Consider the following 72,089-nt stretch of genomic DNA (forward strand, 5'->3'; position numbering starts at 1 on the left):
GATATATGAATAAGTGATGGTACAGAGCAGCATAGGCAAGATACAGTAGATGGTATCGAGTACAGTATATACATATGAGATGAGTATGTAAACAAAGTGGCATAGTTAAAGTGGCTAGTGATACATGTATTACATAAGGATGCAGTCGATGATATAGAGTACAGTATATAGGTATGCATATGAGATGAATAATGTAGGGTAAGTAACATTATATAAGGTAGCATTGTTTAAAGTGGCTAGTGATACATGTATTACATAAGGATGCAGTCGATGATATAGAGTACAGTATATACGTATGCATATGAGATGAATAATATAGGGTAAGTATGGTGAGTCATCACACTGCTCTCAGCCAGCATCACCTCTCATTCTTCCACCTCATCAGAAGGACCAGGTCTGGGTGTATTGTCTGCACTCTGTTTTGCTCTATGGTTGAATGAGTGGACGGGACAATAAAGACATTCCTGCTGAAGTGGTTGTGTCTTTCCGTCCAACAGGAAGCTCGGCCAATGAGGCGTGAGATAATGGAAGAGCATTCATTATGACATTTCAGCGAGCAGGCCTTTCTAATCGACCTGGCCAGGTATCCTGGAAGGATATTGATCTCATCCCGTCAGTAGAGGATGCCTGGTTATTGTTTTTAAATGCCTTCCTAACCATCTTAAATAAGCTGCCCCATTCAAGAAATTTAGAACCAGGAACAGATATAGCCCTTGGTTCTCCCCAGACCTGACTGCCCTGAACCAACACAAAAACATCCTATGGCGTTCTGCATTAGCATCGAACAGCCCCCGTGATATGCAGCTGTTCAGGGAAGCTAGAAACCATTATACACAGGCAGTTAGAAAAGCCAAGGCTAGCTTTTTCAAGCAGAAATTTGCTTCCTGCAACACTAACTCAAAGTTCTGGGACACTGTAAAGTCCATGGAGAATAAGAGCACCTCCTCCCAGCTGCCCACTGCACTGAGGATAGGAAACTCTGTCACCACTGATAAATCCACCATAATTGAGAATTTCAATAAGCATTTTTTTACAGCTAGCCATGCTTTCCTCCTGGCTTCTCCTACCCCGGTCAACAGCACTGCACCACCCAGAGCAACTCGCCCAAGCCTTCCCCATTTCTCCTTCTCCCAAATCCGTTCAGCTGATGTTCTGAAAGAGCTGCAAAATCTGGACCCCTACAAATCAGCCGGGCTAGACAATCTGGACCCTTTCTTTCTAAAATTATCTGCCGAAATTGTTGCCACTCCCTATTACTAGCCTGTTCAACCTCTCTTTCGTGTCGTCTGAGATTCCCAAAGATTGGAAAGCAGCTGCGGTCATCCCCCTCTTCAAAGGGGGGGACACTCTTGACCCAAACTGCTACAGACCTATATCCTACCATGCCTTTCTAGGGTCTTCGAAATACCTTCTCTGCTATGCAATCTGGTTTCAGAGCTGGTCGTGGGTGCACTTCAGCCACGCTCAAGGTCCAAAACGATATCTTAACCGCCATCGATAAGAAACATTACTGTGCAGCCGTATTCATTGATCTGGCCAAGGCTTTCGACTCTGTCAATCACCACATCCTCATCGGCAGACTCGACAGCCTTGGTTTCTCAAATGATTGCCTCGCCTGGTTCACTAACTACTTCTCTGATAGAGTTCAGTGTGTCAAATCGGAGGGTCTGCTGTCCGGACCTCTGGCAGTCTATGGGGGTGCCACAGGGTTCAATTCTTGGACCGACTCTCTTCTCTGTATACATCAATGAGGTCGCTCTTGCTGCTGGTGAGTCTCTGATCCACCTCTACGCAGACGACACCATTCTGTATACTTCTGGCCCTTCTTTGGACACTGTGTTAACAACCCTCCAGGCAAGCTTCAATGCCATACAACTCTCCTTCCGTGGCCTCCAATTGCTCTTAAATACAAGTAAAACTAAATGCATGCTCTTCAACCGATCGCTACCTGCACCTGCCCGCCTGTCCAACATCACTACTCTGGACGGCTCTGACTTAGAATATGTGGACTACTACAAATACCTATGTGTCTGGTTAGACTGTAAACTCTCCTTGCAGACCCATATCAAACATCTCCAATCCAAAGTTAAATCTAGAATTGGCTTCCTATTTCGCAACAAAGCGTCCTTCACACATGCTGCCAAACATACCCTCGTAAAACTGACCATCCTACCGATCATAGACTTTGGCGATGTCATTTATAAAATAGCCTCCAACACTCTACTCGGCAAATTGGATGCAGTCTATCACAGAGCAATCCGTTTTGTCACCAGTGCAATCCGTTTTACTACCCACCATTGCGACCTGTACGCTCTCGTTGGCTGGCCCTCGCTTCATACTCGTCGCCAAACCCACTGGCGCCATGTCATCTACAAGACCCTGCTAGGTAAAGTCCCCCCTTATCTCAGCTCGCTGGTCACCATAGCATCTCCCACCTGTAGCACACGCTCCAGCAGGTATATCTCTCTAGTCACCCCCAAAACCAATTCTTTCTTTGGCCGCCTCTCCTTCCAGTTCTCTGCTGCCAATGACTGGAACAAACTACAAAAAGCACTGAAACTGGAAACACTTATCTCCCTCACTAGCTTTAAGCACCAACTGTCAGAGCAGCTCACAGATTACTGCACCTGTACATAGCCCACCTATAATTTAGCCCAAACAACTACCTCTTTCCGTACTGTATTTAATTAATTTATTTTGCTCCTTTGCACCCCATTATTTTTATTTCTACTTTGCACATTCTTCATTTGAGTCATGAGTCATTTAACAGACTCTCTGATCCAGAGCCACTACAGCAGTGAGTCATTTAGCAGACTCTCTGATCCAGAGCCACTACAGTATTGAGTCATTTAGCAGACTCTGATCCAGAGGCACTACAGTAGTGAGTCATTTAGCAGACTCTCTGATCCAGAGCCACTACAGTAGTGAGTCATTTAGCAGACTCTCTGATCCAGAGCCACTACAGTAGTGAGTCATTTAGCAGACTCTCTGATCCAGAGCCACTACAGTAGTGAGTCATTTAGCAGACTCTCTGATCCAGAGCCACTACAGTAGTGAGTCGTTTAGCAGACTCTCTGATCCAGAGCCACTACAGTAGAGAGTCATTTAGCAGACTCTCTGATCCAGAGCCACTACAGTAGTGAGTCATTTAGCAGACTCTCTGATCCAGAGACACTACAGTAGTGAGTCATTTAACAGACTCTCTGATCCAGAGTCACTACAGTAGTGAGTCATTTAACAGACTCTCTGATCCAGAGCCACTACAGTAGTGAGTCATTTAGCAGACTCTCTGATTCAGAGTCACTACAGTAGTGAGTCATTTAGCAGACTCTCTGATTCAGAGTCACTACAGTAGTGAGTCATTTAGCAGACTCTCTGATCCAGAGCCACTACAGTAGTGAGTCATTTAACAGACTCTCTGATTCAGAGTCACTACAGTAGTGAGTCATTTAGCAGACTCTCTGATCCAGAGTCATTTAACAGACTCTCTGATCCAGAGTCACTACAGTAGTGAGTCATTTAGCAGACTCTCTGATTCAGAGTCACTACAGTAGTGAGTCATTTAGCAGACTCTCTGATTCAGAGTCACTACAGTAGTGAGTCATTTAGCAGACTCTGATCCAGAGCCACTACAGTAGTGAGTCATTTAACAGACTCTCTGATTCAGAGTCACTACAGTAGTGAGTCATTTAGCAGACTCTCTGATCCACAGCCACTACAGTAGTGAGTCATTTAGCAGACTCTCTGATCCAGAGCCACTTACTGTCAGGAACATGTTGTAATTCAGTCATTGACTAATGGTTCCTAATCTCAGTGGACGGTGTTGTCAGAGACATATCATAGATCATTACAATAAAAATAAAAACCAGACTTGGAAAAACTTCAGTTTATTGTTGAGTAAGGAAACATTTACATCTCGTCCAGAACTTCTTGAGAATCAAGATTATTTAATATCTGTCTAACATCACCCGGATAATTACAGAGCTGGTATATAATCCCTTTTGGTAAATTTTTCATTTCTTAATTAAAAAGTTATAGAAAATGTTGCATTTTGTCCCGCTGTTGTCAAACCAAAGCACCAGGTTGATATCAGCCATTAACAAAAACAGTTCAATGTTTCGCCAAAATGTCCGATCTGATAAAATATCAATTCATCAGACCCACTTTGAATGTTTCACAATAAATGTTTTGAGTAAAAATCCACTGAATAAATACTGTGATCAGTTCAGATACCTAATGCAAAAAGACTCCTCACCTAGAAAACACAACCTGGGACCTGAACGGTTTGTGCAATCATTCCCCTCCTTGCCGTATGCCAAACATGGTTTGAATAGCACAAACAGATCTGGGACCAGGCTATGAAAATATATCCCTTTTCATGGAGTCCATTGAAGTTCGTCAGATATCTGAAACCATTAGAGATGAGAAGCTTGAAGTCAGTTTTCCATGAAGCTGCACTGTACAGAAATCACTCTATTTCCTTATTGCTAAAATTCTAAATCGGTGGCCTAATTTCAGTTCGTGACAAAACTATCATATATAGTGTAGAGAATCATTGTTCAATCTAAACCAGTGGAATATCTTTTCCATAACCAAAAATATTGTGTTTCAAGCTGGTGTAAAAAAAATATTAAAAAAAAACAAAGCAAAAGATGTCAAAAACAAAATGGTGAGCATAGAAATAGTGAGCATAGAACGCTTCTGACTCGCTTTCAATGAGAATGACAGATCTATAACTCACATTTCTATGTCAAACCGCACCCCCCCCAAAAAAAGTTCCATATCGCAGCGTTAAGTTGTTAGTCTGTTCCGTTAGTTATTTTGTCAGTGAATGACACTGTATTCCAGAGAGAGAGAGAGAGAGAGAGAGAGTCTCAGGATGGGCTGGATGCATACTGCTGCAGTAGCTGAGAGTAGCAGGCGTCACAGACGTGTTCAGGGTTGATGGAAGAGGGAAGAGGAAGCTCATTGGTCAGACAGCGGTCACAGAACACCCCTCGACAGTTAGCACACCGTCTCTACAGAGAGAAGAGAAACAGTCACTACGCCGTCTCTACAGAGAAACAGTCACTACGCCATCTCTACAGGGAAACGGTCACTACGCCGTCTCTACAGGGAAACGGTCACTACGCCGTCTCTACAGAGAGACAGTCACTACGCCGTCTCTACAGAGAAACAGTCACTACGCCGTCTCTACAGAGAAACAGTCACTACGCCGTCTCTACAGAGAAACAGTCACTACGCCATCTCTACAGAGAGAAGAGAAACAGTCACTACGCCGTCTCTACAGAGAGACGGTCACTACGCCGTCTCTACAGAGAGACAGTCACTACGCCGTCTCTACAGAGAGACAGTCACTACGCCGTCTCTACAGAGAGACAGTCACTACGCCGTCTCTACAGAGAGACAGTCACTACGCCGTCTCTACAGAGAGACAGTCACTACGCCGTCTCTACAGAGAAACAGTCACTACGCCGTCTCTACAGAGAAACAGTCACTACGCCGTCTCTACAGAGAAACAGTCACTACGCCGTCTCTACAGAGAAACAGTCACTACGCCGTCTCTACAGAGAAACAGTCACTACGCCGTCTCTACAGAGAGAAGAGAAACGGTTAATGTTTTAATGCAGAACTTGATGTTCAGTTCCCAGTTGCGCCAGAGACTGTAGAGAATTGCAGAGATGCACCACTTCCACATTGACTCCTTGTAGTGGAACTCAGGGTGGAGGATCATGAAGATGTACAAACTGGATTGAGACAAGGTCAGTATCCCTTCAGTTTGAGGAAGCCATTATGTCTGAAGACGAAGTGGTTAGGTGTAGGTGGTGTACCTTGGTCTTAGTCATGGACTCGTCCTGTTCACATAGAGAGCAGATGAATGCCTGGTGGATCTCAAGACCAGACTGGTCCTGGAAAGGAGAACGTCTGCATTAAAGGTATACTGTACATATTTAACATTACAGGGCATTCAGAAAGTATTCAGACCCCTTCTCTCTTCCACATTCTGTTACATTACAGCCTTATTCTAAAATGGATTCAATACAAACAACTCTACAATCTACACGCTACCTACCCCACGCCGACACGCTACCTACCCCACGCTACCTACCCCACGCCGACACGCTACCTACCCCACGCCGACACGCTACCTACCCCATACTGATCGAACATCTCTGGAGAGACCTGAAAATATCTGTGCAGCGAAGCTCCCCATCCAACCTGACAGAGCTGGAGAGGATCTGCAGAGAAGAAACTCCCCAAATACTGCAGGTGTGCCAAGCTTGTAGCGTCACACCCAAGAAGACTAGAGGCTGGATCGCTGCCAAAGGTGTTTCAATGAAGTTCTGAGTAGAGGGTATGAATACTTATGTAAATGTGATAGTTTATTTTTTATAAACTTGCAAAAATATATATTTTTGCTTCGTCATTACAGGATATTTTGTGACCAAAAAAGAAGATTTAATCCATTTTAGAATAAGGCTGTAACAAAATGTGTAATAAGTGAAGAGGGGTCTGAATGCCCTGTATGTAACACTTTCAATGGTAGAACAGTTGAACAAGGGAGGTCCTATGAAGGAGACATCTAGAAACACCGTGAAGAGGGGATATTACCTGGTCATCCTGATTTAGTGACCTAGAGAGACAGAGACAGAGAGACAGAGAGAGAGATGAAGAGACAGAGAGACAGAGAGATGTCAAGCTATTGGTTCGCAAGGCAGCAAGACGACACTGGACATGTGTTCAGGACTGAACCAATGAGACTTGTGTGTTCAGGACTGAACCAATGAGACGCGCGTGTTCAGGACTGAACCAAAGAGACGCGCGTGTTCAGGACTGAACCAAAGAGACGCGCGTGTTCAGGACTGAACCAAAGAGACGCGCGTGTTCAGGACTGAACCAATGAGACGCGTGTTCAGGACTGAACCAATGAGACGCGTGTTCAGGACTGAACCAATGAGACGCGTGTTCAGGACTGAACCAATGAGACGCGTGTTCAGGACTGAACCAATGAGACGTGTGTGTTCAGGACTGAACCAATGAGACGTGTGTGTTCAGGACTGAACCAATGAGACGTGTGTGTTCAGGACTGAACCAATGAGATGTGTGTGTTCAGGACTGAACCATGCTTACATGTCTGAATCCAGACTGCTCTTGTCCTCCAACATGTTGCATAGTTGCTCATTCTCCTTTTTGACAGCCTCAAGTTCCTATGACGCACACAGAACAACATGTCAGTCCGTGACTAGACAGAGACTTCAGGGTGGTTTTTAGGAAGATGTTGGGTCTACCTTCCTGATGGTGTCCACCTGTCTGGGGTCCCCCTGCAGTGTTGGGGCCCTCTTCTCCCCAGGGTGTATGTACAGGCCACCACTTCCCTGCTCTCTCTCCCTCCTCAGCTCCTGCTCCAGACTCCATCTGACACACACGTTTTCATATCAAGTACAAAACCTTGAAATGTGAATGTAATGTTTTTATTAATTGACTGAATAAATCAGCAGTACGAGCTGCAGTGTCGTTGTTTCATCAAATAAATAAATAAAAATTGCTTGTTCCAAACGCACAACATTTGTATTTATTTGCCAAGATAATTCATCCACCTGACAGGTGTGGCATATAAAGAACCTAATTAAACAGCATAATAATTACACAGGTGCACCAGGTGTTGGGGGACAATAAAAGGACACTTTAAAATTCACAGTTTTGTCACACAACACAATGTCACAGATGTCTCAAGTTGAGGGAGCATTCATATTGGCATGCTGACTGCAGGAATGCCCACCAGATATGTAACCAGATAATTAAATGTTCATTTCTCTACTATAAGCCGCCTCCAACGTCGTTTTAGAGAACTCGGCAGTACGCTCAACTGGCCTTAAGACCGCCTCAGCGAGCAGGCCTTTCTAATCGACCTGGCCCGGGTATCCTGGAAGGATATTGACCTCATTCTGTCAGTAGAGGATGCCTGGTTATTCTTTAAAAAGTGCCTTCCTCACCATCTTAAATAAGCATGCCCCTTTCAAAAAATGTGGACCAAGAACAGATATAGCCCTTGGTTCTCTCCAGATTTTATTTACTCTGTTGTCTGTTCACACTGCTATGCTTTATCTTAAATAAAGGTGAAATAAAAAATAAATAGAGGCCAGGAAATGAGAACACAATGTATATAGACTTTTTTTTCCTACTGTGTTACTGACTTGTTAATTGTTTACTCCATGTGTAACTCTGTGTTGTCTGTTCACACTGCTATGCTTTATCTTGGCCAGGTCGCAGTTGTAAATGAGAACTTGTTCTCAACTAGCCTACCTGGTTAAATAAAGATGCAACAACCGCAGACCACGTGTAACCACACCCATTGTGCCATTCATCCGCCTCCATCACCTCCTGTTTCAGCAGGATGATCCACAGTCATGAGGCAAATGGTGGTCACACCAGATACTGACTGGTTTTCTGATCCACGACCCTACTTCTTTTTAAAGGTATCAGTGACCAACAGAGTCATATCTGTATTCCCAGTCATGTGAAATCCATAGATTAGGACCTAATGAATTATTAGGATTGATTTCCTTATAGGAAGGGTAACTCAGTAAAATCTTTGCCGTGTAGCGTTTTTTTGTCATGTCCAGTAGATATAAATCCAAGGAGATGCATTGATCCTGATAATTACCTGTGTTTCCGTAGGCGTTCCACCTCCAGCTGTAGAGAGTCTATCTTGTCTCCAAACTCCTGTTTAAACAGTTTATGATCCTCCCCAGCCTGGTCCCGCTCCCTCTCTGCCTGACGTGATCTGCACCGGGGGGGGGGGTGAACGGGGGGTGTAAAATGAACTTATGGTAAAATGAAAATTAAACAAGAAATCATGAACTAAACTTCAAATGAAAACAACAGAACTGAGGAATGAAATGAAAAAAGTAGAACTTGTGAACTTTAAATTAAATGAAAAGAAGAAAACATAAGAGTCTCCATTTCAACAGAAAAAGGGAGAGAAACAGGAAGAGGCCTAAAGAGAAAGCTAGGATACGTCAAAAATAAAGCGAAGGGAACAGAGACTCCTCCTCCCATCATCCAGAAGCAGACCAGAAGTTTGTATTGAATATGTTTTTATTATGCTAGTATTGGACTACAGTTGACATCTAAGGTAATAGAACCACATACAAGGCATTTCCTTTCAACTTGCTTTTCTCTGGGAATACTTTAGCGTTCTCATTCTGACCTGGACTGACCTTTCACACAACCAGTACAACCTTACATGGTGACTTGGGTTGCTGTTCAACAGTAGATGTGTTGTTCAGTGGGGTGAGATTCCCGAAAACAATATATCTTTAGCAGTAAGACCATGTTAAAATCCACCGGTAGGAAATAGAAGAACGATGATCTGAAGTGCGAAAGATTATATTTTGTTTTGACGAAATTCAGATTAGAGGAGGAAGCAGAACTACAAATAGTGTGTACTGTAATGGTTGAGACGGCATCATACTAGAATTAATTCTGCTTCAGGAGCCCAGATCTTTTTTGAACCTTTAGACTCGAGTTGGCCTTGGTGGCTGGTCTAAGGACCGATGTCTGTCGCGCTGCTCTCAGAACACAGGAATTGTTCCGGAACAATATACATTCCTGTGGTACTGTGGGGACAAAGTATTGACACCTTTGATAAACATGTGCAAAAAGTGACTGTACATAATAAATATTGAGATATATTGTATGCAACAAAAATAGATATATTATTTTAAACTTTTTTTTTTTTTTTTAAATCGCTCAGAAAAATAGATTTTTTAAACAAGTAAATCCATTTTTTTTTCTCAAAAAAGTTAGGTGTCAAAATGATTTACCACCCTGTTTTAAATAGGGATGGGGGTATACAGTCAGACGGCCCTTTCTGAATTAAAATCAGATGTTTTCAACGGGTTTCACAGCCAGAGACTAGAGTTCCACGATGCCACTGACCTTAACAGGACCAGGACCAGTGGAAGAATAACCTCCATGTTATTTCTCTGACCAGCGGTTACAATCCAAGTGCAAATTCCGCTCATCAAACTCCCGACGTTTACATTTGTTGGATGACAGGGACACAGAGCACCTTGGCCACACACCAGTGGTGGGTTTAGTGTCTAAATGAGAATGTACGAGGAGAAAATAAACCCGTAACGACTGTACAATATGATGGTGGATCTTTGATGCTTTGGGGACATTTTGCTTCCTCTGGTCAATAGCATCACGAAATGAGACCAGAACCAGGACATTTAGCCAATAAACCTGGTTGCATCTGACAGAAGACTGAAACTTGACCACAAGTGAGACTTCCAGCAGGACAATAACCCCAAGCACACATCAGAATCCACAAAGAAAAATGTTAAATAAGCCACAAAATAAAATAGATTATTTGTTAAACAAAATGTTTTTCTCTGAGCAATTGTATTTGTATAAAATAATAACCCCATTTTTTTGGAGCATACAATATAGCCAAGTATGCTTCCTTTTATACGGTAATTAGTGCTCATCTTATTCAAGCGTGTCAATCATTTCAGCCCCCACTGTATCTATATAGTAAACGGCTCTAAGGTATAGCCTACGGTCATTACAGTCTGATCTAAGGACCTATGCTACTGTTGGCAGAGATGGGCTACATTTGAAATATCTATTTCAATTGCTTAAGTATTTTGTAAATTTGTATTTCCCCAGCCTGAACGACACTCCAATGTATTCTGTAACAAGATACTTTCGAAAGATGTCATTCGTATTTTCAGAAATAGAAAATACTTTTCTAATAACATTTATTTATTTATTTTTTTAAATAGCGATTCATGGTTTTGTGGCTTTTCACCCTGCATTGGTATCAGTAGTCTGACGGCACTACGATGTGATAAGAACGTCTGCTGAATGAACTAAACATACATGTATATGTAAAAATGAACAATTGCAAAGCATGCTGAGTATTATTTGAATGAGCTCCGCCCCAGAAAAAAAAGGCCAATAATAATAATAATAATAATAATAATAATAATAATACCCAGTGTGCTTTGCAGTTCATTTTGGTCTGTTCATTTTCATAATACATAATATTTTGGTCACTTAAGCTTTCCGCATCCTTCGGTTTTGGTTGGCGCTAAACTAGTGTGCTCGCATACTTCCTTAAATTCTTTGCTTGAAAAAAAAAAACCCCGACAATAGTACTGTTTGTCCATCTTAAGACGCCGTAGCCAGTATACACTTCCTCAAAATAATAAGAATGAATCTAAGCTAACTCAAGAAATCCGTCATTGACGTTTTTTTGGGCAGAGGAGATCCTAGTCCCGCAATTTTAGAAAAAAAAACGGCCCAAAATGTCATCATAATATACATGAACCGTCCGTAGTGTTTGGGAAGGGAAGCACACGCCTTTACAGTTCAACTAAGGTAGATACCAACACATCACAGTCAAGGAAAACGTTTCTGTCACCATTGCTGAGGATGCTGTTGCTGTTCGGGCCGGCTACTTGCAAATGTATTTCTGTATACAAATACAAAATACATGTATTTGAAGTATTTTGCCGTTTATTTTTGATACATTGATCTTTATGGTATTTTGTAAATTCTTGCCAATTCTTGACTGTAGGGGGGGCTTCAGGGGATCGATTTACAAGAAACAACAGCATCCATTTACATTTTTCAGAACAGTACACCCATCTCTCTACCCGAAAATGGCTGACATCCCAAACTCGAAGTCTTGCATCAGGGAACATTCATTACGTGTGTGTGTGTGTGGGGGGGGGGTCTGATATCGTTATTCCTTACAGAATGAACCCAAGCTAAAGTCCTGAAATCCAGCGAGCAGAATGGAGCCCCCTCTGCATTGCTAGTATACCGACAGAAAAACACACGGAAGAACAGAAAACCAGGCTAGAGGAAGCCAGAGAGACTATATCAGTCAGGAGAGTAGAGGTTTAGGAAAGAAAATGTAATTTAACACTAGAGAGGGAAAGGAACTGCAACAGGACCAAAAAATAAGTAACCTAGTTAAAGGGATAGTCCGGGATTTCGGCAATAAGGTCCTTTATCTACTTCCCTACAGTTAGATGAACTCGTGGACAGCATTTTCATGTCTCTGTGTGCAGTTTGAAGAAAGTTGCTAACTAGCATTGGTACAATTGCTCACTAGCGTCAGCGCGATGACTGGAAGTTTATGGTATATGCTAGCAGACCCGATTGCATTCCAGTCATTGCGCTAACATTAGTTAGCAATTGCGCTCGCCCTAGTTTGCAACTTCCTTCAAACTGCACACGGAGACATACAAAATGGCATCCACAAGTTCATCTAACTCTAGGGAAGTAGATACATGACCTCATTGCCAAAAATCCTGAAATATCCCTTTAAGTTATTTCTATATAATGCAAATATTGTTTTTCTGATTTGGATCAGGGTTTATCAAACTATGATGTGGGTGTCATTCTGGGGAACAGAGGAGAGGGGAGGGAGGACTACTGTTGCTTCTGAAGCAGTTTCTCTGCGTTGGAACTCAAGCTTCTGGCCTGCTTCACACAGTCTTCCTCACTGTGAGGAGGAGATAGTGGAGGAAGAGGTAAAGAACCAAGAAATGAAAGGGATGGAGAAATGGAAAGATAAAAGTAGCGATGGATAGAAGAGACAGAAAGGGGGAAAAGGAAGATGGTAGTTACTAAGCCCTGAAAATAACACGTTTAGATGAGATCTGAGAGTCAAAAACATTGGCAAGAGTCTGTCCAAAGCTTTGTCAGAGGAGATTCTCTCTCAATCCAGGATTGGGCTTCATCTTGGTCCATGAAATCCATCCTAAATGCTTTGGGTAAACTCCAGTCCTATTATTCTGAGTAGTAGACTACTGGTGTAGTAGAGTAGTAGACTACTGGTGTAGTAGACTACTGGTGTAGTAGAGTAGTAGACTACTGGTGTAGTAGACTACTGGTGTAGTAGAGTAGTAGACTACTGGTGTAGTAGACTACAGTACTCAGGGCTCTAAATGAAACATTTTCAATGTCAGCTCTGGTCCCGAATGTAAAAAGTTATGATCACAACAGAAAACATAGGCGCACCAGAAAAGCAGATGTTTTAATTGATTGATAAAGCCTCTATTGGGCCTCTATAAAATGGAGCTACTTCTGAAGCACATGCTGTGTTCTAGAAAACAAATTGCCCTTTAAAAACATTGTTTATGTTGATACAAAAAGCTGACATTTGAAATTAAAGTTATTTGTGGAATATAAGGTTTCCACATTGTGAAAAAAAAAACACAAAAACTATTTTCCTATTGAGATGCAGTACATTGAAATTGAACACTATCTCTTTAAGAACATCAAGTTTGTGAGTGACAACACACAAGAGATCAGTCAGTCCTTTATTGCAATGGTCAGGAACATTTTCCGAGTCAAAATCTAAGCTGAGATCTACTGGTCTGATAAAACCTATAAAAAAAACACATGACTTATTCAAACCAGTTCTGTAGCAGAGGTTTGTGCAGTAAGCTATAATTTAATTTAAATTTTACCTTTATTTAACGAGGCAAGTCAGTTAAGAACAAATTCTTATTTTCAATGACGGCCTAGGAACAGTGGGTTAACTGCCTGTTCAGGGGCAGAACGACAGATTTGTACCTTGTCAGCTCGGGGATTTGAACTTGCAACCTTCCGGTTACTAGTCCAACACTCTAACCACGAGGCCACCCTGCCGCCCCACCCAATACATTATCACCGTAAATTGGCTATGCTTGAATTGCTCTGCCAATGTTGTTCTTCTCAGACCATTTAACTTGAGATACATTATCACACCAGTAATAGATAGAAGAATTGTCTATTACTTGTGAGGCACAGCTGAGTGAGCATCTATTGACATTTTTTTATTTGATTTTAAATGGACCGATGGTGCCTGCATCTGATGGACAGTTTCAGCAGAGGGAGGGAGAGAGCAGCAGAGGATCTTCCTCTCACATCTGTCCCTCCCTCCACTGAAGCTGACCAAAAGGGGGACAGTCTTCCAGCTGACAACGAAACTCGAGTCGCATTATTTTCTACAAAGATGTCACCGGAGAAGAAAGCTGATGTTTTCCGTGTCCCCAACCAATTGTGTTTTTTGTTAGTTTATTTGCGTTGTTTGTAATGTATTTTTTATTTTTTTACTTATTTTGTACATAACATTGCCGCTACCATCTCTTATGACCGAAAATAACTCCAGGACATCAGAACTGTGATCAATCACCATGGACAGGCAGAATCCTTTTTTTCCATTAACAAGTCTGACGCGATATACTGTTTTCTCAGGAACAGCCGATTGGGATCCCCGTGAAGAGAAAAAGGGGCAAAAGCACAGGAAAATAAAATAGATGACCGGAAGATTAAAACTACCAACGGGACATTCAAAACTGTAATATCTCATGTGTCACGGTGTCGTGGCTGAACGACGACACGATCAGCATACAGCTGGCTGGTTATACGATGTACCGGCAGGATAGAACAGCGGCGTCTGGTAAGACAAGGGCGACGGACTACGAATTTTTGTAAATAACAGCTGGTGCACGATATTGAAGTCTCGAGCTATTGCTCGCCTGATGTAGAGTATCTCATGATAAGCTGTAGACCACACTACCTACCTAGAGAGTTTATCTGTATTTTTCACACAGATGATGCAATCTCTATTACACTCTACACTCCTCAGGGGTGCGTCCCCTCCTGTACTCCCTGTTACTTCACCACGGCCAGGCACGACTCCAACACCATCATTAAGTTTGTCGATGATCAACGATGAGACAGCCTATAGGGAGGAGGTCAGAGACCTGGCCGTGTGGTGCAAAGACAACAACCCCTCCCTCAACATGATCAAGACAAAGGAGATGATTGTGGACTACAGGAAAAATATGACTGAGCACTCCCCCATTCTAATCGACGTGGAGCTTCAAGTTCCTTAGTGTCCACATCACCAACAAACTAACATGGTCCAAACACACCAAGACAATCGTGAAGAGGACACGACAAAACCTATTCCCCCTCAGGAGACTGAAAAGATTTGGCATGGGTCCTGGGATCCTCAAAAGGTTCTACAGCTACACCATTGAGAGCATCCTGACTGGTTGCATCACCGCCTGGTATGGAAACTGCTCGGCATCCGACCACAAGGCACTACAGAGGGTAGTGCATACGGCCCAGTACATCACTGGGGCCAAGCTTCCTGCCATCTTGGACCTCTATACCAGGCGGTGTCAGAGGAAGGCCATAAAAATTGTCAAAGACTCCAGCCATCCTAGTCATAGACTGTTCTCTCTGCTACCGCACGGCAAGCGGTACTGAAGCGCCAAGTCTGGGTCCAAGAGGCCTCTATAAACAGATTCTACCCCCAAGCCATAAGACTCCTGAACATCTAATCAAATGGCCACCCAGACTATTTGCATTGACCCCCCACACCTCTTTTACACCACTGCTACTCTGTTATTATCTATGCATAGTCACATTACCTCTAGCTACATGTACATATTACCTCAACTAACCGGTGCACCCGCACATAGACTCTGTATCAGTACCCCCCTGTATATAGTCTCACTATTGCCATTTTACTGCTGCTCTTTAATTACTTGTTACTTTTATTTCTTATTCAGACTTTTTTAAACTGCGATGTTGGGCTCGTAAGTAAGCATTTCACTGTAATACCGGTTGTATGTGGCCTAATAAAATGTGGTTTGATTTGACATTTCTGCCTCAAATTCATGTTCCTCGATATCAAAAAGACAAGTCGAGGTAATCGGAAGACTATTTTATTTATAAATTTATTAATTATATTTATATATTTATTAATTATATTTATATATTTATTTAACCAGGTAAATTGACTGAGAACACGTTCTCATTTGCAGCAACGACCTGGGGAATAGTTACAGGGGAGAGGAGGGGGATGAATGAGCCAATTGTAAACTGGGGATTATTAGGTGACCGTGATGGTTTGATTTGGGAATTTTGCCAGGACACCGGGGTTAACACTTTCGATAATGGATCTTTAATGACCTCAGAGAGTCAGGACACCCATTTAACGTCCCATCCGAAAGACGGCACCCTACACAGGGCAGTGTCCCCAATCACTGGCCTGGGGCATTGGGATATTCTTTAGACCAGAGGAAAGAGTGCCTCCTACTGGCCCTCCAACACCACTTCCAGCAGCATCTGGTCTGCCATCCAGGGACCGACCAGGACAAACCCTGCTTAGCTTCAGAAGCAAGCCAGCAGTGGTATGCAGGGTGGTTTTTGCTGACCAGGACCAACCCTGCTTAGCTTCAGAAGCAAGCCAGCAGTGGTATGCAGGGTGGTATGCTGCTTGGCTATACATTAATTGCATCTGCAGTGTGAGCAGGAGAACACGCATTTTATGGCTCATAAACGTGTTGACATTGATGAATAACAACAAACATGAAGTTAATCATAAAAACAGCAGCTCGTTGCTGAATTCGTTGACAGTCTCTAGGACTGGTTTTAAAAGGTTTTTTAATCTCAGAGTATCACATTTGCTGTGCGTTCAAGGAAACAACAGACACCATAATCTGAACCATCTGATTGGCCAAAGGAGATGATTGTGGACTACAGGTGCACTTGATTTGTTTTCCGGGCCTGAGCGTATGACACTCAGAGGCAGATTCCAGATTCTCACAGCAAAATATTTAGGAGCATATGCAACTAAAATATTCACGCTTTAGAGCCCTGAGTGTAGTGTAGAGTAGTGTGCACTTTAGAGCCCTGAGTAGTATGTATTGTAGTGCGCTTTAGAGGCCTGAGTGTAGTGTGAAGTGGAGTGCACTTCAGAGCCCTGAGTATAGTGTAGAGTGTGTGCTTTAGAGCCCTGAGTGTAGTGTGCAGTGTAGTGCACTTCAGAGCCCTGAGTGTAGTGTGGAGTGGAGTGTGAAGATGGGATCACCTCCCACCTGATCTCTAGCTGTTTTATAGTCCCAGCCATCTGATTGGTCTTCTCCTCTAGGCGACTGATGACCTCACTCTTCTGCTTGGCGCTCACCTCCGAGCTCTGTGGACACCAAGGATTGGGATCAATTACACTTCAATACATTTAACTGAAATTCCAATAACTGAGTTAGTGTGGGTCTTTGTAAAAAAAATATATAATACATTTCTATAAGAGCCTCTCTCACACCCAAGGCGTGTACCTGGGACTTCTGCGCAAGCTGCAGGTTGAGGGTCCGGAGTTCATCCAGCTGTTGTCGTAGTTCCACCAGAGCATCCTGTTTCTCACACATATCCGTCTCTAACATCTTCATAGACAGCTCCATTTCCTGCTTCATACCAATCTGAACCTCCAACTCCTTCTCTACATCCTGGAGGGGGGGAGAGAGACGGGTTAGTACGGGGCGCAGGGAGAGAGACGGGTCAGTACGGGGCGCAGGGAGAGAGACGGGTCAGTACGGGGCGCAGGGAGAGAGACTGGTCAGTACGGGGCGCAGGGAGAGAGACGGGTCAGTACGGGGCGCAGGGAGAGAGACTGGTCAGTACGGGGCGCAGGGAGAGAGACGGGTCAGTACGGGGCGCAGGGAGAGAGACGGGTTAGTACGGGGCGCAGGGAGAGAGACGGGTCAGTACGGGGCGCAGGGAGAGAGACGGGTCAGTACGGGGCGCAGGGAGAGAGACGGGTCAGTACGGGGCGCAGGGAGAGAGACGGGTCAGTACGGGGCGCAGGGAGAGAGACGGGTTAGTACGGGGCGCAGGGAGAGACGGGTCAGTACGGGGCGCAGGGAGAGAGACGGGTTAGTACGGGGCGCAGGGAGAGAGACGGGTCAGTACGGGGCGCAGGGAGAGAGACGGGTTAGTACGGGGCGCAGGGAGAGAGACGGGTCAGTACGGGGCGCAGGGAGAGAGACGGGTCAGTACGGGGCGCAGGGAGAGAGACGGGTTAGTACGGGGCGCAGGGAGAGAGACGGGTCAGTACGGGGCGCAGGGAGAGAGACGGGTTAGTACGGGGCGCAGGGGAAAGATAGATGAATGAGGGAGAGGGGGGATGAATGAGGGAGAGGGGGATGAATGAGGGAGAGGGGGATGAATGAGGGAGAGGGGGATGAATGAGGGAGAGGGGGATGAATGAGGGAGAGGGGGATGGGGAAGGATAGATGAATGATGGAGAGGGGGATAGGGAAGGATAGATGAATGATGGAGTGAGGGGATGAGGAAGGATAGATGAATGATGGAGAGAGGGGATGAGGAAGGATAGATGAATGATGGAGAGAGGGGATGAGGAAGGATAGATGAATGATGGAGAGAGGGGATGAGGAAGGATAGATGAATGATGGAGAGGGGGGGACGGAGGAAGAGGGGGGATGAATGAGGGAGAGGGATAGAGAGACAATCTGCACTAGAGGTCGTCCGATTATGATTTTTCAACGCCGATACAGATTATTGGAGGACCAAAAAAAGCCGATACCGATTAATCGGCCGTTTTTTTACATTTATTTGTAATAATGACAATTACAACAATACTGAATGAATGCTTATTTTAACTTAATATAATACATCAATAATATCAATTTAACCTCAAATAAATAATGAAACATGTTCAATTTGGTTTAAATTATGCAAAAACAAAGTGTTGGAGAAGAAAATAAAAGTGCAATATGTGCTATGTAAGAAAGCTAACGTTTCAGTTCCTTGCTCAGAACATGAGAACATATGAAAGTTGGTGGTTCCTTTTAACATGAGACTTCAATATTCCCAGGTAAGAAGTTTTAGGTTGTAGTTATTATAGGACTATTTCCCTCTATACCATTTGTATTTCATATACCTTTGACTATTGGATGTTCTTATAGGCACTATAGTATTGCCAGTGTAACAGTATAGCTTACGTCCCTCTCCGCGCTCCTACCTGGGCTCGAACCAGGAACACAACGACAACAGCCACCCTCGAAGCAGCGTTACCCATGCAGAGCAAGGGGAACAACTACTCCAAGTCTCAGAGCGAGTGACGTTTGAAACGCTATTAGCGCGCACCCCGCTAACTAGCTGGCCATTTCACTTCGGTTACACCAGTCTCATCTCGGGAGATGATGGGCTTTAAGTCATAAACAGCTCAATGCTTGAAGCACAGCGAAGAGCTGCTGGCAAAACGTACGAAAGTGCTGTTTGAATGAATGCTTACGAGTCTGCTGCCTACCATCGCTCAGTCAGACTGCTCTATCAAATATCAAATCATAGACTTAAATATAACATAACACACAGAAATACTTTGGTCATTAATATGGTCGAATCCGGAAACTATAATTTCGAAAACAAAACATTTATTCTTTCAGTGAGATACGGAACCGTTCCGTATTTTATCTAACGGGTGGCATCCATAAGTCTAAGTATTGCTGTTACATTGCACAACCTTTTTATTTATTTTTATTATGTCACCTTTATTTAACCAGGTAGGCTAGTTGAGAACAAGTTCTGCGACTTGGCCAAGATAAAGCATAGCAGTGTGAACAGACAACACAGAGTTACACATGGAGTAAACAATTAACAAGTCAATAACACAGTAGGAAAAAAAGAGTCTATATGCATTGTGTGCAAAAGGCATGAGGAGGTAGGCAAATAATTACAATATTGCAGATTAACACTGGAGTGATAAATGATCAGATGGTCATGTACAGGTAGAGATATTGGTGTGCAAAAGAGCAGAAAAGTAAATAAATAAAAACAGTATGGGGATGAGGCAGGTAAAATTGGGTGGGCTAGTTACCGATAAGACTATGCACAGCTGCAGCGATCGGTTAGCTGCTCAGATAGCAGATGTTTGAAGTTGGTGAGGGAGATAAAAGTCTCCAACTTCAGCGATTTTTGCAATTCGTTCCAGTCACTGGCAGCAGAGAACTGGAAGGAAAGGCGGCCAAATGAGGTGTTGGCTTTAGGGATGATCAGTGAGATACACCTGCTGGAGCGCGTGCTACGGGTGGGTGTTGCCATCGTGACCAGTGAACTTCAATGTTATGTCATAATTATGTACATTTCTGGCAAATTAATTACGGTCTTTGTTAGTAAGAAATGGTCTTCACACATTTCGCAACGAGCCAGGCGGCCCAAACTGCTGCATTTACCCCGACTGGCTGGCTGCATTTACCCCGACTGGCTGGCTGCATTTACCACGACTGGCTGGCTGCATTTACCACGACTGGCTGGCTGCATTTACCACGACTGGCTGGCTGCATTTACCCCGACTCTGTATGCACGGAATGCAAGAGAAGTGACACAATTTCCCTAGTTCAAGGAAATTCACGTTAGCAGGCATTATTAACTAAATATGCAGGTTAAAATATATACCTGTGTATTGATTTTAAGAAAGGCGTTGATGTTTATGATTAGGTACGTTGGTGCAACAACAGTGCTTTTTTCACGAAAGCGCTTGTTAAATCACCCGTTTGGCGAAGTAGGCTATGATTCAATGGTAAATTAACAGGCACCACATCGATTATATGCAACGCAGGACAAGCTAGTTAACCTGGTAATATCATCAACATGTGTAGTTAACTAGTGATTATGTTAAGATTGATAGTTTTTTATAAGTTAAGTTTAATGCTAACAACTTACCTTGGGTCCTTGCTGCCCTCATGTAACAGGTAGTCAGCCTGCCACGCAGGCTCCTCGTGGAGTGCAATGTAAGGCAGGTGGTTAGAGCATTGGACTAGTTAAACGGAAGGTTGCAAAAACGAATCCCCGAGCTGACAAGGTACAAATCTGTCGTTCTGCCCCTGAACAAGGCAGTTAACCCACCGTTCCTAGGCCATCATTGACAATAAGAATTTGTTCTTAACTGTCTTGCCTGGTAAATTAAAGGTGTAATATATATTACACACACATATATATATATATTTGTTTTAATAATTCGGCAAATCAGTGTCCAAAAATACAGATTACCGATTGTTATGAAAACTTGAAATAAGCCCTAATTAAATCGGCCATTCCGATTAAATCGGTCGACCTCTAATGTGCACCTCCAACTCCATGTCCTGAGGGGGACGGGGGAAATATCTGATCCATGTCAGGAATAAAGGGGACGAACAGAGAGAGAAACTGACCAATCGTAGCAGAGTTTCCTCCTTAAGCTGTTTGCGTGCCTCTCCCAGCACCTGGCCGTCTGCCAAGCCGTCCCCTGACCGCGACGCCTGGCGAGACAGCATGGAGCACATTACATGATATACAACTCAATTATTACACCCTACAACAGACAGCCAAGTACACCCTACACCATACAGCCAAGTACACCCTACAACATACAGCCAAGTACACCATACAGCCAAGTACACCATACAGCCAAGTACACCATACAGCCAAGTACACCCTACACCATACAGCCAAGTACACCCTACACCATACAGCCAAGTACACCCTACACCATACAGCCAAGTACACCCTACACCATACAGCCAAGTACACCCTACACCATACAGCCAAGTACACCCTACACCATACAGCCAAGTACACCCTACACCATACAGCCAAGTACAACATACAGACAAGTACAACATACAGCCAAGTACACCCTACACCATACAGCCAAGTACACCCTACACCATACAGCCAAGTACACCCTACACCATACAGCCAAGTACACCCTACACCATACAGCCAAGTACACCCTACACCATACAGCCAAGTACACCCTACACCATACAGCCAAGTACACCCTACACCATACAGCCAAGTACAACATACAGACAAGTACACCCTACACCATACAGCCAAGTACACCCTACACCATACAGCCAAGTACAACATACAGCCAAGTACACCATACAGCCAAGTACACCCTACACCATACAGCCAAGTACAACATACAGCCAAGTACAACATACAGCCAAGTACAACATACACCATACAGCCAAGTACACCCTACACCATACAGCCAAGTACAACATACACCATACAGCCAAGTACACCCTACAACATACAGCCAGGTACAACATACAGCCAGGTACACCCTACAACATACAGCCAGGTACACCCTACAACATACAGCCAAGTACACCCTACAACATACAGCCAAGTACACCCTACAACATACAGCCAAGTACACCCTACAACATACAGCCAAGTACACCCTACAACATACAGCCAAGTACACCCTACAACATACAGCCAAGTACACCCTACAACATACAGCCAAGTACACCCTACAACATACAGCCAAGTACACCCTACAACATACAGCCAAGTACACCCTACAACATACAGCCAAGTACACCCTACAACATACAGCCAAGTACACCCTACAACATACAGCCAAGTACACCCTACAACATACAGCCAAGTACACACTACAACATACAGCCAAGTACACCCTACAACATACAACCAAGTACACCCTACAACATACAACCAAGTACACCCTACATACGAGATATTTCTGAAAATGTTCGAGGGGTGGACAACCTTGCGACTGGACTCTAGCTGGTAGGAGCTCTCCTCCTTGACTCGTTCTACATCCTCTTGTAGGGTGATGATCCGGTTGTTGGCTACTGCAAGCTGGACAAACAACACAGCAGGTTACAAACATACATTACTAATGTTGTCTACTGCAAACTGGACAGACCACACACACCGGTGAGCTTCTAGAAAAGCACCTATCGGCACCATAGTGCAGTGGCAGAACGCACGGTAGAAATGAGAACCAGGTAGAAACTAACCAGCCCACCTCTTCAGTGAGCTTGGTGTTGGACTTCTCCATAGTGTCCACTTTGGCCTGCAGGTTGTTGACTGAAGCGCTCAGGTGTCTGTTGAGCTCCTCAACATAGTTCTTCTGGTCCAGGATGGCTGTGATCTGGCCATCCCTGGTGGGAGACGAGACAAAATACAAAACATGTGGTAAGTCGGTAGGGCCGTGCCTCCCCAAAACTAGGGCCGTGCCTCCCCAAAACTAGGGCCGTGTCTCCCTAGGGCCGTGTCTCCCTAGGGCCGTGCCTCCCTAGGGCCGTGCCTCCCCAAAACTAGGGCCGTGTCTCCCTAGGGCCGTGTCTCCCCAGGGTGAGGAGAGGAGGAACTCACCCTTCTACAGTCTTGCTGCTGTGACCTCCATCCTTAAGATACATGGAGAAGTCTATCACCCCGACCTGGAAACAGGAAACAGACACTGGCATTAACACTGCAGTTAGGAAGAGAAACACAGAACCAAGGTTCTGCAGTTGAAAACTAGCTGTCTGGATAAATCTGCCATGTTTATAAAAGATGTGGATTGTCCCGGTCAAATAAAGGTAATACAGACGCTTTGGAAAGTATTCAGACCCTTTCAATGTTTTCACATTTTATTATGCTCCAGCCTTATTCTAAAAAATATAGTGTACTGACTACCGTGTAAATATATAGTGTACTGACTACCGTGTAAATATATAGTGCACTGTATAGTACAGTGTAAATGTATAGTGTACTGACTACAGTGTAAATGTATAGTGTACTGACTACAGTGTAAATGTATAGTGTGCTAACTACAGTGTAACTACAGTGTAAATGTATAGTGTACTGACTACCGTGTAACTACCATGTAAATATATAGTGTACTGACTACCGTGTAAATATATAGTGTACTGACTACCGTGTAAATGTATAGTGTACTGACTACTCTAACTACAGTGTAAATATAGTGTACTGACTACCGTGTAAATATATAGTGTACTAACTACAGTGTAAATATAGTGTACTAACTACAGTGTAAATATAGTGTACTAACTACAGTGTAAATGTATAGTGTACTAACTACTCTGTAACTACAGTGTAAATGTATAGTGTACTGACTACCGTGTAAATGTATAGTGTACTGACTACCGTGTAAATGTATAGTGTACTGACTACCGTGTAAATGTATAGTGTACTGACTACCGTGTAAATGTATAGTGTACTGACTACCGTGTAAATGTATAGTGTACTGACTACCGTGTAAATGTATAGTGTACTGACTACCGTGTAAATGTATAGTGTACTGACTACCGTGTAAATGTATAGTGTACTGACTACCGTGTAAATGTATAGTGTACTGACTACCGTGTAAATGTATAGTGTACTGACTACCGTGTAAATGTATAGTGTACTAACTACCGTGTAAATGTAAAGTGTACTAACTACAGTGTAAATGTATAGTGTACTGACTAGTGTAAATGTATAGTGTACTGACTACAGTGTAAATGTATAGTGTACTGACTACAGTGTAAATGTATAGTGTACTGACTACAGTGTAAATGTATAGTGTACTGACTACAGTGTAAATGTATAGTGTACTAACTACAGTGTAAATGTATAGTGTACTAACTACTCTGTAACTACAGTGTAAATATAGTGTACTGACTACCGTGTAAATGTATAGTGTACTAACTACTCTGTAATTACAGTGTAAATATAGTGTACTGACTACCGTGTAACTACCGCGTAAATATATAGTGTACTGACTACCGTGTAAATATATAGTGTACTGACTACCATGTAAATGTATAGTGTACTGACTACTCTGTAACTACAGTGTAAATATAGTGTACTGACTACCGTGTAAATGTATAATGTACTAACTACTCTGTAACTACAGTCTAAATATAGTGTACTGACTACTCTGTAACTACAGTGTAAATATAGTGTACTGACTACAGTGTAAATGTATAGTGTACTAACTACAGTGTAAATGCATAGTGTGCTAACTACAGTGTAACTACAGTGTAAATGTATAGTGTACTGACTACCGTGTAACTACCGTGTAAATATATAGTGTACTGACTAGTGTAAATATATAGTGTACTGACTACCGTGTAAATGTATAGTGTACTAACTACTCTGTAACTACAGTGTAAATATAGTGTACTGACTACCGTGTAAATATATAGTGTACTGACTACCGTGTAAATGTATAGTGTACTAACTACTCTGTAACTACAGTGTAAATATAGTGTACTAACTACTCTGTAACTACAGTGTAAATATAGTGTACTGACTACAGTGTAAATGTATAGTGTACTGACTACCGTGTAAATGTATAGTGTACTGACTACCGTGTAAATGTATAGTGTACTGACTACCGTGTAAATGTATAGTGTACTGACTACCGTGTAAATGTATAGTGTACTGACTACTGTGTAAATGTATAGTGTACTGACTACAGTGTAAATGTATAGTGTACTGACTACAGTGTAAATGTATAGTGTACATGTATAGTGTACTAACTACAGTGTAAATATATAGTGTACGAACTACAGTGTAAATATATAGTGTACTGACTACCGTGTAAATGTATAGTGTACTGACTACCGTGTAAATGTATAGTGTACTGACTACCGTGTAAATGTATAGTGTACTGACTACCGTGTAAATGTATAGTGTACTGACTACAGTGTAAATGTATAGTGTACTGACTACCGTGTAAATGTATAGTGTACTAACTACAGTGTAACTACAGTGTAAATGTATAGTGTACTGACTACAGTGTAAATGTATAGTGTACTGACTACCGTGTAAATGTATAGTGTACTGACTACAGTGTAAATGTATAGTGTACTGACTACCGTGTAAATATATAGTGTACTGACTACAGTGTAAATGTATAGTGTACTGACTACAGTGTAAATATATAGTGTACTGACTACCGTGTAACTACAGTGTAAATGTATAGTGTACTGACTACAGTGTAAATGTATAGTGTACTGACTACCGTGTAAATGTATAGTGTACTGACTACAGTGTAAATGTATAGTGTACTGACTACTGTGTAAATGTATAGTGTACTGACTACCGTGTAAATGTATAGTGTACTAACTACAGTGTAACTACACAGTGTAAATGTATAGTGTACTAACTACAGTGTAACTACACAGTGTAAATGTATAGTGTACTGACTACCGTGTAAATGTATAGTGTACTAACTACAGTGTAACTACACAGTGTAAATGTATAGTGTACTAACTACAGTGTAAATGTATAGTGTACTAACTACAGTGTAACTACACAGTGTAAATGTATAGTGTACTGACTACCGTGTAACTACCGTGTAAATATATAGTGTACTGACTACAGTGTAAATGTATAGTGTACTAACTACAGTGTAACTACACAGTGTAAATGTATAGTGTACTAACTACAGTGTAACTACACAGTGTAAATGTATAGTGTACTGACTACAGTGTAAATGTATAGTGTACTAACTACAGTGTAACTACACAGTGTAAATGTATAGTGTACTAACTACAGTGTAGAACATCAACCTGTGAGTCCAGGTCTTCTCCTTTCATACAGAGGTTGGCATCGATGACGTTCAACCCAACCAGCAGCCCGGCAATCACGGCACCCTCCTCCTCCATCATGAGCGCATTGGCCTCGTAGAACTCACTGTTAACGCACACACCATCGGCCTCATTGAACAACACTGTTAGCGCGCATGCGCGCGCGCACACACACACACACACGCCTCATTGAACAACTCACTGTTAACGCACACACACACACCATCGGCCTCATTAAACAACACTGTTAAAGCGCACACACACACACACACACACACACACACACACACACACACACACACACACACCTGAGCAGGTCCTTTCTGTTGATGATGGTCTTCATGTAGTCTGACAGCTTCTTCTGCATCAGGGCCAATCGCAGCCAGGCCCGCCCTCTTCCTAACGGGGTTCTGGTGAGTGACAGGGGTTTGTTTACACCAATCACATCAACTGAACGGTGAGTGACAGAGATTTACACCAATCAGATAGCGTGTGACAAGTTAACATCAATACAACCAATCCACAAATTTCTTATTAACAAACAATAGTTTTGGCAAGTCGGTTAGGACATCTACTTTGTGTAAGACACAAGTAATCTTTCCAACAATTGTTTACAGACAGATTATTTCACTTACACTGTATCACAATTCCAGTGGGTCAGAACACTAAGTTGACTGTGCCTTTAAACAGCTTGGAAAATTCCTGAAAATTATGTCTTGGCTTTAGAGGCTTCTGATAGGCTAATTGACATCATCTGAGTGAATTGGAGGTGTACCTGTGGATGTATTTCATGGCCTACCTTCAAACTCAATGCCTCTGATTGACAGAATGGAAAAATCTAAAGAAATCAGCCAAGACCTCAGAAAAGAAATTGTAGACCTCCACAAGTCTGGTTCATCCTTGGGAGCAATTTCTAAATGCCTGAAGGTACTACGTTCATCTGTACAACAATAGTATGTAAATATTAACACCATTGGACCACCCAGCCGTCATACTGCTCAGGATGGAGACGTGTTCTGTCTCCTAGAGATGAATGTACTTTGGTGAGAAAAGTGCAAATCAATCCAAGAACAACAGCAAAGGACCCTGTGAAGATGCTGGAGGAAACAGGTACAAAAGTATCTATATCAACAGAAAAACGAGTCCTATATCGACATAACCTGAAAGGCCGCTCAGCAAGGAAGAAGCCACTGCTCCAAAATCGCCATAGAAAAAGCCAGACTACGGTTTGCAACTGCACATGGGGACAAAGATCGCACTTTTTGGAGAAATGTCCTCTGGTCTGATGAAACAAAAATAGAACTGTTTGGTCATAACGACCATCGTTATTTTTGTTGGAAAAAGGGGGAGGATTGCAAGCCGAAGAACACCATCCCAACCGTGATGTACGGGGGTGGGAGCATCATGTTGTGGGGGTGCTTTGCTGCAGGAGGGACTGGTGCACTTCACAAAATAGATGGCATCATGAGGTAGGAAAATGATGATGCTTCAATATTTCCACATCTCAAGACATCAGTCAGGAAGTTAAAGCTTGGTCACAATTGGGTCTTCCAAATGGACAATGACCCCAAGCATACTTCCAAAGTTGTGGCAAAAAGTCAAGGTATTGGAGTGGCCATCACAAAGCCCTGACCTCAATCCTATAGAAAATATGTGGGCAGAACTGAAAAAGCGTGTGCGAGCAAGGAGGCCTACAAACCCGACTCCGTTACACCAGCTCTGTCAGGAGGAATGGGCCAAAATTAACTTTATAAACTTATTGTGGGAAGATTGTGGAAAGCTACCCGAAACGTTTGACCCAAGATAAACAATTTAAAAGGCAATGCTACCAAATACTAATTGAATGTATGAAAACTTCTGACCCACTGGGAATGTGATGAAGGAAATAAAAGCTGAAATAAAATCTCTACTATTCTCTCTACTATTGTGACATTAGATGCAGACTTAGGGACGGCGTCAGTCAGGCGGGAAGAGGACATTAGGGACGGCGTCAGTCAGTCGGGAAGAGGACATTAGGGACGGCGTCAGTCAGGCGGGAAGAGGACATTAGGGACGGCGTCAGTCAGGCGGGAAGAGGACATTAGGGACGGCGTCAGTCAGGCGGGAAGAGGACATTAGGGACGGCGTCAGTCAGTCGGGAAGAGGACATTAGGGACGGCGTCAGTCGGGAAGAGGACATTAGGGACGGCGTCAGTCAGTCGGGAAGAGGACATTAGGGACGGCGTCAGTCAGTCGGGAAGAGGACATTAGGGACGGCGTCAGTCAGGCGGGAAGAGGACATTAGGGACGGCGTCAGTCAGTCGGGAAGAGGACATTAGGGACGGCGTCAGTCAGTCGGGAAGAGGACATTAGGGACGGCGTCAGTCGGGAAGAGGACATTAGGGACGGCGTCAGTCAGTCGGGAAGAGGACATTAGGGACGGCGTCAGTCAGGAAAAGGACATTAGGGACGGCGTCAGTCAGTCGGGAAGAGGACATTAGGGACGGCGTTTGTCAGGCGGGAAGAGGACATTAGGGACGGCGTCAGTCGGGAAGAGGACATTAGGGGCGGCGTCAGTCGGGAAGAGGACATTAGGGACGGCGTCAGTCAGTCGGGAAGAGGACATTAGGGACGGCGTTTGTCAGGCGGGAAGAGGACATTAGGGACGGCGTCAGTCGGGAAGAGAACATTAGGGATGGCGTCAGTCGGGAAGAGGACATTAGGGACGGCATCAGTCAGTCAGGAAGAGGACATTAGGGACGGCGTCAGTCAGTCAGGAAGAGGACATTAGGGACGGCGTTAGTCAGGCAGGAAGAGGACATTAGGGACGGCATCAGTCAGGAAGAGGACATTAGGGACGGCGTTAGTCAGGCAGGAAGAGGACATTAGGGACGGCGTCAGTCGGGAAGAGGACATTAGGGACGGCGTCAGTCAGGCGCAGGTCTTACTTGAGTCCTGGCAGGTCCTTGACGCTGGCGGTGATCTCTCCAGCCTCAGGGGTGAGTTTCTCCACCAGCTCCAGGGCCCCCCAGAAAGACTTGTTCTGCCCCAGGAACGTCTTCTTGGCTGAGGGGGTCGGTAGAGGAAGAGGGTTTGAGGACAAGCGGATGAGGGGTGTTAGGCAGAGGGTCTGGTTAAGACCAAGAAAGCTTTAGGTTTCCTTTTTTACGCTTAAAACCTCTGGGCTAAACTCTTCTTCTAAGTTGGGTAAATGTACAAAACCAATGGCTTGTCGTGGTCACATACAGTGCCTTCAGAAACTATTCACACCCCTTGACTTATTACACATTTTGTTTCGTTACAGCCGGAATTCAAAATGGATTAAAACAACTAAAGTCACCCATCTACACACATTACATTACACCATCATAAAGTGAAAACATGGTTAGACATTTTTTCAAATGTTTTGAAAATTAAATAGAAATATCTAAATTTACATAAGTATTCACACCCCTGAGTCAATACACGTTAGAATCACCTTCGTCACAGATTACAGCTGTGAGTCTTTCTGGGTAAGTCTCTTAAGAGCTTTGCACACCTGGATTGTACAATATTTGCACATTATTATTTTTTAAACTCTTCAACCTCTGTCAAGTTGGTTGTTGATTATGATAAAAAGACATTTTCAAGTCTTGCCATAGATTTAAGGCAATTTAATTTCAATTTAAGTCAAAACTAACACGGCCACTCAGGAACATTCAACATCGTCTTGGTAAGAAACTCCACTCTAGATTTGACCTTGTGTTTAGGTTATTGTCCTGCTGTAGGTTAATTCATCTCCTAATGTCTGGTGGAAAGAAGACTGAACTAGGTTTTCCTCTAGGATTTTCCCTGTGCTTAGCTCTATTCCGTTTCTCTGCATTCTAAAGAAATCCCTTGTCCTTGCTGATGACAAGCATACCCATAACACGATGCAGCCACCACCATGCTTGAACATATGAAGAGTGGTACTCAGGTTGTGTCTGATTTGCCTGAAACACTTTGTATTCAGGACATGAAGTTCATTTCTTTCCCATATTCTTTGCAGTTTTACTTTAGTGCCAACAGGATGCTTGTTTAGGAATATTTGTATTCTGCTTCCTTCTATTCACTCTGTCGATTAGGTTAGTATTGTGGAGTAACTACAGTGTTGTTGATCCATCCTCACTTTTCTCCTATCACAGCCATTAAACTCTGTATCTCTTTTTAAAGTCTCGATTGGCCTCATGGTGAAATCCCTCAGCGGTTTCCTTCCTCTCTGGCAACTGAGTTAAGTTGGACACCTGTATTTGTGTAGTGACTGGGTGTATTGAAACACCGTCCACAGTGTAATTAATAACTACGTCATGCTCAAAGCGATATTCAATGTTTGCATTTTAATTTTTACGCATCTACCAACAGGGGCCATTCTTTGCGAGGCATTGAAAAACATCCCTGGTCTTTGCTGTTGAGTCTGTGTTTGAAATTCCCTGAGGGACCTTAAAGACAATTATATGTGTGGGGTACAGAGATGAGGGAGTCATTCAAAAAGTCACGCTAAACACTATTATTAAAACACACAGAGAGTCCATGCAACTTATTATGTGACTTGTTAAGCACATTTTTACTCCTGAACTGATTTAGGTTTGACATAACAAAGGGGTTGAATACTTATTGACTCAAGACATTTCAGCTTTAAAATGTTGTATTAATTTGAAACATAATTCCTTTGGCATTATGGGGTATTGTGTGTTGGCCAGTGACAAAAATACATCAATTTAATCCATTTTAAACTCAGACTGTAACAAGAAGATCTGGAAGGATGTGAATACTTTCTGAAGGCCCTGTACGTCCTTATGAGAATCATTATCATAACGGTATAGGAATGTTCCAGAAGGGATGCGACTATTATAAAGAGGAGTGCACTCCAAGGAGGAATAAACATCGAGAACAAACAGATCTGGGACCAGATTTTCACTCTAAACGAGTTGGTAAAGATAGCACAAACCGATCTGGGACCAGATTTTCACTCTAAACGAGTTGGTAAAGATAGCACAAACCGATCTGGGACCAGATTTTTACTCTAAACGAGTTGGTAAAGATAGCACAAACCGATCTGGGACCAGATTTTCACTCTAAACGAGTCGGTAAAGATAGCACAAACCAATCTGGGACCAGATTTTCACTCTAAACGAGTCGGTAAAGATAGCACAAACCGATCTGGGACCAGATTTTCACTCTAAACGAGTCGGTAAAGATAGCACAAACCGATCTGGGACCAGATTTTCACTCTAAACGAGTCGGTAAAGCTAGCACAAACCGATCTGGGACCAGGCTAGAAACAAACAATAACATAGTTATGTTACAGCTGTAACACGTCCTTACTTTTGAGTCCGTGTTTGAGGCAGTGCTCCATGACCACGAAGAACTGCTGCAACGGAGCGTAGTCAGAGTCCAGGGTCCTGCCCAGGTTCAAGGCCGACTCAATCAGACCCTTGATGCTCAGCTTAGCCATGTTCATCAGGTTCAACCGCTCGATGGCTATAGGGTCCTTCGGATCTGGAGTGACAGAGATAGAGGGGGACACAAAGGAGGCAGGAGACATAGGAGAGAAAGAGGAAGAGATTTGAGCAACACACACCCTGGTGCAAACATACATTGGTCACCATGGCAACAGCTGAAGGCAGAGCATATCAAAACTGAGAAGGAAAGGTAACCTGCTCCCAGTAGACAGAGAGAGGACATCGCTGCTGTCATTTCAACCTGCTCCCAGAGAGAGGACATCGCTGCTGTCATTTCAACCTGCTCCCAGAGAGAGGACATCGCTGCTGTCATTTCAACCTGCTCCCAGAGAGAGGACATCGCTGCTGTCATTTCAACCTGCTCCCAGAGAGAGGACATCGCTGCTGTCATTTCAACCTGCTCCCAGTAGACAGAGAGAGGACATCGCTGCTCTCATTTCAACCTGCTCCCAGAGAGAGGACATCGCTGCTCTCATTTCAACCTGCTCCCAGAGAGAGGACATCACTGCTGTCATTTCAACCTGCTCCCAGTAGACAGAAAGAGGACATCGCTGCTGTCATTTCAACCTGCTCCCAGAGAGAGGACATCGCTGCTGTCATTTCAACCTGCTCCCAGAGAGAGGACATCGCTGCTGTCATTTCAACCTGCTCCCAGTAGACAGAGAGAGGACATCGCTGCTGTCATTTCAACCTGCTCCCAGAGAGAGGACATCGCTGCTCTCATTTCAACCTGCTCCCAGAGAGAGGACATCACTGCTGTCATTTCAACCTGCTCCCAGAGAGAGGACATCACTGCTGTCATTTCAACCTGCTCCCAGAGAGAGGACATCGCTGCTCTCATTTCAACCTGCTCCCAGAGAGAGGACATCGCTGCTGTCATTTCAACCTGCTCCCAGTAGACAGAGAGGACATCACTGCTGTCATTTCAACCTGCTCCCAGAGAGAGGACATCGCTGCTGTCATTTCAACCTGCTCCCAGTAGACAGAGAGAGGACATCACTGCTGTCATTTCAACCTGCTCCCAGAGAGAGGACATCGCTGCTGTCATTTCAACCTGCTCCCAGTAGACAGAGAGAGGACATCACTGCTGTCATTTCAACCTGCTCCCAGAGAGAGGACATCGCTGCTGTCATTTCAACCTGCTCCCAGAGAGAGGACATCACTGCTGTCATTTCAACCTGCTCCCAGTAGACAGAGAGAGGACATCACTGCTGTCATTTCAACCTGCTCCCAATAGACAGAGAGAGGACATCACTGCTGTCATTTCAACCTGCTCCCAGAGAGAGGACATCGCTGCTGTCATTTCAACCTGCTCCCAGAGAGAGGACATCACTGCTGTCATTTCAACCTGCTCCCAGTAGACAGAGAGAGGACATCACTGCTGTCATTTCAATCTGCTCCCAGTAGACAGAGAGAGGACATCACTGCTGTCATTTCAACCTGCTCCCAGAGAGAGGACATCACTGCTGTCATTTCAACCTGCTCCCAGTAGACAGAGAGAGGACATCGCTGCTGTCATTTCAACCTGCTCCCAGAGAGGACATCACTGCTGTCATTTCAACCTGCTCCCAGTAGACAGAGAGAGGACATCACTGCTGTCATTTCAACCTGCTCCCAGAGAGGACATCACTGTCATTTCAACCTGCTCCCAGAGAGAGGACATCACTGCTGTCATTTCAACCTGCTCCCAGTAGACAGAGAGAGGACATCACTGCTGTCATTTCAACCTGCTCCCAGAGAGGACATCGCTGCTGTCATTTCAACCTGCTCCCAGAGAGGACATCGCTGCTGTCATTTCAACCTGCTCCCAGAGAGGACATCGCTGCTCTCATTTCAACCTGCTCCCAGAGAGGACATCGCCGCTCTCATTTCAACCTGCTCCCAGAGAGAGGACATCGCTGCTCTCATTTCAACCTGCTCCCAGAGAGAGGACATCGCTGCTGTCATTTCAACCTGCTCCCAGAGAGGACATCGCTGCTCTCATTTCAACCTGCTCCCAGAGAGAGGACATCGCTGCTCTCATTTCTACCTGCTCCCAATAGACAGAGAGGATGTTTTTTTCTATTTTTGTAATGACTAACGACACAAATTGAGCGAATTCCTTCCTACAAATATAATGTAATCTGGCTTGATGACAAACTGTCATTTAAAAAAACATGGTCACTGAGCTTTATGAAATCAAAAGGAACATAAAACGAAACATCCCAATCTGGCAAATCAGTTATACAACCCAATGCCCTCTATCCGTTAAAGCACACACCTGTCTATATGTGGATATGATGAAGCAGCATCTCAAGACATCAGTCAGGACGTTAAAGCACACACCTGTCTATATGTGGATATGATGAAGCAACGTCTCAAGACATCAGTCAGGAAGTTAAAGCACACACCTGTCTATATGTGGATATGATGAAGCAACGTCTCAAGACATCAGTCAGGAAGTTAAAGCACACACCTGTCTATATGTGGATATGATGAAGCAGCATCTCAAGACATCAGTCAGGACGTTAAAGCACACACCTGTCTATATGTGGATATGATGAAGCAGCATCTCAAGACATCAGTCAGGAAGTTAAAGCTTGGTCGCAAATGGGTCTTCCAAATGGGCAATGACCCCCAAGCATGCTTCCAAAGTTCTGGCAAAGTGGCTTAAGGACAACAAAGTCAAGGTATTGGAGAGGCCATCACAAAGCCCTGACCTCAATCCTGTAGAAAATATGTGGGCAGAACTGAAAAAGTGTATGCGAGCAAGGAGGCCTAAAAACCTGACTCTACCTTCTTGCCCTTTGTGCTGTTGTCTGTGCCCAATAATGTTTGTACCATGTTTTGTGCTGCTACCCTGCTGTGTTGCTACCACGCTGTGTTGCTACCACGCTGTGCTGCTACCACGCTGTGCTGCTACCACGCTGTGCTGCCACCCCGCTGTGCTGCCACCCCGCTGTGCTGCCACCCCGCTGTGCTGCCACCCCGCTGTGTTGCCACCCCGCTGTGTTGCCACCCCGCTGTGTTGCCACCCCGCTGTGTTGCCACCCCGCTGTGTTGCCACCCCGCTGTGTTGCCACCCCGCTGTGTTGCCACCCCGCTGTGTTGCCACCCCGCTGTGTTGCCACCCCGCTGTGTTGCCACCCCGCTGTGTTGTCATGTGTGGCTGCCTTACTACATAAAGACAGACCTAAAGACACCATAGCGTTGTCTCTCGTCGTGATGTTTTTTGCACTTATTTTTAATCCCCGTTCCCGCACGAGGCCTTCTGCCTTTTGGGTAGGCCGTCATTGTAAATAAGAATTAGTTCTTAACTGCCTCGTTCAATAAAAGGTTAAGCAAAGTAATAACAACTCATCACCAGTAGAGGGAGTTCCGTTTGACCGTTTTCCACTGTTTTGGTGGCTCTCATAGAAAGTATCATATCATTAAAAATAGCAGTATTTAATGTTGAATAAATTCAAGTGTAAAATTCTATGATTTATATATACACTAGATGACAGATAGGGGGCGCTGTGTTGAAGCCACCGTGCCTCCATCTTGGTACACCCCCCTCCGTTGTAAAATATATGTAGGAAGTTATAACAATCCATTTATTAAATGTCTATATGTTTTTGTTTATTTTATTACAGACACCTCAATGCATACTTCAACATTTAATTCTGAGCTAAACAAAAAAAAAAATATATATATATATATATATATATATATATTTTTTTAGAGATTACTAATGTTATGGTCTCCACTACAACAACAAAATGCATGTCATTTTCTTCTTGAAATATTTAAATTGAAATACTGTAAAATTCCATTCATTCCTCCTCCTGGGAGTGGTGATCTAGGATGAGGTCATAAAGAGTCTCAGTAAGGAGTATTGATCTAGGATCAGGTCATAAAGAGTCTCAGTAGGAGTGGTGATCTAGGATCAGGTCATAAAGAGTCTCAGTAGGAGTGGTGATCTAGGATCAGGTCATAGTCTCAGTAGGAGTGGTGATCTAGGATCAGGTCATAAAGAGTCTCAGTAGGAGTGGTGATCTAGGATCAGGTCATAAAGAGTCTCAGTAGGAGTGGTGATCTAGGATCAGGTCATAAAGAGTCTCAGTAGGAGTGCTGATCTAGGATCAAGTCATAAAGAGTCTCAGTAGGAGTGGTGATCTAGGATCAGGTCATAAAGAGTCTCAGTAGGAGTGGTGATCTAGGATCAGGTCATAAAGAGTCTCAGTAGGAGTGGTGATCTAGGATCAGGTCATAAAGAGTCTCAGTAGGAGTGGTGATCTAGTATCAGGTCATAAAGAGTCTCAGTAGGAGTACTGATCAAGGATCAGGTCATAAAGAGTCTCAGTAGGAGTGGTGATCTAGGATCAAGTCCCCTCTGTCTATGTTACGGTCTATCACCTACCTTCGTGGGCTGGCTCTGGGTCTGGGGTGAGAGAGATGTCGTTGAGCTCCCTGAGACAGAGCCATTCTCCGTCCACCGACACACGGAAGTTACACAGATAGATGGTCTCCCGGGCTGCCTGCGTGATCTTGTCAGTGGTGGGTGTCGGGGCATCGGCCTGAGGCGTAACGTCTGCCATGATGACTCAGCGAATAGAGGGCTGAGAGACGAACGGCAACAAAGCAGGAACGCTCTCTCTGTCCAGGCGACGCAAAGGCCGCAAAGAGGGGGATGGAGAGGATTTGTGGCCGAACAACAGCAGTCTTCCCAGATACAATAAGAATGAAAAGGAAGAGAAAATCTCTGTGCCGAACGACAGCAGACTTCCCAGATACAATAAGAACAGGAATGAAAAGAGAGAAGAAGAGCACTCAGCAGTCTTCCCAGATAGAAAACAAAAGGATGGATGGTGTTAATTCTCTTCTCCCTCTCCGTGCCTCCTCCCCCCTTCACTCACTCCCGTTTTTTTTACAGAGGACTGAGGAGAAAAGCCACCAGTGTGCATCTGTCTCAACAAAAGCTGCAGCCCTGCCCTCTCCTACTTTCCTCTGCGGCGCGGACTGGGTACTGGGGTAGCAACGCTAGGTCTCTGCCTGGGCGCGGCCTGGCTACTGGGATGACAACGCTAGGTCTCTGCTCTGCTGGAATGACAGCCTCTCCTTTGGTGGGCTCTGCCTCTGCCTCTCTCGTTCGGCTAGCCCTCACAGGATTGGTTGTGTGAGTCGCTGCTCCTCTGACAGACAGCAGAGTGGGTGTTAACCAAGATGGCTGCCTGATAATGAGCTAGCTGGGTAAAAGAGCAACATCACCTGACCAGATGGTGCATGGGGAGGGGAAGGGACTAATTCCCCTGATGCACATTTGTTGCAGGGAGAGAGGGAGGGCATCTTTGATGCAGGAAGGGAGGGAGGGAGGGAGAGAGGGAGGGCATCTTTGATGCAGGAAGGGAGGGAGGGAGGGAGGGAGGGAGGGAGGGAGGGAGGGAGGGAGGGAGGGAGGGAGGGAGGGAGGGCACCTTTGATGCAGGAAGGGAGGCAGGGGCGGCTCGTCGCTCTCTCTGGCACCAGCCAGATTTCCTGGCAGGCTAGAACTCGTAATCAAACACCGAGCTGAGGAGCACCACTTTACTCAGCCACCACTATTTACAGGACACTGCCCCCTAAAGACACGGGACATTTGAATCTTTGGTTGTTTCAAGGAAAGGGGATACCTAGCCAGTTACAACAATGTATTCGACTGAAATGTATCTTCCACAGTTACAACACCTCTCTGATTCAGAGGTGTTGTATCTTCCACAGTTAACCCATTTATCAATGACTTACCTAGTTAAATAAAGAATGAAACATTAATGTGCACGGTTGTCGAACAAACTTAAAAAATATATATTTTTTTTTAAACATTTCACACTGATGTAACAACCTGAGTCATGGGCTGATGTGGTAGCTAACGACTTCTCAGGTCCCAGCGGCCTTATTAAGATGTTGCGTAGTAAAACACAATATGCTTGCGCCAGTTCACACAAAAGTTGCAATTCATAAAAATTAAACTTGACGTGACAATCTTTGGCACGGTTTCTTGTGGTGGAAATAATGCAAGGCATAAAGTGGCTGTTCCACTGGATGTCAGAAGGTGAATTCACCAATTTGTAAGTCTCTCTGGATAAGAGCGTCTGCTAAATGACTTAAATGTAAATGCAGCAAAAGTAGCCTAGTAGCAGCCTTGTGCTAATGGGGAATTATGTACCCCCATTTAGAACTGGCTTGGACACCCCTCCCCCTCCCCCATTTAGAACTGGCTTGGACACCCCTCCCCCTCCCCCATTTAGAACTGGCTTGGACACCCCTCCCCCTCCCCCATTTAGAACTGGCTTGGACACCCCTCCCCTCCCCCATTTAGAACTGGCTTGGACACCCCTCCCCCTCCCCCATTTAGAACTGGCTTGGACACCCCTCCCCCTCCCCCATTTAGAACTGGCTTGTACCTCCCCTATTTAGAACTGGCTTGTACCTCCCCTATTTAGAACTGGCTTGTACCTCCCCTATTTAGAACTGGCTTGAACCCCCCCCACATGTAGAACTGGCTTGAACCTCCCCCTCCCCATGTAGAACTGTAGAACTGGCTTGACCCCCCCCCCCATGTAGAACTGGCTCCCCCCATGTAGAACTGGCTTGAACCCCCCCCATGTAGAACTGGCCTCAACCGTTTCCCCCCATGTAGAACTGGCTTGAACCTCTCCCCCCATGTAGAACTGGCTTGAACCTCTCCCCCCATGTAGAACTCGCTTGAACCTCCCCCCATGTAGAACTGGCTTGAACTCCCCCATGTAGAACCGGCTTGAACCCCCCATGTAGAACCGGCTTGAACCCCCCCCCCCCCCCCCCCCATGTAGAACTGGCTTGAACCTCCCCCCGTTTGCCTCCGGAACAGCTTGAATTCTTGAAAAAAAAGTATTTCAAATGTTCCACAGGGACATGTTGACACGACGGCATCACACAGTCGCTGCTGATTGGACGGTGATACATTCATGCTGCTCACAGCACGTGCCATCTCATCCCAGAGATAATCTATTGGGTTGAGTTCTGGAGACTGACCAGGACTCAAGTAAACTGAACCCGCTGTCATGTTCCAGACGGTGTTTTTCCACTCCTCAATTGTCCAGTGTTGGTGATGGCGTGACGCCTGGAGCCCCTTCTTCTTCTGGTTTTTAGCTGATAGGAGTGGAACCCGGTGTGGTCGTCTGCTGCAACTGCCCATCCCTGACATCCCTGACATCCCTGACAAAGATCAATGAGTTGTGCGTTCTGAGATGCCGTTTTGCACATCACTGTTATTTGTGTTTGTAGCCAGCCTCTTAGCTTCAACGATTCTTGCCATTCTCCTTCGAACGGTCTCATCAACCAGCTGTTTTCTCCAACAGGACTTCTGCTGACTGGATGTTTTTGATTGTTGCACCGTTCTCTGTAAACGCTAGACACTGCCGTGCATGAAAAGCCCAGGAGGGTCAGCCGCTTCTGAGATACTGGATCCGGGCGTGCTTGGCACCGACTATCTCAAAGTTGCTTAGGTCAATTAAATACAGAAATATCTCATTTACATAAGTCCTCACACACCTTAAGAATGGCAGAAATGACATCTGTGAGTCTTTCTGGGTAAGTCTAAGAGCTTTGCACACCTGGATTGTACAATATTTGCACATTATTCTTTTTTAAATTCTTCAACCTCTGTCAAGTTGGTTGTGGATCATGATAGACAGCCATTTTAAAAAAGTATTGCCATAGATTTAAGCAGATTTAAGTCCAAACTGGAGCTCGGCCGCTCAGGAACATTCAACATCGTCTTGGTACGCAACTCCAGTGTAGATTGGCCTTAGGTTTTAGGTTATTCTTCTGCAGAAAGGTGAATTCATCTCCCAGTGTCAATTGGAAAGCAGACAACCAGGTTTTCCAATAGGATTTTGAAGGTAAGCTTAATAAAAATTAAAAAAAGCCTAGTCCTTGCCGATGACAAGCATACCCATAACATGATACAGCCACCACCATGCTTGTAAATATGAAGAGTGGTACTCAGTGATGTGTTGTTGGACTTGCTCCAAACATAACGCTTTGTATTCAGGATAAAGTTAATTTGTTGATATTTTTTTCAGGTTTTACTTAAGTCCCTTGTTGTAAACAGGATGCATGTTTTGGATAGGGATGCACAATATAAAAATCAGTGAACATATTGGAATCGGCTGACATTAGCTTAAAAAAAATGCCAACATCGGTATCGGCCGAAGTCTATTTTAACGGCGATGGGCAAAACCGATGTCAAAGCTGACGTGCAAACCACTGACGTGCAAACGTAGGTACATGACGTAATGACGCCACGTAAAATGTAGCGCTACACGTGCAACACAGCATTCCTAACCTGGTCCACAATGTCTGCTGTATGGATTGAGCAGACAAGTCCAGCAGTCATTTGAAATAGTAACAACATTTCAGCGAGACGACTCAAAGGCGATCCATTAACGCCAAGATAATGGAATTCATTGCCCTCGACAAACAACCGTTCTCTGTCGTGGGGGATGTTGGCTTTCGCCGACTGGCCAAGCACCAGCACACACTAACAAATGCGCTATTATTTAGATGTCTGAAAAAAAAAATGAAAAAAAAAAATCACTGCTATTAGCTTCACGACATACATACTATGGAACGCAGTTTGGGTCTTTGCGTGTCAAAAAAGATACAGTAGCACTGTCAAAGCTGTACAAAAAAATTCTGCAAGCAAGCAGACAACAGCCATGAACGATGTGTTTACAATACCGCGTTGGTAATAAAGTATCATTTGTTCGCAACTTCTGGGGTAGCTAGCTAGCTTTAGCTTGGTGCCTAGCTAGCTTTAGCTTGGTGCCTAGCTAGCACCAATACAACCAGCCTGAAAACAATGACCAGTAGAAACTGCAGTCATTGTCATTATTCTTTGCAATGATTTAGGAATCCTTGTGAGTAAGTATTAGCTAGGTTGCCACTTGTTTTTCGACTATTGATATTGAACTTCAGTTCATGAAAATAAATAGCTAGTCAGCTACTTAACCCTGTTGCCCAAAGCTAACGTTATAAGCAGCCAGCTAGCTTCATCTGGCTAGTGAGGCTCGACCGGACCGGGTTATGTGTTGTGAAGATATCAACAATAAGGATTAGGAACAATTGTGGAATTTGCAGTTTGCCTTCAAAAATAAAAGTGTGCCACTGACAGTGAAGCAAATTAATACAAATAATAGAATTATGCCATACTTTTATTTTGAAGACTTAACGCCAAGTCCACAATTGTGCGTAATCCTTATTGTGGCTAGCTTCACATAGATGGGTCCGACCACCATTAACCAAATAAGAACTGTCTTATAAATTAGGGGTATTTTAGATTACACCTATCGCTAGCTACTATAGCTACTGAAACAGATTGTTGTTTTGCTGTGTTTTGGGTGAAGAACATTGTTTGTATCCATGAGCGAGCTAGCTTTTATGACCAGCACTGTAGGTGCGTGAGACAACTTTACCAGCATTACAGCATAAGTATCGATGAATCGTTGTGACAAATGAAATACGAGTGATTGTGTAATAACTGCATTAAAAAAAATATAAAAGCTTTAAATTGTTGTGACATGCAGTCATATTCATGTTCTGATTGGTCAAAGAGTGTTATTTGACGTGTATCTTTTTTGACACGCAAAGACCCAAACGGCGTCCCATAGCAACGACCCAAACGGCGTCCCATAGCAACGACCCAAACGGCATTCCATAGAAATGCTGGTTGAGAATGAAACGACTGAACAAATGAACAACGTAACTGCACAGCAAGTAAGTGAAAGAAATCAGATTTGATGATGTTTTACTGGTAATGTTGACATGCATAAATGCCAACAAAATGCATGTTTGGTCAGTGTGGTGTGACCTTTATTTAAGTCGATTCAGAACAAATTCTTATTTACAATGACGGCCTACCCCGGCCGAGTTGTGGGCCACCCTATGGGACTCCCAATCACGGCCGGATGTGATACAGCCTGGATTCGAACCAGGGTTTCTGTAGTGACGCCTCTAGCACTGAGATGCAGTGTCTTAGACCGCTGTGTCAATGTGTGTGCCTTTTAATTATTTACCTATACTAGAATTCTTAAAAAAGGCCGCTAAAATTGTAAATATCCGTTATCAGCCAAAAATGTCATATTGGAGCATCACTTTTTGTAATATTTGTATTCTGTACAGGCTTCTTCCTTTCCACTCTGTCCTTTAGGTTAGTATTGTGGAGTAACTACAATGTTGTTGATCCATCCTCAAAATGATCCTTTCACAGCCATTAAACTCACCGTTTTACAGTCACCATGGGCCTCATGGTGAAATCCCTGTTTTGTTTCCTTCCTCTCCGGCAACTGAGTTAGGAAGGACTGGGTGTATTGATACACCATCCAAAGTGTAATCATTAATTTCACCATGCTCAAAGGGGATATTCAATGTCTGTTTATTTTATTACCCATCTACCAATGGGTGCCCTTCATTGTGAGGCATTGGAAAACCTCCCTGGTGTTTGTGGTTGAATCTGTGTTTTGAATTTCACTGCTACACTGAGGGACCTATTTGTATGTGTGCGGTACAGAGACGAGGAAGTCATTCAAAAATGATGTTAAACACTTGTATTGCACACAGAGTGAGTCTCGCGCAACTTATTACGTGACTTTTTCAGCAAATTTGAAAAGAAAGCCTCATATCAACACCTCAGAAGACTTGGCCATTGCTATTTCCTATAGATACTGTCTAATATTCACAAAGCGAAATAAGGGTGTTATTGTCACCATGAAAGCTGAACGATGGGCGATGTTCAGCCGTTGTTATCAATGCTCGTTCACGCAGTTTTACGACAGGTCAGATTTATAGCAGGAAACATGCGTATGTATTTGCGTGCATCAAGTTTAAACATTTTTTTTAAATATATTTTTTAGAAATGGATCGTGCAGATATTACGTGTAACATTTATGGTTATAAATGAAGCCCCGGAGAAGGTTACCTCAGGCCCTTCGAACCACACATCCTCATGACAATGTCAGCTTTCCACACTGACTCCGGACTTCACTTCTGTGCAGTATTTTCACACAAATACTGGAAATTCCACTGGTTTCATCCAAGGTTATTTCAGTCACACCCTGCCAATTTACCTCAACATAAAACAACTCAGGAATCAGGATGGATCCAAATCACAAGAGGCCTGAGCATTTCACTGTAGCCATCTTGTCTGCTACATCCTATCATTCTACATCTCGCTACGCTACATCTGGTCTGTCATTCTACATCTAGCTACACATTGTCTGTCATTCTACATCTCCTCTCCCACATCTAGCTACATCTGGTCTGTCATTCTACATCTCCTCTTCCACATCTAGCTACATCTGGTCTGTCATTCTACATCTGGTCTGTCATTCTACATCGTGTCTTGTCAATCTAGCTCATTGACTGTAAAAAAAAAAAATATGGACGGCGCCATCGATGACATCATCCCATTGTGTCCTATGAGAATGCTTGGTGGCGTATTTGATCGTCAGGAAATGTCATTTCAGTGTCGCCAGGACCAAATTTGGGAACCCTTGACATGACAAAACAGCAGTTTTGTAACGTTTGCGGCTTTCCCACAAAATTGGGGAGAACGATGTCACAGGTGAAAATGTATTTGTCGAGGGTTGCGGGTTTTTGTGCTATTTCTAGGTTGCACCGTGGCATTTCTCTTAAAAATCTATTTCACTGTGACCTGCTGCTGACTGTCAGACATTGAGGCAGGCTGTTGCTGAGTGAGTGATGGGGAGGACCGGAGGGGCGTGTCTGTGTTGAGAGAGCAGTATAGCTATTGGCTGAGTCGTGTGAGCGAGAGGAGAGGGCAGCACGTCGTGACAACTTTTTACCAGTTGTAGGACTTGGCTATTTAGATTGTCATTTTGGAGATACCTATTTCCATCAAACATTAATACTCTAGAACTGATGCACATCAAGAAATAATGGAGACAACGCACTGGAAAATGACTCAGGGCGCATTACATAAATCTACTCGTTGGTGGTTTAAACTACATTCTAGTGTTGACTGCTTAAAGAAAACGGTATCAGGCAAAGTGATTCATGCATGTTCAGTTCCTGGTTCTCGAAGTGATTCATGCATGTTCAGTTCCTGGTTCTCGGGGGGATTCATGCATGTTCAGTTCCTGGTTCTTGAAGTGATTCATGCATGTTCAGTTCCTGGTTCTCGAAGTGATTCATGCATGTTCAGTTCCTGGTTCTCGAAGTGATTCATGCATGTTCAGTTCCTGGTTCTCGGGGTGATTCATGCATGTTCAATTCCTGGTTCTCGGGGGGATTCCGAGGGGAAATCTGAAATGTAAGTTGTGGAACTCCTTCGCGTGGATCTTTTTAAGGGGGGAAAGTCCTCAATGAAACTGACATGAGGCTAAATGTGGAGAATGATACATTTGCCTCAGTTGACCATCAAGCAGCCTATTAATATATATGCCATTGTCGGCTACCATTTGATACAATAAATGTGTTTAAATGACGATATCACTGGAGTGATTGCAAATCAATTTGTGCCACTTGTGTAGCCTCCCTGGAGCTGGCAAACAGATTTAATAGATAGCCTGTAACTCCAGTTTGTTGTAGTCTTAGCCTGTAACTCCAGTTTGTTGTAGTCTTAGCCTGTAACTCCAGTTTGTTGTAGTTTTAGCCTGTAACTCCAGTTTGTTGTAGTCTTAGCCTGTAACTCCAGTTTGTTGTAGTCTTAGCCTGTAACTCCAGTTTGTTGTAGTCTTAGCCTGTAACTCCAGTTTGTTGTAGTCTTAGCCTGTAACTCCAGTTTGTTGTAGTCTTAGCCTGTAACTCCAGTTTGTTGTAGTCTTAGCCTGTAACTCCAGTTTGTTGTAGTCTTAGCCTGTAACTCCAGTTTGTTGTAGTCTTAGCCTGTAACTCCAGTTTGTTGTAGTCTTAGCCTGTAACTCCAGTTTGTTGTAGTCTTAGCCTGTAACTCCAGTTTGTTGTAGTCTTAGCCTGTAACTCCAGTTTGTTGTAGTCTTAGCCTGTAACTCCAGTTTGTTGTAGTCTTAGCCTGTAACTCCAGTTTGTTGTAGTCTTAGCCTGTAACTCCAGTTTGTTGTAGTCTTAGCCTGTAACTACAGTTTGTTGTAGTCTTAGCCTGTAACTCCAGTTTGTTGTAGTCTTAGCCTGTAACTACAGTTTGTTGTAGTCTTGTGTTATTATGAACGCATTAGATTGATGTAACAGTCAGATTAGGCTACAGGTCAAATTAAGTCTAAAAAATAAACACTGGCTGTTGTTGACAAACATTCATTACAAACACTCATTACAGTATCAGTCAAAAGTTTGGAAACACCTACTAATTCAATGGGTTTATATTGTTTACTATATTGTAGAATAAGAGTGAAAACATCAAAACTATGAAATAACACATATGGAATCATGTAGTAACCAAAAAAAGCATTAAGCAAATCAAAATATATTTTATATTTGAGATTCTTCAAAGAAGCCACCCTTTGCCTCGGTGACAGCTTCGCACACTCTTGGCATTCTCTTAACCAGCTTCACCTGGAATGCTTTTCCAACCATCTTGAGTTCTCTCATATGCTGAGCACTTGTTGGCTGCTTTTCTTCACTCCGCGGTCCAACTCATCCCAAACCATCTCAATTGGGTTGAGGTCAGGTGATTGTGGAGGCCAGGTCACCTAATGCAGCACTCAAGAACTCTCCTTCTTGGTCAAATAGCCTGGAGGTGTGTTGGGTCATTGTCCTGTTGATAAACAAATGACAGTCGCACTAAGCCCAAACCAGATGGGCCGGCGTATCGCTGCAGAATGCTGTTAAGTGTGCCTTGAATTCCAAATAAATCACAGACAGTGTCACCGGCAATGCAACCCCACACCATCACACCTCCTCCTCCATGCTTCACGGTGGGAACCACACTTGCACACATGCAGAGATCATTCGTTCACTTACTTCGATTCTCACAAAGACACGGTGGTTGGAACCTAAAATCTCTTTGGACTCCAGACCTAATGACAGATTTCCACCAGTTTAATGTCCATTGCTCATGTTCATTGGCCCAAGCAAGTCTCTTCTTATTGGTGTCCTTTAGTAGTGGTTTCTTTGCAGAAATTCGACCACGAAGGCCTGGTTCACGCAGTTTCCTCTGAACAGTTGATGTTGAGATGTGTCTGTGAATTAAACTCTTTGAAGCATTTATTTGGGCTGCAATTTCTGAAGCTGGTAACTTATCCTCTGCAGCAGAGGTAACTCTGGGTCTTCCTTTCCTGTGGCAGTCCTCATGAGAGCCAGTTTCATCACAGCGCTTGATGGTTTTTGCGACTGCATTTGAAGAAAACTTTAAAAGTTATTGAAATTTTCCGGATTAACTGACATTCAGGTTTTAAAGTAATGATTGACTGTCATTTCTCTTTGCTTATTTGAGCTGTTCTTGCCATAATATGGACTTGGTCTTTTACCAAATAGGGCTACATCCTGTATACCACTATACCTTGTCACAACACAACTGATTTGATCAAACGCATTTAAGAAGGAAAGAAATTCCACAAATTAACTTTTAAGAAGGCACACTTGTTAACCTGGCACGCCTGTTAATTGAAATGCATTCCAGGTGACTACCTCATGAAGCTGGTTGAGAGAATGCCAAGAGTGTGCAAAGCTGTCATCAAGGCAAAGGGTGGCTATTTGAAGAATCTCAAATATTAAATACATTTGAATTTGTTTTCCACTATTTTGGTTACTATATGCTTCCATATGTGTTGTTTCACAGTTGATGTCTTCACTACGTTTCTACAGTGTATAAAATAGTACAAATAAAGAAAACTTGTGAATGACACTTGAGTGGTACTGTACATACTAATATTGAATTCAGTGATTGAAATTACAACTCCATCCTCAGTAGCCTATCCCAGCAGGCCATTGGGGGAAACAAGCATCTCTAATTTGCGAAATCGCCTCGTTATTCATGTCTGTTAATATGAACTAAGCAAACTGCTAAAACATTCAGTTTACATCTTTCCAACATCTTGTCTAGGCTACCTAAGATGAGATGTAGGCCTATCAGGGGTTAAAGGCGACCTGCCTTTATCTAAGCAAACCAGTGCAAAATGTTATTACAATCCTAAACCCAGATTTTAGTCTGTAGCCTATGTGTAACAAATGTGAAATGGCTAGCTAGTTAGCAGTGGTGAGTGATAATAGCGTTTCAATCGGTGACGTCACTCGCTCTGAGACATTGAAGTAGTTGTTTGCTCTGCAAGGGCCGCGGCTTTTGTGGAGTGATGGGTAACGATGCTTCGAGGGTGGTTGTTGTTGATGTGTGCAGAGGGTCCTTGGTTCGAGCCCAGGTAGGGGCGAGGAGAGGGACGGAAGCTATACTGGTACATATGCCTATTGAAATGATAAAGTCAATCTCGCAAATGGGCATTTGTAGTCTTAACATCTGGCACATAACAACAGCACAATTGCCAGAAAGTAGCTGAACAGTTTAAAAAAAAAAAATATGAATCAAATGTGTTCTTGCTCAGCGATTGAGATCCTCTGTCCAACATTCATCACTCAAACTCTCCTGTCAGGTTTATCTATAGTTTTGCCCATGCGCAAAGGGGATTTATTTACAATTATAAACCTGGTTCGAGTCCTGAATGCTGATTGGCTGAAAGCCGTGGTATATCAGACCATATACCACAGGTATGACAAAACGTTACTTTTTTCATCGGTAACCAGTTTATAATTAAAGGTACCCCCAGGTTCTGCGGTATATGGCGAATATACAATGGCTACGAGCTGTATCCAGGCACTCCGTGTTGCGTTCTGCTTATGAACAGCCCTTAGGCACAGTAGATTGGCCGTACCTCATACCCTGTTGGGCAAATTATATTTTCTCTTTCCATATCTTATACCCTGTTGGGCAAATTATCTGGCGAGTTTAATAGGGCAAATTATATTTTCTCTTTCCACATATTCAAATTGCTTTATTGAGTCAAGTCATAGTTTGCATTAATTATTATTTTGAGTTACCCCGAATATAGCTTCTAACTTCGTTACAAGTTACTATGATATTCCTTCTTAAATTGTCTCGATAACGGTGAGGGAACGAATTGCAACACTCGCTGCAGCTGTAGACTTATCTCCCTCAGCAACTTCAAACATCTGCTATCTGAGCAGCTAACCGATCGCTGCAGCTGGAGACCTTTATCTCCCTCAGCAACTTCAAACATCTGCTATCTGAGCAGCTAACTGATCGCTGCAGCTGTACATAGTCCATCGGTAAATAGCCCACCCAATTTGACCTACCTCATCCCCATACTGTTTATATTTATTTACTTTTCTGCTCTTTTGCACACCAATATCTCTACCTGTACATGACCATCTGATCATTTATCACTCCAGTGAGCAAATTTTTGGGGGGGCTAGTTGTTCTCAGGCCTTTTGGTTTAGAATGGTCAATGGGCTAGAAATGTTAGCTTGACCTGTGAAACACAGCTATCTTGCTATTATATAGACCTGAGCTCTCCAACCTTTGTCCTGGAGAGCTGTTGTCTGAGCCCAATAGTGTTTGCAACATGTTTTGTGCTGCTACCATGCTGTGTTTCTACCATGTTGTTAAGTTGCTACCATGCTGTGTTGTCATGTGTTGCTACGCTTTCGTCTTAGGTCTCTCTTTATGCAGTGTTGTCTCTCTTGTTGTGATGTGTGTTTTGGCCTATATTTATATTGGTTTGTTATATATTGTTTCTAATCCCAGGCCCCCGTTCCCGCAGGAGAGGCCTTTTGCCTTTCGGTAGGTCGTCATCGTAAATAAGAATTTGTTCTCAACTGACTTACCTGGTTAAATAAAGACAGTACCTTCCTGTATGTTTTCGTTTCAACTCCAGTTGTAACTAACTCGATTCAATTTATCAAGCAGGTAACGTGAAGTATTAAAATCAGGTCAAACTATCTTAGGGTTGGAGAAAAGCCTACAGGGCGGTAACTCGGCTCTCCAGGGAACAGGGTTCGAGAGCCCTGATATAATATCTTCTTTCTGTACTGGAGTTAATCAAATCTGAAAGTTGTCTTTGGCTGGCTAGTTAAAGGTTTCATATCCCCTAGTTCAACTGTCTGCTTGTTGACTAGTTAGTTAAGACAAAATAAGGGTTTCATATCCCCTAGTTCAACTCTGTCTGCTTGTTGACCAGGTAGATGAGTCAACAGTGTTGGCAGCTCACTAGTTGTTGACAAAAAGCACAACTAGCTAACTTAGCTGGTACAACAGATACGCTTTTTGAGTCAGAGACAGCTAGCAAGTTGACTAGTTAAAAATGGTAAAATATTGAAACACTCACTCTTCGACGTACTCTTGATATCCAGTTCATATTGAACAGAAGAAGTAGGAGATGACAATCCAGTCTTCTCAAAAGAAATGTTGGTTGAACTCAGAGCCTCTTTAAAATAGATGACAGATGTCGGAGAGAATGACTCATCCGGGGTGCCGGCAACATGTCCGGTTTTATCTTGAACGTGTTCTCTGTCAGAGACCCCCGACGTATCCAAACTTTGTGAAAGTGGTGAATCCTGGATGGGACACGGGATTGTTGACAGCCGCTGCTCCGCCATCTTCACATGCATGTGACTCGTTTCCAATCATCAGTGGGAGAGAAACTTCTTCTTTGTTGGGGTTTATCGGAGGTTGGCATCCAACGTTATGGAGCTATACCGTCACCTAGTGGACTGGAGTGTTGGGCCAGAAGACAGGGAGAAATTAAATCTTTTCTGACATCTCAGTTGCTCTTTATTAAAAAGATAACAATATATTTGAGACTATATCTAATGAAGTTATACTCAAAATACTGTTTAAACTCATTTCCTGTATCCCTCTTCTCCCTCATACTAGATCTCATCCTTTCTCTTTCCCTCTGATGCTGCCCACACTGTGTTAATACATGCTCCACCATCTCTGTTTCCTGGCAACAATCCCACTTCCCTGTTGGATGCTTTCCTATCACATTTAAAGTCGGATTTATCCGGCTGTGTCCTACCCCTTAATCTTGTAAAAAAAAAATAGCCTCCTCTCTTCTGTCTCTTCCAGCTGTCCTCCCATCCACGTCTTACCTCTGTACTTGAAATAAATGCCTGTCCTTAGTATCACTGCTCCTGGTGAAATAAATGCCTGCCCTTAGTATCACTGCTCCTGGTGAAATAAATGCCTGTCCTTAGTATCACTGCTCCTGGTGAAATAAATGCCTGTCCTTAGTATCACTGCTCCTGGTGAAATAAATGCCTGCCCTTAGTATCACTGCTCCTGGTGAAATAAATGCCTGTCCTTAGTATCACTGCTCCTGCCATCTCTGCACCATCACTGTCCACATCAGGCTTGGTAGTCTGCCATCTCTGTGTAGCAGTGTGATGTTGTTCCCCTAGATTATGCACCAAGTTGCACACAAGGACCAATTCAAATAGGCCAGGTCAAGAGGGGATGTTAATAATTTGATAATAATAATAATAATTCAGTGTATGTTTTTATTTAATTACAGCTGCACAGCTGATGTTTTTCTTTGATGTACAAACACTTTTTCATATCTATATTGTACATACATGTGATTGTAAATGTTTAGTATATTTAGGTTTGGTCCATCGTGGGTTATCTGTATTTCCATACCCCCTTATTGTTCTCATTTGCCTGACCTTCGGCTTGCAAGGTATGTTGTCCTTAGCTCCGAAATTGTTCAATATAAAACCGTGGTAATGTTAGACAATGTACTGTTATGCTACCATAAGTTTGTTACAATGTGGACAATATAAAGATTTATGTTAACAAGTTTCATTGAGCTCGCTAACTAGGGTATCTATTGTAACTTGTAAGTACTTGGGACAGTGTTTGAGTGTGTCCATGTGCTCGCACAGGTGCCTGAGAGCTATGACTGCGCCAAGGTTTAACATAATGTGTGTTGTCTCTTCGTATGCAGGGCAAATAAAAATAATCCAACCAGCAGTCCAATCAGATGGATCAACACCGTCCCTATCTTTCTGTAGTCCAATCAGATAGATCAACACCCTCCCTATCTTTCTGTAGTCCAATCAGATGGATCAACTCCCGCCCTATCTTCCTGTAGTCCAATCAGATGGATCAACTCCCTCCCTATCTTTCTGTAGTCCAATCAGATGGTTCAACACCCTCCCTATCTTTCTGTAGTCCAATCAGATGGCTCAACACCCTCCCTATCTTTCTGTAGTCCAATCAGATGGCTCAACACCCTCCCTATCTTTCTGTAGTCTCTTCAGATGGATCTACACCCTCCCTATCTTTCTGTAGTCTCTCCAGATGGATCTACACCCTCCCTATCTTTCTGTAGTCTCTCCAGATGGATCAACACCCTCCCTATCTTTCTGTAGTCTCTCCAGATGGATCAACACCCTCCCTATCTTTCTGTAGTCTCTCCAGATGGATCTACACCCTCCCTATCTTTATGTAGTCTCTCCAGATGGATCAACACCCTCCCTATCTTTCTGTAGTCTCTCCAGATGTATCTACACCCTCCCTATCTTTCTGTAGTCTATCCAGATGGATTAACACCCTCCCTATCTTTCTGTAGTCCAATCAGATAGATCAACTCCCTCCCTATCTTTCTGTAGTCCAATCAGATGGATCAACACCCTCCCTATCTTTCTGTAGTCCAATCAGATGGATCAACACCCTCCCTATCTTTCTGTAGTACAATCAGATAGATCAACACCCTCCCTATCTTTCTGTAGTCTATCCAGATGGATCAACACCCTCCCTATCTTTCTGTCGTCCAATCAGATGGATCAACACCCTCCCTATATTTCTGTCGTCCAATCAGATGGATCAACACCCTCCCTATCTTTCTGTAGTCTCTCCATGAGCGGCGTCCCATGTCTCCTCCGCGCACTGGAACCTTCGTCCACCGCAGGAGCCCAAGGAGCCAGAACCGGATGGTACCCCAGTACGCACTAGAAGGGGGAGAGGTTAGTGGAGGAGTGGCGGTGCAAGTTCTGGACCATCTCTGCCCAGGGCACGAACACCGCCCACTCCCCCGGCCGGTACTGGCAATAAGACCTCAGAAACCTACCCACATCCTGATGTACTCTCTCCACCTGCCCATTACTCTCGGGGTGAAAACCCTAGGTATGGCTGATCGAGACCCCAAGACGTTCCATGAATGCCCTCCAGACCGTTGAAGTGAACTGGGGGCCCCAATCAGACACTATATCCTCAGGCACCCTGTAGTGCCGTAAGGCGTGCGTAAACAAGGCCTCCGCAGTGTAGGGCCGTAGGGAGACCGGGCAGAGGAAGGAGACTGCAGGACTAAGAGAAACGATCCACAACAACCCAGATCGTGGTGTTTCCCTGTGTTGGGGGGAGATCGGTCAAGAAGTCGATCGACAGGTGCGACCACGGCCGTTGTGGGTGTCCTGTCCGCCTCAGCCGACCACTGCAAACGTACCGGTCCCCCCTTCAGCAGTGAGGTAATGAGGCCCGGAAACAGCGGGTGAACTCCTCAAAGTGGTCCAACGCCGCATCTTCCTCCCTCCAACGCCGCGTCTTCCTCCCTCCAACGCCGCGTCTTCCTCTCTCCAACGCCGCGTCTTCCTCTCTCCAACGCCGCGTCTTCCTCTCTCCAACGCCGCGTCTTCCTCTCTCCAACGCCGAGTCTTCCTCTCTCCCACGCCGCGTCTTCCTCTCTCCAACGCCGCGTCTTCCTCTCTCCAACGCCGCGTCTTCCTCTCTCCAACGCCGCGTCTTCCTCACTCCAACGCCGCGTCTTCCTCTCTCAACGCCGCGTCTTCCTCTCTCCAACGCCGCGTCTTCCTCTCTCCAACGCCGCGTCTTTCTCTCTCCAACGCCGCGTCTTCCTCTCTCCAACGCCGCGTCTTCCTCTCTCCAACGCCGCGTCTTCCTCTCTCCAACGCCGCGTCTTCCTCCCTCCAACGCCGCGTCTTCCTCCCTCCAACGCCGCGTCTTCCTCTCTCCAACGCCGCGTCTTCCTCTCTCCAACGCCGCGTCTTCCTCTCTCCAACGCCGCGTCTTCCTCTCTCCAACGCCGCGTCTTCCTCTCTCCAACGCCGCGTCTTCCTCTCTCCACACGGCGTTTGCCACCTCCAGAGCTCTCCCCGAGAGGCATGAGACGAGGGCAGACACTCTCTCCCTTCCTGAGGGAGCTGAGTGAACGGTGGCCAGGTAGAGGTCCCCTGGCACTGTGCGGCCGTCCCATCATACTCCCTGGGAAGGGAGAGACGTGTTCCACTGGAGCTGGATCCAGACGGGACGGTTAGAGAGATCCCCGGTTGGAGCTGGATCCGGACGGGGCGGGTAGAGAGAACCCCGGTTGACTTCCTGTCTCTCCCAGCGGTCTATGGTCTGGACAACGCGATCCATCATGGCACCGAGATGGTGTAGCATAGCGTTCCTAGCGTTCATAGCGTTCATAGTGTTCCTGGACGTGTTCCTGGACTCCTCTGACCGGGGCTCCTGCTGACTCCATGGTTGGTGTAGGATTCTGTCAGGAGTGTGTACTGGAGGCGTAGTCAGGTGCAGGAGAGCAGAGTGTAGTGAACAGGCACACTTTTATTCCGGTCAAAATGACAGCACAAAGTAACATAAAATGTACCAAAACACGGAACATAGACAAAAAGCAATGCGCATAACAATATCCGCAATATCAAAATACATGTAACACAAACAATCCTACACAAAGACATGATGGGGAACAGAGGAATAAATACATATGAATTGATTGGAGAATGAAAACCAGGTGTGCAGGGAACAAGACAAAACAAATGGATACATGAAAAATGGAGAGGCGATGGCTAGAAAGCCGGTGACGTCAACCGCCGAACGCCACCCGAACAAGGAGAGGAGCCGACTTCGGCGGAAGCCGTGACACCCTCAGAGGTAGTAATCACACCGGTGGGCAGAGGGGCGTTCTTCTTACCAAACCACATGACCACACTTTGTTTTGGAGGTGTTCAGAACAAGGTTAAGGGTAGAGAAAGCTTGTTGGACACTAAGAAAGTTTTGTTGCAGAGCATTTAACACAAAATCCAGAGAGGGGCCAGCTGAGTATAAGACTGTATCATCTGCATAGAAATGGATGAGAGAGCTTCTGTCACGCCCTGACCTTAGAGAGCTTTTATGTCTCTATTTTGGTTTGGTCATGGTGTGATTTGGGTGGGCATTCTATGTTATTTTTTTCTATGTTTTGTATTTCTTTGTTTTGGCCGGGTATGGTTCTCAATCAGGGACAGCTGACTATCGTTGTCTCTGATTGGGAACAATACTTAGGTAGCTTTTTTCCACCTATGTTTGGTAGGTTTGTTTTCTGTTTTGTGTTTTGCATCTGACAGGACTGTTTCGTTTTCTTTTATTCACTTTGTCATTTTTGTTTCAGTGTTCTGTTTAATAAAAGTCATGAACACTTACCACGCTACGCTTTGGTCCAATTCCTCCTCATCCGACGACGACACCCATTTACATTACATTTAAGTCATTTAGCAGACGCTCTTATCCAGAGCGACTTACAGCTTCCTGCTGCCTGAGCTATGTTGTTGATGTAAATTGAGGAAAGCGTGGGGCCTGGGATTGATCCTTGGTATAGGAAAAAATGAAGTATCATGTCGAAGCATAAACCTATCGCTGTTACATTGAACTAGATGAATGGAATATGAATGACAGTCGTCCAATATATTGAAATAGAAACAAGGCCATGCTCATGAAAAAAAAAACAGTTGTCCTCCCTCATCTTAAACCACTGCTGTTAATGTACTTTTTAAAAAAAATATTATTATTTAATTGTAGACCAAGGTGTCATATCCTTTAAGTTCTTGTCTACGTTGTTTGGAAAAGTGGTAGCTGATTCACTCACAATGTTGTCTCATTGTCTCATGCTTAGAATGTGCTCATTGTCTCATGCTTAGAATGTGCTCATTGTTATCATTTGAAAGGTCTGAAAAGTACCATGGCAGTTAAGTCAACAGTGGGAAGTTAGCTAAAATAGTTGCTGTGGTTCCTAAAACAGCGGTACCTCTTGATTGGTAGTAGATACTTCTATTCCGCCCGCAGGGTCGGGGGGAGGGTGATGGAGTGGGTGGGTGGGTGAAGGGCAGTATATTCCTGACCCAGGTAAGGACGAGGCCTGACCCAAGACCTGACCCAAGTAAGGACAAGGCCTGACCCAAGACCTGACCCAAGGCCTGACCCAAGGCCTGACCCAAGACCTGACCCAAGGCCTGACCCAAGTAAGGACAAGGCCTGACCCAAGGCCTGACCCAAGTAAGGACAAGGCCTGACCCAAGTAAGGACAAGGCCTGACCCAAGTAAGGACAAGGCCTGACCCAAGGCCTGACCCAGGTAAGGACAAGGCCTGACCCAAGTAAGGACAAGACCTGACCCAAGGCCTGACCCAAGTAAGGACAAGGCCTGACCCAAGGCCTGACCCAAGTAAGGACAAGGCCTGACCCAAGTAAGGACAAGGCCTGAAACAAGTAAGGACAAGACCTGACCCAAGGCCTGACCCAAGGCCTGACCCAAGTAAGGACAAGGCCTGACCCAAGGCCTGACCCAAGTAAGGACAAGGCCTGACCCAAGTAAGGACAAGGCCTGACCCAAATAAGGACAAGACCTGACCCAAGGCCTGACCCAAGTAAGGACAAGGCCTGACCCAAGGCCTGACCCAGGTAAGGACAAGGCCTGACCCAAGTAAGGACAAGGCCTGACCCAAGGCCTGACCCAGGTAAGGACAAGGCCTGACCCAAGTAAGGACAAGACCTGACCCAAGGCCTGACCCAAGGCCTGACCCAAGTAAGGACAAGGCCTGACCCAAGGCCTGACCCAAGTAAGGACAAGGCCTGACCCAAGTAAGGACAAGGCCTGACCCAAGGCCTGACCCAAGTAAGGACAAGGCCTGACCCAAGTAAGGACAAGGCCTGACCCAGGTAAGGACAAGGCATGACCCAAGTAAGGACAAGGCCTGACCCAAGTAAGGACAAGGCCTGACCCAAGTAAGGACAAGGCCTGACCCAAGTAAGGACAAGGCCTGACCCAAGTAAGGACAAGACCTGACCCAAGTAAGGACAAGGCCTGACCCAAGTAAGGACAAGGCCTGACCCAAGGCCTGACCCAAGTAAGGACAAGGTCTTACCCAAGTAAGGACAAGCCTGTTGAACTTGTTGTGTTTTGCTGGATACGCTGATGAACAGCTCGGCTGTCCGGTAAACAGCTCGGCTGTCCGGTAAACAGCTCGGCTGTCCGGTAAACAGCTCAGCTGTCCGGTAGCAGAGAAGAAGACCCGTGTAGAAAGGCTCAGAGACAAACTAGGCTTTGTTTTGGTTTTGCTGCTACCCAGCACAGTGGCGCATTCTGTTTCTTTCCCAGGAATGAAAGTCCTGGGTTGTTTCCCTGGAGAAAGGTACATTTTTGTCTACGCTTGTGTTACTTCACACACTCGTCAGTTGTTGGCCCACAGTTCAGGAAGATAATGTTATGAACCGGTTCAAACCCCAAAAGGGCAGAAATACATTAAATAAATACTTGTGTTACTTCAATACACTGGACCACAAGACAATAATCTGATGACAATGAAGAGCAAAACGTGCCGCTGTGTTCTGGACCAGCTGCAGCTTAACTAGGTCTTTAAAAAAAATCTGAGCATCTCTAGTCCTCTCTCCATCTTTGGTGTCAAAAAAGCAGAGCATCTCTTTATTACGGACAGACCTCTCCCCATCTCTTTATTACAGACAGACCTCTCCCCATCTCTTTATTACAGACAGACCTCTCCCCATCTCTGTATTACAGACAGACCTCTCCCCATCTCTGTATTACAGACAGACCTCTCCCCATCTCTTTATTACGGACAGACCTCTCCCCATCTCTGTATTACAGACAGACCTCTCCCCATCTCTTTATTACGGACAGACCTCTCCCCATCTCTTTACTACTGACAGACCTCTCCCCATCTCTTTATTAGAGACAGACCTCTCCCCATCTGTTAATTAAAGACAGACCTCTCCCCATCTCTTTATTACGGACAGACCTCTCCCCATCTCTTTACTACTGACAGACCTCTCCCCATCTCTTTATTAGAGACAGACCTCTCCCCATCTCTTAATTAAAGACAGACCTCTCCCCATCTCTTTATTACGGACAGACCTCTCCCCATCTCTTTATTACAGACAGACCTCTCCCCTTCTCTTTATTACGGACAGACCTCTCCCCTTCTCTTTACTACTGACAGACCTCTCCCCATCTCTTAATTAAAGACAGACCTCTCCCCATCTCTTTATTACGGACAGACCTCTCCACTTCTCTTTACTACTGACAGACCTCTCCCCATCTCTTAATTAAAGACAGACCTCTCCCCATCTCTTTATTACAGACAGACCTCTCCCCATCTCTTAATTAAAGACAGACCTCTCCCCATCTCTTTATTACGGACAGACCTCTCCCCATCTCTTTATTACGGACAGACCTCTCCCCTTCTCTTTACTACTGACAGACCTCTCCCCATCTCTTAATTAAAGACAGACCTCTCCCCATCTCTTTATTACAGACAGATCTCTCCCCATCTCTTAATTAAAGACAGACCTCTCCCCATCTCTTTATTACGGACAGACCTCTCCCCATCTCTCTATTAGAATACCTAGGATAGGATAAGTAATCCTTCTCACCCCCCCCCCTTAATGATTTAGATGCACTATTGTAAAGTGGCTGTTCCACTGGATGTCAGAAGGTGAATTCACCAATTTGTAAGTCGCTCTGGATAAGAGCGTCTGCTAAATGACTTAAATGTAATGTAAATGTAAATTACAGACAGACCTCTCCCCATCTCTTTACTACAGACAGACCTCTCCCCATCTCTTTATTACAGACAGACCTCTCCCCATCTCTTTACTACAGACAGACCTCTCCCCATCTCTTTATTACAGACAGACCTCTCCCCATCTCTTTATTACAGACAGACCTCTCCCCATCTCTTTATTACAGACAGACCTCTCCCCATCTCTTTATTACGGACAGACCTCTCCCCATCTCTTTATTACAGTCAGACCTCTCCCCATCTCTTTATTACAGACAGACCTCTCCCCATCTCTTTATTACAGACAGACCTATCCCCTTCTCTTTACTACTGACAGACCTCTCCCCATCTCTTTATTACAGTCAGACCTCTCCCCATCTCTTTATTACAGTCAGACCTCTCCCCATCTCTTTATTACTGACAGACCTCTCCCCATCTCTTTATTAGAGACAGACCTCTCCCCATCTCTTAATTAAAGACAGACCTCTCCCCATCTCTTTATTACAGACAGACCTCTCCTCATATCTTTATTACAGACAGACCTCTCCCCTTCTCTTTACTACTGACAGACCTCTCCCCATCTCTTTATTAGAGACAGACCTCTCCCCATCTCTTAATTAAAGACAGACCTCTCCCCATCTCTTTATTACAGACAGACCTCTCCTCATATCTTTATTACAGACAGACCTCTCCCCTTCTCTTTACTACTGACAGACCTCTCCCCATCTCTTTATTAGAGACAGACCTCTCCCCATCTCTTAATTAAAGACAGACCTCTCCCCATCTCTTTATTACAGACAGACCTAACCCCATCTCTTTATTACAGACAGACCTCTCCCCATCTCTTTATTACAGACAGACCTCTCCCCATCTCTTTACTACAGACAGACCTCTCCCCATCTCTTTATTACAGACAGACCTCTCCCCATCTCTTTACTACAGACAGACCTCTCCCCATCTCTTTACTACAGACAGACCTCTCCCCATCTCTTTACTACAGACAGACCTCTCCCCATCTCTATTATGGACAGACCTCTCCCCATCTCTTTATTACAGACAGACCTCTCCCCATCTCTATTATGGACAGACCTCTCCCCATCTCTATTATGGACAGACCTCTCCCCATCTCTATTATGGACAGACCTCTCCCCATCTCTTTATTACAGACAGACCTCTCCCCATCTCTTAATTACAGACAGACCTCTCCCCATCTCTTTATTACAGACAGACCTCTCCCCATCTCTTTATTACAGACAGACCTCTCCCCATCTCTATTATGGACAGACCTCTCCCCATCTCTTTATTACAGACAGACCTCTCCCCATCTCTTTATTACAGACAGACCTCTCCCCATCTCTTTACTACAGACAGACCTCTCCCCATCTCCCCATTACAGACAGACCTCTCCCCATCTCTTTATTACAGACAGACCTCTCCCCATCTCTTTATTACAGACAGACCTCTCCCCATCTCTTTATTACAGACAGACCTCTCCCCATCTCTTTATTACAGACAGACCTCTCCCCATCTCTATTATGGACAGACCTCTCCCCATCTCTTTATTACAGACAGACCTCTCCCCATCTCTTTATTACAGACAGACCTCTCCCCATCTCTTTATCACAGTCAGACCTCTCCCCATCTCTATTATGGACAGACCTCTCCCCATCTCTTTATTACAGACAGACCTCTCCCCATCTCTTTATTACAGACAGACCTCTCCCCATCTCTTTATTACAGTCAGACCTCTCCCCATCTCTATTATGGACAGACCTCTCCCCATCTCTATTACAGACAGACCTCTCCCCATCTCTTTATTACAGACAGACCTCTCCCCATCTCTATTATGGACAGACCTCTCCCCATCTCTTTATTACAGACAGACCTCTCCCCATCTCTTTATTACAGACAGACCTCTCCCCATCTCTTTATTACAGTCAGACCTCTCTCCATCTCTATTATGGACAGACCTCTCCCCATCTCTTTATTACAGACAGACCTCTCCCCATCTCTATTATGGACAGACCTCTCCCCATCTCTTTATTACAGTCAGACCTCTCCCCATCTCTTTATTACAGTCAGACCTCTCCCCATCTCTTTATTACAGACAGACCTCTCCCCATCTCTTTATTACAGTCAGACCTCTCCCCATCTCTTTATTACAGACAGACCTCTCCCCATCTCTTTATTACAGACAGACCTCTCCCCATCTCTATTATGGACAGACCTCTCCCCATCTCTTTATTACAGACAGACCTCTCCCCATCTCTTTATTACAGACAGACCTCTCCCCATCTCTTTATTACAGACAGACCTCTCCCCATCTCTATTATGGACAGACCTCTCCCCATCTCTATTACAGACAGACCTCTCCCCATCTCTATTATGGACAGACCTCTCCCCATCTCTATTATGGACAGACCTCTCCCCATCTCTTTATTACAGACAGACCTCTCCCCATCTCTATTACAGACAGACCTCTCCCCATCTCTATTACAGACAGACCTCTCCCCATCTCTATTATGGACAGACCTCTCCCCATCTCTATTACAGACAGACCTCTCCCCATCTCTATTATGGACAGACCTCTCCCCATCTCTATTACAGACAGACCTCTCCCCATCTCTATTATGGACAGACCTCTCCCCATCTCTTTATTACAGTCAGACCTCTCCCCATCTCTTTATTACAGACAGACCTCTCCCCATCTCTTTATTACAGACAGACCTCTCCCCATCTCTTTATTACAGACAGATCTCTCCCCATCTCTTTACTACAGACAGACCTCTCCCCTTCTCTTTATTACAGACAGACCTCTCCCCATCTCTTTACTACAGACAGACCTCTCCCCATCTCTTTATTACAGACAGACCTCTCCCCATCTCTTTACTACAGACAGACCTCTCCCCATCTCTTTACTACAGACAGACCTCTCCCCATCTCTTTACTACAGACAGACCTCTCCCCATCTCTATTATGGACAGACCTCTCCCCATCTCTTTATTACAGACAGACCTCTCCCCATCTCTATTATGGACAGACCTCTCCCCATCTCTATTATGGACAGACCTCTCCCCATCTCTATTATGGACAGACCTCTCCCCATCTCTTTATTACAGACAGACCTCTCCCCATCTCTTAATTACAGACAGACCTCTCCCCATCTCTTTATTACAGACAGACCTCTCCCCATCTCTTTATTACAGACAGACCTCTCCCCATCTCTATTATGGACAGACCTCTCCCCATCTCTTTATTACAGACAGACCTCTCCCCATCTCTTTATTACAGACAGACCTCTCCCCATCTCTTTATTACAGACAGACCTCTCCCCATCTCTATTATGGACAGACCTCTCCCCATCTCTATTATGGACAGACCTCTCCCCATCTCTTTATTACAGACAGACCTCTCCCCATCTCTTTATTACAGACAGACCTCTCCCCATCTCTTTATTACAGTCAGACCTCTCCCCATCTCTATTATGGACAGACCTCTCCCCATCTCTTTATTACAGACAGACCTCTCCCCATCTCTATTATGGACAGACCTCTCCCCATCTCTTTATTACAGTCAGACCTCTCCCCATCTCTTTATTACAGTCAGACCTCTCCCCATCTCTTTATTACAGACAGACCTCTCCCCATCTCTTTATTACAGTCAGACCTCTCCCCATCTCTTTATTACAGACAGACCTCTCCCTATCTCTTTATTACAGACAGACCTCTCCCCATCTCTTTATTACAGACAGACCTCTCCCCATCTCTATTATGGACAGACCTCTCCCCATCTCTATTACAGACAGACCTCTCCCCATCTCTATTATGGACAGACCTCTCCCCATCTCTATTATGGACAGACCTCTCCCCATCTCTTTATTACAGACAGACCTCTCCCCATCTCTATTACAGACAGACCTCTCCCCATCTCTATTACAGACAGACCTCTCCCCATCTCTATTATGGACAGACCTCTCCCCATCTCTATTACAGACAGACCTCTCCCCATCTCTATTATGGACAGACCTCTCCCCATCTCTATTACAGACAGACCTCTCCCCATCTCTATTATGGACAGACCTCTCCCCATCTCTTTATTACAGTCAGACCTCTCCCCATCTCTTTATTACAGACAGACCTCTCCCCATCTCTTTATTACAGACAGACCTCTCCCCATCTCTATTATGGACAGACCTCTCCCCATCTCTTTATTACAGACAGACCTCTCCCCATCTCTTTATTACAGACAGACCTCTCCCCATCTCTTTATTACAGACAGACCTCTCCCCATCTCTATTATGGACAGACCTCTCCCCATCTCTATTATGGACAGACCTCTCCCCATCTCTATTACAGACAGACCTCTCCCCATCTCTATTATGGACAGACCTCTCCCCATCTCTTTATTACAGACAGACCTCTCCCCATCTCTTTATTACAGTCAGACCTCTCCCCATCTCTTTATTACAGACAGACCTCTCCCCATCTCTCTATTACAGACAGACCTCTCCCCATCTCTATTATGGACAGACCTCTCCCCATCTCTTTATTACAGACAGACCTCTCCCCATCTCTCTATTACAGACAGACCTCTCCCCATCTCTATTACAGACAGACCTCTCCCCATCTCTATTACAGACAGACCTCTCCCCATCTCTCTATTACAGACAGACCTCTCCCCATCTCTTTATTACAGACAGACCTCTCCCCATCTCTCTATTACAGACAGACCTCTCCCCATCTCTCTATTACAGACAGACCTCTCCCCATCTCCCCATTACAGACAGACCTCTCCCCATCTCTATTATGGACAGATCTCTCCCCATCTTTACAACCATTGACCATGACAGTTTACAATCTAAGGTTACACCAAGTCATTTAGTCTCCTCAACTTGTTCAGCAGCCACACCATTCATTACCAGATTCAGCTGAGGTCTAGAACTTAGGAAAGGATTTGTACCAGGCCTGATCACCGACAACAATGAGACCGTCTCATTGGAGGTCAGAGACCTGGCAGTGTGGTGCCAGAACAACAACCTCTCCCTCAATGTGATCAAGACAAAGGAGAGGATTGTGGACTACAGGAAAAGGAGGACCAAGCACGCCCACATTCTCCTCGACGGGGCTGTGGTGGAGCAGGTTGAGAGCTTCAAGTTCCTTGGCATCCATATCACCAACAAACTAGCACCCTAAGACAGTTGTGAAAAGAGCACGACAAAACCTATTCCCCCTCAGGAGACTGAAAAGATTTGGCAAAAGGTTCTACAGCTGCACCATTGAGAGCATCCTGACTGGTTGCATCACCGCCTGGTATGGCAACTGCTCGGCATCCGACCACAAGGCACTACAGAGGGTAGTGCATACGGCCCAGTACATCACTGGGGACAAGCTTCCTGACATCCAGGACCTCTATACCAGGCGGTGTCAGAGGAAGGCCCTGAAAATTGTTGAAGACTCCAGCCACTCAAGTCATAGACTGTTCTCTCTGCTACCGCACAGCAAGTGGTACCGGAGCGCCAAGTCTAGGACCAAGAGGCTTCTAAACAGCTCCTACCCCCAAGCCATAAGACTGCTGAACAGCTAATCAAAGGGCAACCCAGACTCCTCTCTTACACTGCTGCTACTCTCTGTTTATTATCTCTGCATAGTCACTCGACCAACATGTACATATTACCTCAATTACAGTATCTCTACTAACCGGTGCCCCCCCACATTGACTCTGTACCGGTACCCCCTGTATATAGTCTCCACATTGACTCTGTACCGGTACCCCCTGTATATAGTCTCCACATTGACTCTGTTCCGGTACCCCCTGTATATAGCCTCCACATTGACTCTGTACCGGTACCCCCTGTATATAGTCTCCACATTGACTCTGTTCCGGTACCCCCTGTATATAGTCTCCACATTGACTCTGTACCGGTACCCCCTGTATATAGTCTCCACATTGACTCTGTTCCGGTACCCCCTGTATATAGTCTCCACATTGACTCTGTACAGGTACCACCTGTATATAGTCTCCACATTGACTCTGTACCAGTACCCCCTGTATATAGCCCCCACATTGACTCTGTTCCGGTACCCCCTGTATATAGTCTCCACATTGACTCTGTACAGGTACCACCTGTATATAGTCTCCACATTGACTCTGTACCAGTACCCCCTGTATATAGCCCCCACATTGACTCTGTACCGGTACCCCCTGTATATAGTCTCCACATTGACTCTGTACCGGTACCCCCTGTATAGAGCCTCCACATTGACTCTGTTCCGGTACCCCCTGTATATAGTCTCCACATTGACTCTGTACAGGTACCACCTGCATATAGCCTCCACATTGACTCTGTACCGGTACCCCCTGTATATATCCTCCACATCGACTCTGTACCGGTACCCCCTGTATATAGCCTCCACATTGACTCTGTACCGTAACACCCTGTATATATCCTCCACATTGACTCTGTACCGGTACCCCCATGTATATAGCCTCCACATTGACTCTGCACCGGTACCCCCTGTATATAGCCTCCACATTGACTCTGTACCGGTACCCCCTGTATATAGCCTCCACATTGACTCTGTACCGGTACCCCCTGTATATAGCCTCCACATTGACTCTGTACCGGTACCCCCTGTATATAGCCTCCACATTGACTCTGTACTCTAACACCCTGTATATAGCCTCCACATTGACTCTGTACTGGTACCCCCTGTATATAGCCTCCACATTGACTCTGTACCGGTACCCCCTGTATATAGCCTTCACATTGACTCTGTACTGTAACACCCTGTATAGAGCCTCCACATTGACTCTGTACCGGTACCCCCTGTATATAGCCTTCACATTGACTCTGTACCGGTACCCCCTCTATATAGCCTCCACATTGACTCTGTACTGTAACACCCTGTATATAGCCTCCACATTGACTCTGTACCGGTAACCCCTGTATATAACCTCCACATTGACTCTGTACCGGTACCCCTGTATATAGCCTCCACATTGACTCTGTACCGGTAACCCCTGTATATAACCTCCACATTAACTCTGTACCGTAACACCCTGTATATAGCCTCCACATTGACTCTGTACCGGTACCCCCTGTATATAGCCTCCACATTGACTCTGTACCGGTACCCCCTGTATATAGCCTCCACATTGACTCTGTACCGTAACACCCTGTATATAGCCTCCTCATTGACTCTGTACCGGTACCCCCTGTATATAGCCTCCTCATTGACTCTGTACCGGTACCCCCTGTATATAGCCTCCACATTGACTCTGTACCGGTACCCCCTGTATATAGCCTCCACATTGACTCTGTACCGGTACCCCTGTATATAGCCTCCATATTGACTCTGTACCGGTACTCCCTGTATATAGCCTCCACATTGACTCTGTACCGGTACCCCCTGTATATAGCCTCCACATTGACTCTGTACCGGTACTCCCTGTATATAGCCTCCACATTGACTCTGTACCGGTACTCCCTGTATATAGCCTCCACATTGACTCTGTACCGTAACACCCTGTATATAGCCTCCTCATTGACTCTGTACCGGTACCCCCTGTATGTAGCCTCCACATTGACTCTGTACCGGTACCCCCTGTATACAGCCTCCACATTGACTCTGTACCGGTACCCCCTGTATATAGCCTCCACATTGACTCTGTACCGTAACACCCTGTATATAGCCTCCACATTGACTCTGTACCGGTAACCCCTGTAAACAGCCTCCACATTGACTCTGTACCGGTACCCCCTGTATATAGCCTCCACATTGACTCTGTACCGTAACACCCTGTATATAGCCTCCACATTGACTCTGTACCGGTACCCCCTGTATATAGCCTCCACATTGACCCTGTACCGGTACCCCCTGTATATAGCCTCCACACTGACTCTGTACCGGTACCCCCTGTATATATCCTTTCTTGTTATTTTACTGCTGCTGTTTAATTATTTGCTTCGGAGAGGGGAGAGGCAGGTAGCATAAACGCACACAGATTTTCAGGTTGCAGGCAGACACTGTTATACGTTTCTGAGTGACAGAGTTCGGGCTTTGCATCGGCGTTTTGTTGTGGGCGAAGGGTAAAACAATGACTGAAACGTAAAATAACATTGCATTGCATTCATTTATAAATGAAAACATAGCAATATATCAACCTACGTGACATCACAGAGGGCCAACCAACCTTCTGGTAGAGAATGCGGTGATGACATCACAGAGGGCCAACCAACCTTCTGGTAGAGAATGCGGTGATGACATCACAGAGGGCCAACCAACCTTCTGGTAGAGAATGCGGTGATGACATCACAGAGGGCCAACCAACCTTCTGGTAGAGAATGCGGTGATGACATCACAGAGGGCCAGCCAACCTTCTGGTAGAGAATGCGGTGATGACATCACAGAGGGCCAACCAACCTTCTGGTAGAGAATGCGGTGATGACATCATAGAGGGCCAACCAACCTTCTGGTAGAGATTGCGGTGGTGAGTATCAAAATTGTCACTGGTAAATAAGCGCAGAGCGCTATGATAAACTGCATATAACAGCTTTAATGAAGTGGCAGCTGCGTTCATATAGATGATGTCGCCGTAGTCAAGTACCCATAGGAACGTCGACTGAATCATCTGCTTTCTACTATGTAGCGAGAGGCAGGACCTGTTTCTATAGAAGAAGCACATTTTCATTCTCAGCTTCTTAACTTACTCATCAATATGAACACCATCCAAAGTACATACGCTTAAATCATCAGACTTATTTTTATGCGCTCTAGAGAACAACATAATAGTTAACTAATATCTAGTTCATTATTACCAATTTTAAAGAATGATAAAGAACAGTAGTGTGTTGCGTCCCAATCACACTAAAAGTATAAAAGAAGACTTTAAGGTGAGGACTCCTGCAAGCCCCAGTAATAAGACTCTGAGAGAAATATAGCTGTGTATTGCCTCTTCAGCACCTAACTAGCTAGCTGGTCATCAAGATGACTGACTTAAAGATGACTGATTTAAAGATGACTGATTTAAAGATGACTGACTTAAAGATGACTGACTTAAAGATGACTGACTTAAAGATGACTGATTTAAAGATGACTGACTTAAAGATGACTGACTTAAAGATGACTGATTTAAAGATGACTGACTTAAAGATGACTGACTTAAAGATGACTGATTTAAAGATGACTGACTTAAAGATGACTGACTTAAAGATGACTGATTTAAAGATGACTGACTTAAAGATGACTGACTTAAAGATGACTGACTTAAAGATGACTGATTTAAAGATGACTGATTTAAAGATGACTGACTTAAAGATGACTGACTTAAAGATGACTGATTTAAAGATGACTGACTTAAAGATGACTGACTTAAAGATGACTGACTTAAAGATGACTGATTTAATTGAACGAATCCTGGTTTAACTGAACTCCACAGGCGACTCCCAGGTGCGCCATAAACGTCATCAACGTGGGCAGCAGGCGTGTCCATAGTGTCTCAGTGTAGCAAGCATACCGCAGTCAGTAGCCAGCCTGTGTGTACAGCAGCGCAGTAAGACCACTTTATCATACGGAGGACTTCAGAAAGGCTCCCGGTAATAACGTTGTTACAGCGGTGACTTTTCCTTGTGGCCGTGGAGAACGTGTGAAAAGCAGTCGGTTTTCACAATGGCGACAGCTGCGGTTTCTGCCAGTGGCCCCAACCCCGGATCCGGAGCTGAGTTGGTCCGAGGACAGGCCTTCGATGTCGGGCCCCGGTACCACAATCTGTCGTATATCGGTGAGGGCGCCTACGGAACGGTGTGGTAAGACATATTTTCATACCCCCCCCCCTCCCTCCCACACACACACACACACACACACACACACACACATACTCTTTCATCACTACAGACGTTAGTCAAACAAGTTTGGATACTTTGTAGATTTCAATGGGTAGAATTCCCCTCCGTTTTCACTTCTTTACTGCCACATTGTAACATGGAAAGTAAGTTTATGTTTCTACATGTGTTTCTGTTGATATGGTGCCTGCGAGTGTGCAGTGGGTGAAGACACTTGTTACAGTGGAAACTTGTTGATCTTGGCTCGACTGCAGGATTGGGCAACTCGGGTCGATTTCCTATTACATAAAACCTCATAACTCAGTGTTTGCAAAATTATTTTATTCCATTTAACAGACTATTTATGTTCATTTCGACAAATCTTCTCTACTAACTTTCTATTAGGCCAACATATTTCGGTTTTATCTGCCTGCTCACTAGAATAATTTATCGGAATAACCACCGACGCAAAACGCCTGAATGTCGAATTTGATTAGTGTTTTTATCCGTCATTTTGTCTTAATTTAAAATAGGCCTGAAAACTGTGAATCTATTCCGACTTCCCGGTAGGCTGGTTTCATAACCCATAAAACTGCAGTATTCACTGTGTGCATATTGTGTTGTAGAGGGGTTAAAGCTGCAATGTGTCACTTTTTAGGCGACCCAACCAAATACACATTTTAGTTAAAGAGCTGTCATTCTCATTAAAAGCCAGTCTAAGAAGCAGTAGATAATGTTCTATGTGCACTCATTTCTATGCTTCCCGTTAAGTTTAGTTTTTGCGAATTTGAGTTTGTTTTGTAGGCCAGCCAAAAATACAATTATTTTGTCTCGTAGAAAATCTGTTTCACAGGTTTAGATTGAACAATGATTCTTTAAACATATATGATTGTTTTGTTACAAACTGAAATTAGGTGAAATATTAGTATTTTAGCAACAAGGAAATTGATTGTTTAAATTTTTTATTATTTATTTATTTTGTTGCATTAAGAGCCGTTGGACTAGTAACCAGCAGGTAGCCTAGTGGTTAGAGTTTTGGACTAGTAACCAGCAGGTAGTCTAGTGGTTAGAGTGTTGGACTAGGAACAAGCAGGTAACCTAGTGGTTAGAGTGTTGGACTAGTAACCAGCAGGTAGCCTAGTGGTTAGGGTTGGACTAGTAAACAGCAGGTAGTCTAGTGGTTAGAGGGTTGGACTAGTAGCCAGCAGGTAGCCTAGTGGTTAGGGTTGGACTAGTAACCAGCAGGTAGTCTAGTGTTTAGAGTGTTGGACTAGTAACCAGCAGGTAGCCTAGTTGTTAGAGTGTTGGACTAGTAACCAGCAGGTAGTCTAGTGGTTAGAGTGTTGGACTAGTAACCAGCAGGTAGCCTAGTGGTTAGAGTGTTGGACTAGTAACCAGCAGGTAGCCTAGTGGTTAGAGTGTTGGACTAGTAACCAGCAGGTAGCCTAGTGGTTAGAGTGTTGGACTAGTAACCAGCAGGTAGCCTAGTGGTTAGAGTGTTGGACCAGTAACCAGCAGGTAGCCTAGTGGTGAGAGTGTTGGACTAGTAACCAACAGGTAGCCTAGTGGTTAGTGTTGGACTAGTAACCAGCACGTAGCCTAGTGGTTAGTGTTGGGCTAGTAACCAACAGGTAGCCCTAGTGGTTAGAGGCAGGTAGCCTAGTGGTTAGTGTTGGACTAGTAACCAACAGGTAGCCTAGTGGTTAGTGTTGGACTAGTAACCAGCACGTAGCCTAGTGGTTAGTGTTGGACTAGTAACCAGCAGGTAGCCTAGTGGTTAGTGATAGACTAGTAACCAGCAGGTAGCCTAGTGGTTAGTGTTGGACTAGTAACCAACAGGTAGCCTAGTGGTTAGTGTTGGACTAGTAACCAGCAGGTAACCTAGTGGTTAGTGTTGGACTAGTAACCAACAGGTAGCCTAGTGGTTAGTGTTGGACTAGTAACCAGCAGGTAGCCTAGTGGTTAGTGATAGACTAGTAACCAGTAGGTAGCCTAGTGGTTAGTGTTGGACTAGTAACCAGCAGGTAGCCTAGTGGTTAGTGATAGACTAGTAACCAGTAGGTAGCCTAGTGGTTAGTGTGTTGGACTAGTAACCAGCAGGTAGCCAAGTGGTTAGTGTTGGACTAGTAACCAACAGGTAGCCAAGTGGTTAGGGTTGGACTAGTAACCAGCAGGTAGGCTAGTGGTTAGTGTTGGACTAGTAACCAACAGGTAGCCTAGTGGTTAGGGTTGGACTAGTAACCAGCAGGTAGCCAAGTGGTTAGGGTTGGACTAGTAACCAGCAGGTAGCCTAGTGGTTAGTGTTGGACTAGTAACCAGCAGGTAACCTAGTGGTTAGGGTTGGACTAGTAACCAGCAGGCAGCCTAGTGGTTAGTGTTGGACTAGTAACCAACAGGTAGCCTAGTGGTTAGTGTTGGACGAGTAACCAGCAGGTAGCCTAGTGGTTAGTGATAGACTAGTAACCAGTAGGTAGCCTAGTGGTTAGTGTTGGACTAGTAACCAACAGGTAGCCTAGTGGTTAGTGTTGGACTAGTAACCAGCAGGTAGCCTAGTGGTTAGTGATAGACTAGTAACCAGTAGGTAGCCTAGTGGTTAGTGTGTTGGACTAGTAACCAGCAGGTAGCCAAGTGGTTAGTGTTGGACTAGTAACCAACAGGTAGCCAAGTGGTTAGGGTTGGACTAGTAACCAGCAGGTAGCCTAGTGGTTAGTGTTGGACTAGTAACCAACAGGTAGCCTAGTGGTTAGTGTTGGACTAGTAACCAGCAGGTAGCCTAGTGGTTAGTGATAGACTAGTAACCAGTAGGTAGCCTAGTGGTTAGTGTGTTGGACTAGTAACCAGCAGGTAGCCAAGTGGTTAGTGTTGGACTAGTAACCAACAGGTAGCCAAGTGGTTAGGGTTGGACTAGTAACCAGTAGGCAGCCTAGTGGTTAGAGGCAGGTAACCAAGTGGTTAGTGTTGGACTAGTAACCAGCAGGCAGCCTAGTGGTTAGTGTTGGACTAGTAACCAGCAGGTAGCCTAGTGGTTAGTGTTGGACTAGTAACCAGCAGGTAGCCTAGTGGTTAGTGTTGGACTAGTAACCAACAGGTAGCCAAGTGGTTAGTGTTGGACTAGTAACCAGCAGGTAGCCTAGTGGTTAGTGTTGGACTAGTAACCAGCAGGTAGCCTAGTGGTTAGTGTTGGACTAGTAACCAGCAGGTAGCCAAGTGGTTAGTGTTGGACTAGTAACCAGCAGGCAGCCTAGTGGTTAGTGTTGGACTAGTAACCAACAGGTAGCCTAGTGGTTAGTGTTGGACTAGTAACCAACAGGTAGCCTAGTGGTTAGAGGCAGGTAGCCTAGTGGTTAGGGTTGGACTAGTAACCAGCAGGCAGCCTAGTGGTTAGGGTTGGACTAGTAACCAACAGGTAGCCTAGTGGTTAGTGTTGGACTAGTAACCAGCAGGCAGCCTAGTGGTTAGAGGCAGGTAGCCTAGTGGTTAGTGTTGGACTAGTAACCAGCAGGTAGCCTAGTGGTGAGAGTGTTGGACTAGTAACCAGCAGGTAGTCTAGTGGTTAGGGTTGGACTAGTAACCAACAGGTAGCCTAGTGGTTAGTGTTGGACTAGTAACCAGCAGGCAGCCTAGTGGTTAGAGGCAGGTAGCCTAGTGGTTAGGGTTGGACTAGTAACCAGCAGGCAGCCTAGTGGTTAGGGTTGGGCTAGTAACCAACAGGTAGCCTAGTGGTTAGTGTTGGACTAGTAACCAGCAGGCAGCCTAGTGGTTAGTGTTGGACTAGTAACCAGCAGGCAGCCTAGTGGTTAGAGGCAGGTAGCCTAGTGGTTAGGGTTGGACTAGTAACCAGCAGGCAGCCTAGTGGTTAGGGTTGGACTAGTAACCAGCAGGCAGCCTAGTGGTTAGTGTTGGACTAGTAACCAACAGGTAGCCTAGTGGTTAGTGTTGGACTAGTAACCAGCAGGCAGCCTAGTGGTTAGAGGCAGGTAGCCTAGTGGTTAGGGTTGGACTAGTAACCAGCAGGCAGCCTAGTGGTTAGTGTTGGACTAGTAACCAACAGGTAGCCTAGTGGTTAGTGTTGGACTAGTAACCAACAGGTAGCCTAGTGGTTAGTGTTGGACTAGTAACCAGCAGGCAGCCTAGTGGTGAGAGTGTTGGACTAGTAACCAGCAGGTAGCCTAGTGGTGAGAGTGTTGGACTAGTAACCAGCAGGTAGCCTAGTGGTGAGAGTGTTGGACTAGTAACCAGCAGGTAGCCTAGTGGTGAGAGTGTTGGACTAGTAACCAGCAGGTAGTCTAGTGGTTAGAGCGTTGGACCAGTAACCAGCAGGTAGCCAAGTAGTTAGAGGCAGGTAGCCTAGTGGTGAGAGTGTTGGACTAGTAACCAGCAGGTAGCCTAGTGGTGAGAGTGTTGGACTAGTAACCAGCAGGTAGTCTAGTGGTTAGAGCGTTGGACTAGTAACCAGCAGGTAGCTCTAGTGGTTAGAGTGTTGGACTCGTAACCAGCAGGTAGCCTAGTGGTTAGAGCGTTGGACTAGTAACCAGCAGGTAGCCGAGTGGTTAGAGCATTGGACTAGTAACCAGCATGTAGCCTAGTGGTTAGAGCGTTGGACTAGTAACCAGCAGGTAGCCAAGTGGTTAGAGGCAGGTAGCCTAGTGGTTAGAGTGTTGGACTAGTAACCAGCAGGTAGCCTAGTGGTGAGAGTGTTGGACTAGTAACCAGCAGGTAGTCTAGTGGTTAGGGTTGGACTAGTAACCAACAGGTAGCCTAGTGGTTAGTGTTGGACTAGTAACCAGCAGGCAGCCTAGTGGTTAGGGTTGGACTAGTAACCAGCAGGCAG

The 72,089-nt window shown here is 44.8% G+C and overlaps 2 protein-coding genes and 1 long non-coding RNA gene across 7 annotated transcripts in view; 2 read left to right on the forward strand and 1 right to left on the reverse strand.

The window, feature by feature from the left end:
* Positions 1-3,871: 3,871 nt before the first annotated feature.
* On the reverse strand, positions 3,872-49,267 carry rufy3 (RUN and FYVE domain containing 3). 5 transcript variants are annotated; one of them, XM_064936537.1, is made up of 17 exons: positions 48,973-49,267; positions 31,527-31,700; positions 29,132-29,249; positions 26,513-26,614; positions 26,187-26,310; positions 22,999-23,063; positions 22,649-22,784; positions 22,387-22,479; positions 21,033-21,119; positions 17,142-17,309; positions 16,905-17,002; positions 8,666-8,785; positions 7,290-7,416; positions 7,132-7,208; positions 6,613-6,634; positions 5,832-5,909; positions 3,872-4,406 (listed from the first exon to the last, which is right to left on the reverse strand). In XM_064936537.1, exons 1-17 carry the CDS (start codon positions 49,253-49,255, stop codon positions 4,377-4,379), a joined length of 1,902 nt encoding a protein of 633 aa, XP_064792609.1. In that variant the 5' UTR covers positions 49,256-49,267; the 3' UTR covers positions 3,872-4,376. The 5 variants fall into 5 exon arrangements, with proteins under 5 accessions (XP_064792609.1, XP_064792606.1, XP_064792607.1 ...); XM_064936534.1 differs by having other exon boundaries at positions 3,872-5,018; XM_064936535.1 differs by lacking the exon at positions 48,973-49,267 and adding an exon at positions 36,045-36,745 and having other exon boundaries at positions 3,872-5,018.
* LOC135513680 (uncharacterized) lies at positions 11,206-15,683 on the forward strand. Its single transcript, XR_010451567.1, has 2 exons — positions 11,206-11,391; positions 14,266-15,683. It is a non-coding gene; the product is annotated as an uncharacterized LOC135513680 (long non-coding RNA).
* Positions 49,268-66,924: 17,657 nt separating the features above from the next.
* The window catches only part of LOC135513681 (mitogen-activated protein kinase 1-like), an 83,072-nt gene continuing 77,907 nt past the window's right edge, over positions 66,925-72,089 (forward strand). Inside the window, exon 1 of the mRNA XM_064936542.1 lies at positions 66,925-67,243. Within this exon, the coding sequence (XP_064792614.1) occupies positions 67,107-67,243 (137 nt within the window). The 5' untranslated portion in view covers positions 66,925-67,106. The remainder of the gene's footprint in view (positions 67,244-72,089) is intronic.

The sequence above is a fragment of the Oncorhynchus masou genome, chromosome 25, assembly GCF_036934945.1.
Source record: "Oncorhynchus masou masou isolate Uvic2021 chromosome 25, UVic_Omas_1.1, whole genome shotgun sequence".
Lineage (NCBI taxonomy): Eukaryota > Metazoa > Chordata > Actinopteri > Salmoniformes > Salmonidae > Oncorhynchus > Oncorhynchus masou.

Excerpts from the sequence above, each read along its gene's own strand:
- rufy3 (XM_064936534.1), bottom strand. The coding sequence starts at position 49,255 with ATGCATGTGAAGATGGCGGAGCAGCGGCTGTCAACAATCCCGTGTCCC. Across the intron at positions 31,701-48,972 it reads TATCAAGAGTACGTCGAAGA|ATCCGAAGGACCCTATAGCC; the intron begins GTGAGTGTTTCA and ends CTGTCACTCCAG. Across the intron at positions 7,417-8,665 it reads GAACGCCTACGGAAACACAG|ATGGAGTCTGGAGCAGGAGC; the intron begins GTAATTATCAGG and ends CGTGTGTGTCAG.